The sequence below is a fragment of the Impatiens glandulifera genome, chromosome 2 (assembly GCF_907164915.1).
Source record: "Impatiens glandulifera chromosome 2, dImpGla2.1, whole genome shotgun sequence".
NCBI lineage: Eukaryota > Viridiplantae > Streptophyta > Magnoliopsida > Ericales > Balsaminaceae > Impatiens > Impatiens glandulifera.
This window is the reverse complement of record NC_061863.1, coordinates 65392919-65458363: the sequence shown is the minus strand read 5'-3', so window position 1 is coordinate 65458363 and position 65445 is coordinate 65392919. Positions and strand designations below refer to the sequence as shown.

Here is a 65445-nt window from a genome sequence, read left to right as displayed (position 1 = left end):
TCATATTCTAAAAGATAAACGATCTAAGCTTGATGTGAAGGCAAGACATAGTTTATTCATCGATTATGGGTTGAATGAGTTTGGTTACAGATTCTATGATCCAATTTGGAAAAATCTCATTAGAAGTCGAGATGTTGTGTTTATCGAAACCAAAATATAACAGATATTGATAAAATAAAAACAACTGAGAAGAATAATGATGATTCTATTGAGTTAAATCCAATTCCTACTCATTCAGCGCATTCTAATCATGGGAGAGATGTGTCAAATGATAGCGATGATATCGCTAAGGATGAAATTACACCAACTAGTAATGTTGATCCAAATGAAAATGTTGATGAAGAGGTTTAATATGACTAAATTACATTATTGGAAACTTATTTTGTGAGAACATTACATTACCTATTATAAATGATATTTATATTATAGTAGATAATTTAAGCGGTCTAGGGTATGTGATTTTTTACTCACGTCTCTTTATTTATGTTTGCTGGGTTGAATGAATATCGATATAAGTTATAAACATAGCACTAAATAAGGTTTTATTTATCAACAGAATACTCCAAAATTAAAATACATAAGCCCGTTCTAATAGCTAAAGCATAAAAGATGATACAACCTATTCAAAGTTATTACCAATGAATTCTCCACTTTCATTCCAAGGGCGACTTTCAAATGATTTTCCGATCATGCTGCGCTTGTTGTTTACAGAGCCATCGTCACACCGATAATCTGGGAAGTAGTCCAGAAACGTCCTGTTTCCAAGTTCATCAAGTCCATTGAAAAGGAAATTCCTTATCAAGTCCTGCATATGATCATCAAAAACATTTCAACTCGGTCTCTTAGGTAAAGATATTTTCATTTATAATGGGTTTACCTTTGCCCGATCTTCACCAACTAGCTTCCTCATAAGCGCATGCCCTGGATCCTATATTCCCCATAAAACAACATAAAATCTGAGGAGTTTCAAGTATCAGACACAAGAAACAACTTAAATTACCAACCTTCTCGGATCTCCAGGTGAGATACCGATGTTGTGCCTCGCGGTTGATAATAATTTGAGAAGGATCATTGTTATCTGCTACCTCATCCATCAGGTCGAGCCAAGTCTGTAATAAGTAAGAACAAGTGATCGATCAGCAATCTAGAAGCCAATAACTTAGTGTAGATTGAAACAATGGTTAGTAGAAGAAGCCAAGACCATATAATAATCCACAAATGCGGAATACAAGGCATCGTATTTCTGATCGGTTGGTGAAAACTTGGACCATATCACAATCGGAGAGAATAACATCAACGATTCACTGGTAAGCTTTCCTCCCCAAGGCAAAAGCTGCAGGGAATTTGTGTTAAGTTGACAAACTTTGTTTTTCACAGACTTGGTAGTAGTTCCAACAAGTGTGGATAACAATTCATTACCTCGGAATGTTTAACGCCAAGATGCATTATGTTTTTATAGTACTTGTCCTTGTAATCCGTCTGATTGATCACATCTTGCAAAGGGTTGAGGTCTCTGTTGCAAACCATTCATCAACTTATAGAAAATATAATACAATTTGAATTCAGATAATAAGAAGAAGAAGAAGAAACTAACTCACAACACAATGATGCTAATGTTAGGGGAGGAGAAGAAATTGGCACAAAATATTGGTAGATCAAACTCAAGTGTTGGAAACACACCAAAATCCAAAACCTGAAGATAACATCAAAGATCAAGATCTGTTTTCGCTATGTTTGGATCAGTATAGTTTAAATTGCAATTCAGAAGTGAGAATGATGAAATGGAAACTTGAAAAAGCATTCAAAAGGGTATAATTTAAGTGGAAAAAATACCTGCGTCATTTCATTGTTTTGGACACTTAAGCTGCGTAACAGCCTGATCTTGGGAGCTTGAAATGACAACATTTGAATCTCGGTTTTCTCATCCATGGCAATCAACGAATTGTATTTATGCTGATAATACATATGAAGAAGCATACATATTAATTATCCAGGAACTAGAGACAAAGAGAGTGAGAAATATGTGTATTATATACCTGCAAGGGAGAAGGAGCCAACTGGGTTCTGCGTTTGGTCTCATCCACAGCAAAGTTAATAAATTTCTGGTAAGAAAGATGCATCAAGGGTTTGAAGTTCCTTGTAGTTCTTTGCCTGCAATTTGTGGTGAGAAATATGGGTTTTGGCAGTGAAGAAAGAGAACTCATCGCATTGGAAGACTCCATTGATGGAACTATGCAATTACTTTCAGATTGAAGCTCGAATACTCTTTGTTTTCTCTTTGTAGTCTCTCAATCCTACTATCCTTTTTTACTTGAACTTTGCCCGTTTCTTTCCCCTTTTAACCAGGCAAGGGAATGGACCTTTTTTCCATTTCCCTGCGGCAACCCACGTGGGTCTAAGGACTTGTTTGGATTCTATTATCGACCAAAATTTATCAAATTGGAGAAGGTTTCTTTAATTGTCGTCGAGCTTACGTGCCTGAGAGTAGAGCTTCCACACGTCGGTCGGGCATCAAAGTTGTTTCCAACTAGTTAAGTTCGGATTGGGGTTTAAATAACTCATTTAAAGTTATTTAAATAATCTTAATATAGGATTATTAAAAATTTGGTTTTCATTAATATTTAATAAACAAATATTTATTTTAAAAAAAAAAAATTAAGAAATTTTAATATTTTATTAATAAATTAATTAATAAAAAGATAAACGAGAGAATAATCAATTATTCAAATCATTTTTATCAAGTATTAAAAATTTATCTATTATTTTAATTAATAAAAAGATAAATGAGAATATAATAAATTATTTATATAATTGATAAGTATTAAAATTTTATCTATTATTTTAATTAATAAAAAGATAAACGAGAGAATAATAAATTATTCAAATAATTTTTATTGGACCGCTTAAGTATTAAAAAAATATTTATTATTTTAATTATTAAAAATAAACAATAATAATTCAAATAATTCTTATTCAACACACAAGTAAATATTAAAAATTTCTCAATTATTTTAATTAATAAGAAGATAAATGAGAGTAATAAATTATTCAAATAATTAGCATAAATATTTTAAAAAATATTTATTATTTTAATTAATAGAAAAGATAAAAGATAGAATGTTATTCAAATAATTTCTATTGACACGTTTAATATTAAGTAATATTCAAATAAATTTTATTGTTACGCATAATTTTCAAATAATTCTTATTGACAAGTATTAAATTTTTAACTATTATTTTAATTGTTAAAAAGATAAACGAGTGAATAATAAATTATTCAAATAATTCTTATTTTATCGGTTAAGTATTACAAATTTATTTGTTATTTTATTTAATAAAAATATAAAGAGAATAATAAATTATTCAAATAATTCTTATTCTACATTATTAAAAAAAATAATAATAAAATAAAAAATGAAAGAATGAAAAATTATTCAAATAATTCAAATTTAATTTATTATTTTAATTATTAAAAAAATAATCTGAAAAAAACAATAAATTATTCAAATAATTCAAAATTTTCTCTATTATTTTAATATAATTTGGAACAGATTTTTAGTACTATTTATTTATTTTTAATTTTAGACAGATCATATATACCTACAATTATGTCCCATTTTACTTTATATACCCAGCATTTAAACTACCATGATGATTTATTTTCATATTTTTTGATCACAAATTTATACATATATTTGGAAAAAATAGTAATCAACAAAATAAACACATTTTTATCACTTACAAAAACAAATAAATAATTTGACAAAAAAAAGTCAAGTGAATATGTCATAGATTTGTCACAATTAATAAAGTCTTAATCATACAAACAATTTTTGGTTTGTTTTACAGGCTAAAAGTTTCCATATAGCCAACACTGTTAGTTATGTGTGTCCATCTTAATGCCTAAACATGGTTTCATATAAGTTATTAAAAATAAATTATGTTTTATAATTTAAATATATTATAATGAATTTTTCTTTAATATTTATTTGATATAATTGGTTACAAAGTTGTTGATTGAATAGAAATCATATAGTCCTATACTTTGTTTCGATTAGAATTTTTTAAAAAATCTCAAAGGAAAAAAAGTTAATAATTATTTATTATTTTGAGTAAAAAAAATTAAAATGGATTGTTATATAAATAAAATAAAAAATAATAATTTAAAATATAAAATATTTTAATATTTTAATTAATAAGATAAATATAAGATAAATAATATAATTATTAAAAGATAATTCATTAAAAAATTAATTTTATTTTAGTTTTACTTTAAACTAAAAAGAATAAGGCCTTAAAATTATGTCATAATGTTTGTCAGTGGTCATAGTATATACATAATTGATGTTTGTCAGTGTTTATGGGATCTGAGCCTTCCTGGTCTTATTGTTGAGTGGTGGTGTAACATTCATGTTATTTATCTTTCTTTTTCTTATATGTTAATCCATCAATCACTTATCAATTATTCAAATTTTTTTTTTTTAAAAAAACTCATCTAAACATATAGATATGTAACTGAGTGTACTATTAAAAATTACTCATTTAGTCAGTAATTATGGTTAATATTTTTTAATTTAATATTCATTTTTTCTATTTCTTTTTTTTATTATTTAATTAATCTATTTATTTCTTTTTACTATTTTTTTCTATTATTTATTTATTAATTAATAAAATATTTACCTTTTTTTACTATTTCGTTTTTTATTATTTTATTATTAATTTATTTTTTACTATATCAACATAAATTATTTTAAAATGAGTTAATAACTAATATTTAAATATTGAAATTTATAAAATATTTCAATATTTTTATAATATTTAATTAGCTAGTTTATAGAACAATATATTAATTTGTCATCTCATGTAATTTTTACATAAGATGTGTTCAATTTGTAGAAGAATAACAGCAAATAAAATCCCTTGAAAAAAAATAAGCAAGTAATTATTTATAAAAATACTTGAACAATATATGAAAATATTAGAATATCAAAACATTGAACTACTTTATACATTACAATATTTAAGTATTATCCCTAAAAGAGACCAACTAATTTTAAATTAATATATGTTAATATAGAAAGAAACAAAATAATAGAAAAAATAAAAATAATAATCAAATAATAAGAAAAAAATTAATAAGAAAAAAATTAAATAAATTAATTAATAAAAAAATAGACAAAAGAAAAGAATAAATTTTAAAAAAAGATAAATGAATTAATTAACTAATAAAAACTGAATATTTAATTAATAAATATTATATTTTTAAAAAATAATTAACCATGGTTATTAGAGAGGCTAGATAAACCAATTTTTAATAGTTACGTTTAAATGAACTTTTGTTAGTTCATACGTCTAACTAGGGATGGCAATGGGTACTCGTATGCCCAATATTCGTGGGTATCCGATGGTCGGATTCGGATATTTTAAATCTATTTCGGGGTTGGGTATGAGAAGAGAAGAAGATACCTGATCGGGTACGGGGATGAGGAGTATGCAAAACCCAAACTCGATACCTGATACCCGACTATATTAATATTAATATATAAATTATATATATATATTTATTGCTAAATATTAATGTGACTATTCACATCCCATTATTATTTTTATAATAATTACATCATTTAATTTGATCTTATCTACACTCCACCTTTACCCATATTTCATCATTTCTCGTACTTCTTTTTTTTATTATAAAAAACTTATTTTCTTCTTAATCACTCTTTTATTTTTTCTCTTCATTCTCAACTATCAAAAATTATCTTTCTCTCTTATCCTTCTTTATCTTATCTCTTAATATTTTTCAATATTTCTTCTTCAATTATACTTAGTTGTTAGGTTTTTCAACATCTATAACATCTTATATAGATAAATAATGTTTCTATTTTTTCTATTTTGATATTACTACTTTAAAGTTATTTATTGTTTAGTTATTCATCAATATTTTTTTTAATAATAAAATATATAAATTTAGACTTTATTCGGGCAATGGAGTACCAGTCAGGTATCGGGTACCCGGCGAATCGGGGATGAAAAAGATATAGAAATACCCGTCGAGTTCGGATTCAGGGTCGGGTAGTAAAATGAAAATCGGGTACGGAGATGGATACATCACTACCCGGCGGGTAAGGTGCTCATTGCCATCCCTACGTCTAACTGAACAGTTGTACAAGTACATAGAGATTTTTTCCTAAATTTTAAATATAAAAATTATATAATAATTTAATTAATTAAAAATTAAATAACTTACTCTTATTTTTTTCGTTTAAAAATTAAATTATAAAAAAAATCAATTAATCTAATATAAAACTTATCATTCAAACATTAGAATTTAAAATTTTAATTTTCTTTTAAATTACGAAGTTATTAGTCATGTCTCTCCTTCAATTTAAACGTTTTTAGTTTAAATAGAACACAAATGTTTAAGGAGTAGAATTCTGAAATCTATTATATATACTATATATTACCATACTTAATCATTTTCCATTTCACTTATTTGATTTTAATATAAGTTGAGGTATATACATGTTATCAATTAATATATTTATACATCAAATTATAAATATATTATCAATTTTAAGTAGTTTAATAGTTATTGTTTATAGTAAAGACAAATATTTGAATCATAATGTACAATATAAAAAATTATATAGATGAGCAATAATTATACATGTAAGGTTGATAATGACAAATGGTTGATAAAAAATGTTGTAATGAAGTAAAAGATGCATCTTCTTGAAGAGGACACTAATTAGATTGACATGTTATGATTCCATTATTACAATCTTATTATTTGTTTAAACACCTTAATTATAATTTGTGTAAAATATATGGTAATAGATCTATAATAGATTAGTACATGAAAATATATTCAAATTGAACGTACAACAAGTTTTATTTTAAAAGAATATACATCAATATTTATATTTTAGTTAGATAACATTAGTTTGATAACATTATAATAACATATTTTATGTTTACTTATTTTTGTTATCTTATTAAAATTATAATTAATTTATTTTAAAACTTGACTTCTTAAAATTTTCACTTACACAAATAAAGTTCAATTATGTCAATACCAATATTTTGTTTAAAATTATGTAAAAATCTTTAAAAAATATTGTTACAGTATATTTCTAACTATATTATCATAACAAAATATTTCATTGGTACATTAAAAAGATTTTCATTTATGATATATTTATTTGAACGAACAAATATTTTTAAAATTTTAACATATATAATTAAAAAATATTTTAAAAATATTATTTCAATTAAATTTCAAATAAGTAATAGTTAAAAAATATAATTTGTAAGTATATTAAAAAAATATTCACTCAAACATAAGGAGGTGTCATAACAAACCGTGCCATTTTTATGTCAATATTATATTACCACACAAATATATTATTAATGTTTTTTATTTCTCCATTGTCTAAATATTTTATTGGATTACATTATACTAACACATTTTATATTTAATTATTTTTATTATTTTATTAAAATTTATTTATTTTAAAACTTGACTTTTCAAAATATTTTATCTAAAATTCTGTAAAATCTATCAAAAAAAAAAAAAATTATATTATTATCATACTTTCCTAATTATATTATTATAACCAAATATTTTATTTCATTTTGTGTTAATATTATTTTTTTTAATTTTATTATTATACAACAGTAATATATAATTTTTTTTATATTTTCCTACTGTACAAATATTTTATACATTCAAACTACCATAATTTTAATATTATAAATTCATCAAAATAATATAAATTATCATTGAAATATATATATATATATATATATATATATATATATATATATATATATATATATATAGTCAATAAAATATTAGAAAATATGAATATTATTTTCTTTACAAAAATCAGGGTTTCTTCATTACATTAATATTAAATAATTTTTTTTTATTTAAGAATAGTTTGCTCATCAATATTATTATAATAAAATTGGAAATAACTTTCCACTCTCAATATCTAAATCTACTGAATAAAATTATTTTATAAATATATTATAGAATTCGAATTTAAATATATTCGTTAAAGTAATTTTATTTTTTTAAGTAAAATAAGATAAATTATTGACCGTTGGATTACTAATCCCAGATCCTTAATCGCCAGATGGCCGTATCTCGGTGGTGCATCACGCGGCCACGGCGGCGTTATTGCGTTTGGGTAACGATTAAATAGGATTTGATTTATAGAGAGAGTATAATGCGACCCGCCCCTCTAAACAAAAGTAACCTCGCCAAATCGCCTTAACCTTTCTCTCTCTCTCTGGAAGTAGTCTCTATCTCCCCTCCTCCTATTCTCTCTCTTAATTTTTTTTTCTGGACTTCATCGACCGGTAAATCCAATCAACTCCGCTTTCCTGTCAATAATCGCCGGAGTATCATCATCGGTCATCGGAGATTGGTGTGTTCGTTCGTCGATACAATAGGTTTTTCGAGTATCTCTTGAAAAGTTCTAAAAAAATAATAAAATTCCCCTCCACTCACGTTCCGCCGCCGGCGCGTTCTTATCGGCGACGCTTCGATTTTAGACGCGTGCAAGATTATTAACCTGCGCACGCTCTCACTCTGTCGTCGTTCTTTCCTGTCTTTGTTGACCTAATTTCTGTGACTTTGAGAGGCGAGTCTCCTATACGTAATCATCAGCATTTCTGCTTCAATTAATGACATGTTTATGTTAGCTGATGTCAATTTAGGATTTGAAGCTTTTGATTTCGCGGCTTTTCCTTCTGTTAATTTAACTTCTTTCAATCTTTGCTGCTAGCGGTCTTCTCTGTTTTCATTAGGCAACTCAACGATCCATTATTTCCACTATCGAGCTGGTCTGTTGGAAGCACACTTGTATATGCTTTTGTGATTCTTAGATCGGAGTTGATTGATAATTAATTGTTTGTTAATGCAATTGAAGTTCTGGAAAAAAGGACGACTGTTTATTATCATCTCCGTGTTGCTGTTTATGTTAATGAAATGCAGCAACGGCTAGACTGGACTTCAAATTCTAAATAATGAGGGCTTAGATTAGTGTCTCACTTAGTACATTACATTGAGTGGAACTCGTTTCTGGTTAATTGCTTAGCTTATTTACAATGTTTCTCTTTTACTGTACATTCCATTTTTTGGTATTAATGTAAATATTATTTGTGTTGCTGTTTGGTTCTTCATACAATGCTTGTTTTCTAAACTCTGACTTGCTTCTACTGTTCAGTGGCAGATAACTTCAGGTGATTAAGGAATGTGGATGTGATAGTGGAATTTTTCCATCTGAAGCACAAATTGGAGTTGAGTGAACCTGATTACATTAAAAATCGTTTACAACTTTCCTCTAAAAGTACTCACATGAAACATTTCCTCACAGTTTGCTGAAAGAGAAAAGCCAGGGTCAGCAAATGAAGAGAGTGGACAGGGTGGATCAGAGTGAAGAAGCAGATGCACATTCCATTGACAAGGGTTCTGATATGAAGATGGATGGTCAACTTCAAATTCGTGGTCAAGTAGATGTTGCAAGCAGGTTGCAAGATGAAGGAGCTACAGATGATGGTAAGATATCAAATCTTCCTAGTGCAAAGGGGGCCTCTCATAGTAGCAAATGGGGTTCAACTTTTTGGAAAGTTTGTCAACCTATGAATTCTCATGCTGGTTCAGAATCTGGGCAAGAGTCAAAAAGCGGGTCAGAGTATAAAAACGAGGAAGCTTCTGACTGCGACTCATCTGATGCGCATGAAGATAGACAAAGGTCAGAAGATGAAAGTAGACAAAAGTTAGAAATTCAGAGGGGTCAAGGTGATCGTCCTACCGATGAGATGTCATCGGATGATTATTATGAACAAGATGGAGACGACCAAAGTGACTCACTTTATAGAACATCCAACCATTTTACTGCTTTTGATTTGAAACCTCAGTCAAGATCTGCCCCTACTGGATCATGTAGTAAATCAAGAAGTTCTCGTGATGTGGAATACGATGATGCTGATGCTGATGCTGATGTTGATTATGAAGATGATGAAGAAGAAGATGGTAAATTACCTTACATTAAGTGTTTTATCTGATATGAAAAATTCAATTTATTGGAATATGTATCATATGTAGAAAACTTCAATTAGGATGCAACATCTTCACATTTTTGTTTGGTTAATGGCTTTAATCATTGTATTGTGCAGAGGATGATCCCGAGGATGCTGATTTTGATCCTCATTTTGGGGCAGCGAAAGGAGGGAGGAAAGGAAACAAGGTTATACAGCACTTACTTTTTGAAATTATATTTGTTTGCTATTTTTGGAAATTTTGCAAAGTTTCTTTGAAGACTCTATTTTCAAATATTATTTTTCATTAGTGTATTTTTCTTTTGATGGCTAACTGGGTCTTCAATCACATTTCTGTGTAACTACATTGAGTATTAACACGAAAGGTACAAAAAAAATCATCTTTCATCTTTAGTCTTCTTTATTTGAAAGAAAATGTTGGTTTATCAAGTGAAATTACATTTATTCAGGACAACGATAGCTTTTTGGCTGATACTTTTATCTTGCAATTTTCTATTGTACATACATAGTTTTTTCTTGCTGTCTTTGTTTTTTGTTGCATGTCAACACCGAGTAAGTTCTTTTAGGTAACTTATGAAACTAGACTTCTCATGGAAAATAAAAAATGTCTTGTTTAACCAGGATGAAGATTGGGACGGAGAGGGTTTTGACGAAGAAGATAACAGTGATGATGATTTAGAGATTTCCGATGAGGATCATGCTTATTCTAAGAAACCAAAGGGCAGGCTTTGTAAGAGTGAGAGAAATGTCAAGTCTACTAGAACAATTAAATCTGTGAGTTCATCTGGACGGCAAAAGAGAAGTATAGCATCTTTTGAAGAAGATTTCTCAGCTGAAGATTCAGAGAATGACAGCATTGAGGATATCAAAAGCACCAGCAGGGGACGAGGTCATCCACGCAAAACTGTTGGTGGCTTGACCACTTCATTTAGTGGTAGAAACAATGAAGTACGGACATCTAACCGATCGGTTCGGAAAGTATCTTATGTTGAAAGTGAAGAAAGTGAAGAAATTGATGAAGGAAAGAGAAAGAAGAGTAAGGTAAGGTGCTATTTTGTCCAGTTAATTTGTTCACTTCATGAATATACTCTGTACCTCTGACACTGATGAGACAAGTTAACATTCTTCCAAAAGGAGGAGATGGAAGAGGAAGATGGAGACTCGATCGAGAAGGTATTATGGCATCAACCAAAGGGAACAGCCGAAGAAGCTTTACAGAGTAATAGATCAACCGAACCAGTGCTCTGGAGTCACTTGTTTGACTCCGTGCCAGATTGGAATGATATAGAGTTCTTAATAAAATGGAAAGGGCAATCTCATTTACATTGTCAATGGAAATCATTCTCTGAGCTGCAAAATGTAAGCTAGTGATATATTCATTTTCGAATATACATGATTTTGATTAGATAGTTGGGAAGCTGTGATTCTGAGAATTTTAGATTGTTTTATCACTGCCTGGTAGAATTATAATACTCTGTTTCAAATGCAGCTTAGTGGGTTTAAAAAGGTTATAAATTACACTAAAAAAGCGATTGAAGATATAAACTACCGCAAAAGACTGTCACGTGAAGAGGTAATGAGTTGCTAACTCTTGTATAACTCAATATTTATATTCTTCTATTTACACTTTGAGGAAAATGTATCTTGAAATTTTAGAGAAATGTGTACATTTTGCCTACTGATTGATAGGGTCAGAAGAAGTACACTGTAATTTATTCCTTAAATTGTGCTGCCTTTTCTCTCCAAATCCTATTACATCTCTAAGTTTTCACAGTATCTGCAATTGTTGCCATACAAAAGTGACTCAACATATGTACTTCAATTTCTGAATAACATCTGATTTACTAGCATTTTTTTTCTTTCCTTTTGATTTACTAGCATTTCTCTACTTATCATTTAAGATTTATGGTATTCTCTTAACGTTCTAGAATGCTTTTTTGTTGCAAGGGGAATGCCTGCTTTGGAACAACTAGAATGAAAAGTTAAAAAGAACAGACTTAAAGTTGGACATGCCTTTTTTAAATATAAAGCTTCTATAGAGTCTTAGATGATTATTTTTGTTTCTGGAATATGTATAAATATTTTTCTTGACTTCCTTTCTGCACATGCACCAACCTTTTTTGAGTACCTTCTCAAAAATAGAGCATATGCTCTTTTTTTATTTATTTATTTATATTACAGTCTTATGACGAACTCCTTAAGAATCGTCAGTCTCATTGATAAGGCACCCCAACTACCTAGCTAATGTCATTGATAAGGAACCACTTCTATTTTTCCAATGTATGATGCATTATTTACCTTGAAAATTATTTTTATAGTTATTAGAAATTTCTCTTAACTTCTAGATTGAGGTCAATGATGTGAGCAAGGAAATGGACTTGGACATCATCAAACAAAACAGACAGGTTTTTCATCTGTTACTTCTATTACAATCTTTCTTACTCTCTTCAACCTTTTCACCTCTTTCACCCTAAACTAGCTTGAGGTTTGTTTGACTGTTAATTGACAAATACAAATACAGGTGGAAAGAATAATTGCAGATTCAGAATCTAAGGATGGTTCTGGTGGTATGATGTTCTTTGTTAAGTGGCAGGGATTGTCTTATGCAGAAGCCACATGGTACTGTACCTTGCTTCCTTTACTGGTTAGATTTGTACAATGTGTGAAGCGCCAGCCACCCCTTGAATATTTGGCTCATTGTTGTTTTGTCTAAAAGTAAATTCTCAACCATGTGCTAGGGAAAAGGAAGCGGACATTGTTTTGGCTGCAGATGCTATTGGTGAATTCAAGGTAACTATAGTGAATGTGATGAGTCTTCTATTGCATTTTGTGCTTATGACTGAAATTGATGTAATTTATTGTTTGCTTGATTATCTATTTATTATCCAGAACACCTAAGCTCTTGAATGCATATGGTATTTACTTGTGCATTTATGTCTGATTGATCATGTTGACGTCCAAATTGCAAGCTAACGATTAAACATGAATGGATGCTTAATTGTTTTTATGTAAAAAGAACGAAAAAACCAATTACATGAAGAAAATCCCATATAGATTTCTAGTCTGCCTGTTGATATTATAGAAGTGAAGTTCATGTTAATAGTATTTAACTTGGAAGAAAGAAGGGGAGATAAGGCCGAATGATTACGATCTTGACTTAGCAGATGGTCATAGTTGTGGTTGAATGTCCATATTCAGTTTTGGCCATGTGTAATTGTTTCTTTTACTAAACTAGATATAGCATATTGTCTAGGATTAAATATTTAGATGCTTCTGAAAAACATTGGAACTCTTGATTCTTGCCTAGTATTCAGGAATGATATATATATTTAAATTGTTTAAGTGTATCAACAGACAGACACGTACAGTTGATGTGAAAAGCTTTTGCTGGAAAATGGTGGGATTATTAACAACTTTTTGATGGAAAATATGCATACTAGTCTTTTTGTATTTTTGAATTGTAATGGAAGTCGGGATGTTTTCCAAGCTTTGTGCTAGAGTGGAGAATTGATAAATGTTGCTTTCTGTGTAATCACATTTGTTCATACTTTTTATCTGAAGAATGATTTGGAAAAATATCGAAAGAAAATAAAATAAGATTGTTTTCTGTAACACATTGTTTTTTTAAATCAACCCCAGTTATTTTTCCTAGGGTAATAATTTCATAACTGCAGTACACATCATTAGTAAGCCCTACTATTGAATGGTTCTTTAAACCATATAGATTATCCTTAACATTTAAGACACAAGACAGCATTCTCAGGGATCCATTGGAATTTCATGACTAGACAAGGCTATTTAACTGATAATTCACTGTTGTAAAGATCTGGAATTCAATTCATATTTGGAAAAAGCAGCTTAAGTGAATGCTTGATAAAATAGGAAAGGAAGGAACTAGAAGTACGAATAAAAAGGAAAAACAACAAAAGTTAGATTCCAATAAGATCCATGTAATTCCAATAGGTCTGCCAATCTTTCTGTTCCCAATGATTTTATGTTACTGGTGGTTATGGTTGTTCTTGCTAAAAATTTGTCAATATTTGTTCGGATAAAATTGACCATGCTTGAAGAAAAACACTCTGAATAACATTATATACTCTGATATGCATCTTATATATTTTCAGGCTCGTGAGGAAGTTTTGAACATACAAGGGAAATTGGTGGACTTCCAACGCAAGCAGAGCAAAGGTTCTTATTTTTCTCAATTTTATCTTACTTATTTCTTCTGTATTCTAAATGTTGGAGGTATGTTCAATAGTGTGAACATTGAATGACTTCTATTGATAGAATGGCAACATGAAGGTGATTGTTAAGATACCCAATCTTTCACATGCCCGCTTTTTTATTATAACAACTATGTTCTATCTGCCCTCCTCATCTTCATTTGTTGTTTATTTTTCCAATGAATTTACATGCCATATTGACTGAAAAGCTTATGTTGAGTTTCAGTTAGTCTGAGGAAGCTAGATGAGCAACCTGAATGGTTAATGGGAGGGAAACTCAGGGATTACCAACTTGAGGGATTGAATTTTCTTGTCAATAGGTGATTAGATTCTCTCCTTAGATATGCTTTTCGTGCTTTCTTTGTTTGGTGATGACAAGTCCTAATCTGTTAATCTCATGGCGCAGCTGGAGGAACGACACAAATGTTATATTGGCAGATGAGATGGGTCTGGGTAAAACAGTTCAATCAGTATCAATGCTTGGTTTTTTACAGGTGCATTTATATTATTATTGTTGGTAACATAACTGTTTTTTACTTTTACTTGGGTTATTAAGTCATTCATTTTTCTGTTTCAGAATGCACAACAAATTTATGGACCATTTCTCGTTGTCGTCCCTTTATCAACTTTATCAAATTGGGTAAAGGAGTTCAAGAAGTGGCTCCCGAACATGAACGTTATTGTGTATGTTGGAGCCCGCGCAAGTCGGGAGGTCAGAAAATTTTCTAGACATTTGCGTGTGATTCTTTAACCATGAAGACTGAACCTTTCTAGATAGTTGCTTGTGATTCTTTCACCATGAAGACTGAAATATTCTTTCTAGATCTACTTAAACTTGACTATTTATTTTTATTCTTGTGTAACTAGAATGGATGGGATTCTTTGTTTTTTATAAACTGAAGGTATCTTGTTTAAAGGACTTAGTTGACAGATGTTACTGAAGGGTCATAGACATTTATTGTCTTTTGGGCCTTTAATAGAAATATAAACTAGCCTTGTGATGTTTAGGAAGTAAGTTGGCTTCGAAGATGCTGAAGTATTCTCCAAAGTGTAAACTTGAATGACTCAATCACCTCAATTTGAAACTCTTTGGAAAACCTTTTTTCACTCATTTTTAGGTTATTCTGAAGATGTTTTTAAGGATTGACATAATAAAATAAGTAATTTACTCATTACCATTTTTGGACAAATATCTCCATTCTCCAATTTCTACATGGTGATATTTTCTTAATTGCAGGTCTGTCAGGAGTATGAATTCTATAACACCAAGAAGGGTGGTCGGGGCATAAAGTTTGACACTTTGCTGACTACATACGAAGTGTTATTAAAGGACAAGACAGTACTCTCAAGAATCAAGTGGAACTATCTTATGGTTGATGAAGCTCATAGGTTGAAGAATAGTGAGGCCTCACTTTATACAGCACTCCTGGTATAGTTCTGTCCTTTTCTGAATGTGTTACTAAATTGGTATTGTGTCTTTCAGAAATCTAATTACCGATTTTGATTGTACTCCCACAGGAATTCAGTACAAAAAACAAGTTGCTTATTACTGGTACACCCTTGCAGAACAGTGTGGAAGAACTATGGTAATTGTTTCTTCTTTCTCATACTAATGAATAATATATATGATGAATTTTATGTTCGACTATTTATATCTTACATAATTTTTGGATCATTTTTCTATTCTCATTCTTTTCAAGTAACTTAATTTCCTCAAGTATATGGTAAAACTCCCAAACCCTTGTCATTTGAAATGTACCTTCTCTCATACATGTGAGCTTTTCAATAAATTTAGAATATTTTTTTAATTTTAATGGATGTAATAAAACCAAATTATCACTTGTAGCTATGGTGTTGTCAACTTTAAATATGTTATGCTTTTTCCATCACTTTGCCAATACTTCTCCATAAACTTCATATTCAGAAGCTGCTCTACGTGATTATAGTTTTTTTTCAATTCTTGAGGATTGTATATATTTTATTTGCTCTTTCTAACATTTGTTTAAATATAGGGCGTTGCTTCATTTTCTTGATCCGCACAAGTTCAGGAGCAAGGATGACTTTATTCAAAATTACAAGAATCTTAGCTCATTTAATGAAAATGAGGTAATATAACCTGATTATCTTTAGTTTGCATTACACTATTGGATTATGTTGATCAAATTTTGTCTGCACACTTAACACCATTACATGGTTTGTGTCTTCTTTGCAGTTGGCTAATCTTCACATGGAATTGAGACCTCATATTCTTCGTAGAGTTATCAAGGATGTGGAGAAGTCTCTGCCTCCAAAGATTGAGCGCATCCTTAGGGTTGAGATGTCTCCTCTGCAGAAACAGTATGTGATGTTTACTTCACTTTGTGGCTCATAAATATCCTTTCTTCCCAACTTCTTCATACCTGTTCCTGGTGGCTTTGACACAGATATTATAAATGGATATTGGAACGCAACTTCCAAGACCTCAACAAAGGTGTTCGAGGCAATCAGGTAAATACTGAAGAGATACTTATTAAAGCATTCCAGAGGCTATAGAAATTGTGTTTGCCTTCTTATGCTAACTTTGTATTTTTTCTATGAATTGATATATTTCGTTTATCATTAGTGCTAGAATGGATTATTACGTATCACTGCTGTTATTTAGTATAGTCACACCACATTTTGAGATATGCACTACTTTGCATTTTATTGTTGCCTAATGGCTTGAATGCCTGGATGTAAAGAAAATTGCCCACTCCATCTTCTTTATTGGGGGATTAGCTTCTGTTTTTCAATTTTATGTTTTTCAATTTTATGTTTTAGCTCGTTGCAGATGAATTTTTACACCTGTTTAGAGTTGTGAAAGTTTCTCCTATGTTTGCAGGTTTCGCTCCTAAATATTGTAGTAGAGTTGAAGAAATGTTGCAACCACCCATTTCTATTTGAAAGTGCTGATCATGGTTATGGTGGGGACATGAAGATTGCTGGCAGCTCAAAAATGGAACGAATAATCCTGAGTAGTGGGAAACTGGTTATACTCGACAAATTGCTTGTGAGATTGCACGAGACCAAGCATCGAGTGCTCATATTTTCTCAGGTTTGCATTAGCAATGATCTAGCACAAGTGTTTTCCTATTTTTTTAGTTACCTATAGGAAGCCAAAATTGAGAAATTCATTGTTTGCATCACCACTACAAATGTGCATTGTATGATAAGACCTTGGAGTATAGTCCTTTTGATGCGGAATCTCAGTTGGACTGATCTTGGCTGCTAATGATCTGGGACACCGTGATTGGTTTAAAGAGTCTTTTCCTCTCTTTAACCCTCACTTTGTTTAGGTTCGGAAAGGAAAAGAGAAGGGAATTGATTCATCATGTGTATAATAACGTTCTTCTCTCTCTATTCCGTTTTCCCTCATTTTGTTACTACTACTAGAAATTAGAGAGGAAAAAATTTTTTTTTCAATTAACACACCCCAGACAAAATAGTCATGTAATGTAGATACATGTTTGGGACATGGACAATTTGAAATAAAAAACAAATCAGCTTGAGATGTCTTTTACTTGTATGAATGAACACATGACTATTATCAATGTCAGGATGACTACTTACCATAGCTTTATGTTCAATGCAGATGGTCAGAATGCTGGATATACTTGCAGAATATCTTTCACTTAGAGGATTTCAGTTCCAGAGACTCGATGGTAGTACCAAATCTGAACTGCGTCAGCAGGCAATGGAACATTTTAATGCACCTGGCAGTGATGATTTTTGCTTCCTTCTTTCAACACGTGCTGGTGGATTAGGTATTAATCTCGCAACAGCTGATACAGTCATAATATTTGATTCTGACTGGAATCCTCAGAACGATTTACAAGTGAGTGTCAGAATGGTCTATTTATTTTATATATTTTGCAATGTGGGTTTCTTTCATGACTCAGAAAGATATCTTCTTTCCCTTGTTAGGCAATGAGTAGAGCTCACAGGATTGGCCAGCAAGAAGTAGTCAACATCTACAGATTTGTGACAAGCAAGAGTGTGGAAGAAGATATCTTGGAGCGCGCTAAGAAGAAGATGGTACTATGATTCCAAGTTCTTACCCCTTCTTTCCCTTTCCCTTTCATTTTATTTTTATTTTGATTCTTTCAAACGTCTATTTTCTGAGTATTTCTCTAGGCTTATAATTTTGATGAATTCGTTTCCTTTTTTTCTTTCAATTTTGTTAGGTTCTCGATCATTTGGTTATTCAAAAACTAAATGCTGAAGGTAAATTGGAGAAGAAAGAAACAAAAAAGGGTGTTTCATTTGATAAGGTAAGAATACAGTATTTCTTATTGCAATACATCTATAAGAACTATTGGGATTACATATTGTTGGCTAAGATTCTAGCATTGATGTGATTCATATCCCTCATGACTGAATTTTTCGTATCAGTATTTTTTTTTTGCCTCAATCATAGTTTTTTTTTTATTTAAATGAGATTGCTTTTTATTTTTAATTGACTCCATATTGTCCTCTTTATGATTGCAGAATGAGCTGTCTGCAATCTTGAGGTTTGGGGCTGAGGATTTGTTTAAGGAAGACAAAAATGAAGAAGAAAGCAAAAGGAGGCTTTTGAGCATGGATATTGATGAAATTTTGGAAAGAGCCGAGAAGGTGGAAGCAAAAGGTGCTGAGGTTGAGGGGTCAAATGAACTGTTGGGTTCTTTTAAGGCAAGCTATTTGAAAACCAAAAACTCAAAATGATGTCTTTGTCAACTAGTTAAATCTGATGTCTTGAACTTCAGATTTAAGAAGCTTCTGAACTATGTGTTTATACCATTTTCAGGTTGCCAATTTCTGTGGTGCTGAAGACGATAGCGGCTTTTGGAGCCGTTGGATCAAACCGGATGCTGTATCTCAAGCTGACGTGTGTACTTAAACCGGATGTTATATGTTACTAGTTAATAATATATGGTTATTGTTATTTCAGTTGCCCGTTCTATATATGTTTCATGATTCTTGACAATGTTTTGTATTAGGAGGCATTGGCTCCCCGAGCTGCTCGAAATAACAAGAGTTATGCAGAGGCTACACCACCCGAGAGGAGTAACAAAAGAAGGAGCAGGGGAATTGAGTTGATGGAGAATGCTAGTAAGCACAGGAAACTAGATTACTCCGCGTACTCTGTCCCAGCCATTGCAGGAGCTGCTGCTCAAGTAAGGGGATGGTCATATGGCAATCTGTCGAAGAGAGATGCGACACGTTTTTCCCGAGCAGTAAGATTCTCGACTTAGTCTACAAACCTGAACAGTTATAAGGCATCCAAAGCCATTATCTTTGTGAGATGACTGCTTGTAGATCTCCCCATCCACATACTTTCTTTTTGAGTTTTTTCTTTTAAAATCCATTGTCTTGCAAAAGTAATATTGTTTGATAAAAATTGGATTATTTGGGTTAAATGACTAAAAGATCCTTTATATTTAATATTTTAAAATATCAATAAAATGAAGTAAGGTACTTTTAGTATTTTGGTTGATGATTTAAATGATAAAGTGATTGATAATAGGATAAGGGGTTATTGACTCTGATCTTTGACACAACTTTTCCTCCTAGGTTAAGAAGTTTGGGAATCATAGCCAAATCAGCTTAGTAGCAGCTGAGGTCGGTGGGGCAGTTGAAACTTCCCCGGTGGAAGCACAAATTGAGCTTTTTGAGGCATTAGTCGACGGCTGTAAAGTGGCAGTTGATGCTGGAAGCTTGGATCCAAAGGTTGGTCATATTATTTCTGTTGCAATTAATATGTTGGCTTTATTCTTGTCTGTGTTCTGTGGAGTTTATTGCAAGATAACAGTTCAATCATGGTTGGATCTTTAGGGGCCTATACTTGATTTCTTTGGAGTGTCTGTAAAGGCTGGCGATTTACTCAGCCGCGTTGAAGAACTTCAACTCCTAGCTAAGCGTATCAGTTGTTTTGATGATCCAATCTCACAGTTCCGAGCTGTGATGTACCTAAAACCTGCAACATGGGCCAAGGGTTGTGGGTGGAATCAGAGTAAGTCTGCTCTTTTTTTTTCAATACCTTTCTTTTTGAGCTGCTTGAAAAAGATTAGTGCTTGTTTTTGGTGGATCCATCTCATATCTGTCTCGTTTCACTGACTTCAGAAGACGATGCCAAATTGCTTCTTGGAATTTACTATCACGGATTTGGTAATTGGGAGAAAATAAGATTGGATGAAAGACTTGGTCTCATGAAGAAAATTGCTCCTGTGGAACTTCAGCACCACGAAACTTTCCTTCCACGGGCTCCTAACTTGAACGACCGAGCTTCTCAACTTTTGGAAATGGTATGTTTTGCATATATTATAGAATATTGAACTAGCTTGTATGGCCCATATTGCTGTTCATGTGACCACAAATGATTTTGTTTCTGCTTCTGTATCTTGAAACGTTTGGGAACTAAATTTAATGAAACGCAAATTCAAAAATATATAGTTGCATGTAATCTCACACTAATACAAAATGTTACTACCAGGAAGCGGAAGGAAAGATAAAAAGACCCCGCAAGCCTACGAAGAAAGAGAGAGAGAATCTTGTAAACACGTCGGTGAGCAATAATAATAACAAAGGAAAGCAGGGTAAAGAAGCGGGCTCTTCTAGAGTTGGTGGTATTCAGACGAGAAAAGGAAGCAGCAGGCCTTTATTAAGAACGCAGAAAGCCGAACCATTGGTGAAAGAAGAAGGGGAAATGTCGGATACTGAAGAAGTATGCGAGCAGTTTAAGGAAGTAAAATGGATGGAATGGTGTGAAGATGTTTTGTCTGACCAGGTTAAAACTCTGAGGCGTCTTCATAAATTGCAAACTACCAGCGCTGATTTGCCGAAAGACAAGGTAATGCTCTTTTTCTTTTTTGAAAGAAAAAATAGAATAATAATGAATTTTGAACAAGTGCAGGTGCTTTCAAAAATTAGAAAATATTTACAGCATCTTGGAAGGAGGATTGATGAGACCGTGCTAGAATACGGGAAGGAAGACCGGCAAGAAAGTAAGGCCTTGGTTTTTCATTGATCAAAACAATATAATTAAAATATTCAAGTGTTGGTTCCTTGTTTGTATGTAATGTAGGAATGACAACTAGACTTTGGAACTATGTGTCGACATTCTCAAATCTACCAGGAGATAGACTTCAGCAGATTTATTCGAAACTTAAGCAGGAGTCGGGTGTGGGTCCCTCGAACCTGAATGGTGGTGGCGGTTCAGGGTCAAGGGGGTCGGCAAGAGGAGGAGGAGGTATAAACAAAAATGACATCTCGAATAATGGGAGATTTGAGGTGTGGAAAAGGAGAAGAAGATCGGAAGAGGACAGTTACTCGCAGCAGCCGCCCTTGCCCTTTCACAGAAGGCCACAACAACAACCACAACCGCCCTTAGGCAATGGGTATAATAATAATAATATACAGGTTGATCAAAATCCTTCTTCGGGAATTCTAGGGTCGGCTCCTCCTCTTCTTCCTCCACCATTTAGAATGCGGCATAATGCGTTTCTTCCTCCAAAGCAGCAGCAATAATCATTTTTCCTCTCATTCAGCAGCAGCAGCAAACAAATTCTGTTTTGTTTCTTCTCTGGATTTTTTTATGCACGTGAGAATGGACGAGCAGAGAATCAGAAAAAACGAGAGGACGCCAGATCAGAAACCACGCAACTACTTACACTTTGTAAGGAGGGGAGGGGGAAGGGAGAAAGATGAGTTTTCATAGAGAGGATCCAATTGATTCGGTTATTACCATCATAGAAAGAAGCTACTAGTTAGTTTAGGGTTGGTTGTTCTTCTTAATTTATTTATATATAATTTGAAGTAAGTATATACTACTTAGACAAGGAAGGAGCTGAACATATTTTTTGTTTTGTTTTTTATTCTGACTACTACTTCTTACTACATGCCTTTAGAAAGAAATTTGTACATTAAACAATTTTTACAGCTCCAATATCCAGAATTTTAATCTTTCTTTCTTTGTTAAATGTTCCATCCAAATTTTGTTTTTGAACAAATTCATGATGATCATAAGTAAATTTACAAACTCTTTGTAGTAAAGAGTATGTTTGCTTGAGAATATTGGTCTTAATTTATTGTTTATGGTGTTTGAGATTGATTTTGCTTTCAAAACGTCTTTGTTGGTCGAATCCAATCCATCCTTTATTATTATTATTATTATGATTAAAATGACATCATCCATTTGAAGAATGAATCAAGTTCCTTATTGAAATATATAAGTCTGATGATGGTTATCCTTAAAAGCAAGATAAATGGATGGATGGACAGATAGATAGAATGGAAAGATCCTAAAATAGTGGAGAAATGAAGAAGATAAGACAAAGTAGTAAGAAACAGGAGTAGAAGGGTGTGTGTGTGGCTTGAGCTCCATTTGCTAAGCTGTGGTTCACAACCCATTATCACTTTATCTCCTTTTCCATGGTGCTCTATTTTCATAGATTGAAATTCAGATTCCTGATTTTGATGCTTTTATTTTTTCCAATATTGTAAAATAAATACAGAATCTTATTTGGAAGAAGTTAACATTAGATTTAGAAACGTATATGTTTTGATTACATATAACTTTGGGAAACATTAACAAAATATAATTAATGGGTAAAATAGTAGAGTAAATAAATATCTGGAAAATAATGTTATGTGGATTTGTTGGGGGGTTAGCAATCTTAGCCCCATGATTTTCTCTCCTTCTACGTGTCACCCTTATCTGCCACGTGGGACCATGGTGGGAGCCACATAGGAAGCTAATTGGTGTTGAAGAGCCCCATTCCTATTATAAAACTAGCACTTCCCTTTGGCCTCTTTTTCATCTCTTCTGAAGATTCTTTTTGCCAGACTGACTGTGTTGGAAGAGGTAAACAAATCTCCCTTCCTCATTACTCACCTGAAGTTATGGGTCTCTTTTTATTATTATTATTTATCATCAGTTTCAAAATCTACATATATTCTAAACCATATGCATATATTTATGTGTGTTGATCGGAACTTTAAATTCCCTAAACAATCTTTTAGAAGAAGAATATGCGAAATCATGTAACTTCTTATGAATTAGATATTAGTATTGAAATGATAGTGATGATGAAAATTAATCATAATTTTCATGATATTGGTTGTTGTTTTGGGCAAAAGAAGAGGAACAAATTAAGTAATTTTTGTATAATTTTCATGGAAATAGGAAAAAGAGAAAGATGGATTATGTATATGGACCTGGAAGAAACCACCTGTTTGTTCCCGGGCCTGTGAATATCCCGGAACAGGTTCTTCGGGCAATGAACAGGAACAACGAGGATTATCGCTCTCCAGCCATCCCTGCTTTGACCAAAACTCTTCTTGAAGATGTTAAGAAGATCTTCAAAACCACTTCAGGAACTCCGTTTCTTTTCCCTACAACAGGTTTTCCTCTTTCTCTATGTTAATAAACTCATAATTAGCTCAAGTGGGGTAAAACTAACAACAGATTCTTGTGTGCAGGAACTGGTGCGTGGGAAAGTGCACTTACAAACACATTATCACCTGGGGATAGAACCGTGTCTTTCCTAATTGGTCAGTTCAGTTTACTCTGGATTGACCAGCAACAGAGGCTCAACTTCAATGTCGATGTTGTCGAGAGCGATTGGGGACAGGGTGCAAACCTCGAGATCTTGGCAGCAAAGCTGGCCGAAGATACTTCTCATACAATCAAAGCCATCTGCATTGTTCACAACGAAACCGCAACTGGAGTAACCAACAACCTTGCCACTGTTAGAAAACTTCTTGGTAATAAAAAAAATTAACTTATTTTGCAATTTTCCATTGAGATATCTGAATTGGAAATAATACCTTATTTTGTTTTGTTTGAAAAGATTATTATCAGCATCCGGCTCTGTTTCTTGTGGATGGAGTATCGTCGATTTGTGCACTGGATTTCCGCATGGATGAATGGGGAGTGGATGTGGCCTTAACAGGTTCACAGAAAGCACTTTCACTTCCAACAGGATTGGGGATTGTCTGTGCCAGCCCCAAAGCATTGGAGGCTTCAAAAACAGCTAAATCCGTCAGGGTTTTCTTCGACTGGAAAGATTACTTGAAGTTCTACAAGCTTGGGACTTATTGGCCTTACACTCCTTCCATCCAGCTTTTATATGGACTGAGGGCAGCATTGGACTTAATCTTTGAAGAAGGACTTGATAACATCATTGCTAGGCACAACCGCTTAGGAACAGCAACCAGGTAACCTTACTGTAGTTTTGTTTGGTTTTACCCTTTTAGGATATAATTTGTTTTGAAATTAATACATATATTGGGGGCAGGCTGGCGGTTGACGCATGGGGGTTGAAGAATTGTACACAGAAAGAGGAATGGTTTAGCGACACTGTTACGGCGGTGGTGATTCCTCCGAATATTGACAGCAGTGAAATTGTGAAGAGGGGATGGAAGAGGTACAATTTGAGCTTAGGGCTGGGACTGAACAAAGTTGCTGGAAAAGTTTTCAGAATAGGGCATCTTGGAAATCTTAATGAGGTAGGAATTTACTTTTACTCTGTCTCTATGATCTGTTTTTTTTGAAAATGAGATATAATATAATGTTGATTTGTGGATGGAATTGTTGGCAGCTGCAATTGTTGGGTTGTTTAGCTGGAGTGGAGATGGTGCTTAAAGATGTTGGATATCCAGTGAAGCTTGGTAGTGGAGTTGCAGCTGCTTCTGCTTACCTACAAAACACTACTCCACTTATAACTTCCAGGATCTGAGTTTCCTACAAAATATATAAATATCATATCAAATCAAATTAAATACCTCTCTCGTGGGTATTTTCTTCTTTCATGTCATCTGTCCCTGTAAAAAAAACTCTTTATTTTAAACATGCATTAATATTTTCGTTAATGGGTCTATATGTATCTTAATTAAACACTTCAAAGTTAAAGTCTTTATGTTTTTAATTGCACATTAGATACCTTTCCTACCAATCTTCATGATATAGAGAAAAATGATCCTTTCATGCTTCTCAAAAACAAATAGTCCCCTAATCTACTTAATTAGTTAGTTAAAGTGTCTAATAGATCAAAGGCCTTAAGATCGATTCACACTAAAAATATCTTCAGGCTGCTTTATTCCTTTAAAAACATAAGAAATAAATCAATAGTAACTGAAAATAGTCATAAAACATACATAAACTAATTATTGATCATTTCATTTAAAGACGTCTCAAATCTCAACCATAAATGTTCAAGAAATAAATGGAATATAATCTTTTGATTCTATCTTAATTGAATTTGAGAGTCTTTACTTCAAATATTCTACTATTTGTTGTCCCATATTGTCCACCAAAGGGCAATAAAGATTCAGAATCATTCTTCAACCCTTTTCGAGTTTGGTTGTTTTCGCTCCATCAATCCATTGATCTCAAAATTCTCCATATGATTAATAGATTATTCATAATGCTCACATAATATACTAGCAATGGAGAAACCTATAAGCTTGAGCTTAAGGATTCTTTATTTTTCTATATTTAGATCCATGAAAATTTTCATAATTGAATCACTTGAAAAAGTTTCAAAACATTTTTTCAGCACAACTAGTCTTCTTTTTATTTTTTACCCCATTCATCCTTCAATTGTCAATCACCTTCATCAAACATGTTTCCAAATCAAACTAAACAAGCTTCAACACAATTCAAACAAGCTCCAAAACTAAAGTCAAACAATGTTTTAAGGACTTGTTAAAATTAAATATAAAGTTTTATTTGTTACCGAAATTAGAATCAAGCAGGCTCTTGAAATCTAGAATCAATCCGGCCCAAATCCTATTTCTTGAAAAAAAAAATCAAACAATACTCAAGTCAAATAAACCCGTAGACTTCATGAAAATCCTTGAAGATGTTAGGATTGTTGATGGAACTTTGTTATTCTTAGTTTCAAATTAATTTAGTTTTATTTGAGGATATATAAGTAACAGTTAATTTAAAAAATTATTGTGCAATTTATCCACATTTCCTTGCTTTCATGATTATCAAGTATAAAAGTTATTTTAAAATTTAGGGGGAGTCAATAGTTGAATGTTGGTTAGCCCAGACACATAACTTTTACTATTTTCATAATGATAAACTAGGAGGCTTTTGCATATAAGGATTATTTTATTAAAAAAAAAAATACTAGTTTATGGTTAAAGATTGATATAATATTTAGAAAAATAAAATTTTGAACTTTATCAAATTATCATAATATTAAAAATACTATAAAATAATAAAGTAATAATACTTTAATTAAGTTAATCAGATTGTTTAAATAATCAAAATTATCATAATAAATCAAATATTACAATTCAATTTTGATTAAAACTCTTATATTTTTTGGTTATAAAGAAAATGTGATAAAATGTAACATCATTGAAGAATAATAAAATAAACTATGGAGATTCTAGATAACCATTGACTTATCCATAACACCTAACAACAAAGGTATATATATTTATTGATTTTTTAAAATTATAACGTTTTTATTGTCAATCTCTAAAATCATTTTTCAGATTTTGTGCTTTACTTTATACCATCTTCATAAAAATTGGTCGCAGAATTTTAAATGAATCTATTTCAAAAAAAAAATATGCCATGAAGATTGTTTATATATGTTTAGAAAGTTTCAATTTCAAATAATAAATTGATTAGATTTTGTAAGAAAAATATCTAAGGAATTAATGAAAAAGATATTTCGATAAGGGCAAAACCTGGATGAAGGGAAGATGCCACGTGGGCGCCAATAAGGAACGGAAAGCCAAAACAGCGGTCTCTTGATCCTCTACCATGGGAAAGTCAAGAACGTGTCATTTGCCTTTTCTTTTTGAGACCGCCGTGGAATGTTCTTCCTGCCCTTTAAATTAAATGCCCACCAAACTTTGCTATGATGAATTTGTACCATTCAAACATGATGATGATGATGACGACAAGTTCTAGGGAAGAAGACGACGACGAGGGAAGAGAAGATATGTTTGATCGCTTACCAGATGCCTTGCTTCATATGATACTTGAGAATGTACGCGACGCCAGATCTCTTTCCCGATGCCTTTGCGTTTCCAAGAGATTCGCCTCCTTTGTACCACAGATTGATTCAGTTTCTCTCGCAATCGTCCGTAGGAATCGAGATCCGCAGCAACAATTGGATTCTCAGGCTAAGAAAGCAGCTGCTGATGGAGTTGGAGGTGGAGGAACGGGGAAATACTTTAAGAGACTGTTTCAGAGGACGGTTGCTAGACCTGTGCAGTTTCTTCTCCGCGTTTTCAACAAAAAATCTTCGCGAGGAGGAGGCGATGATTGCGAATTTGAATACTGTTCGCTACAGGAAGGATTGAGAAATTTCTCGGCAATTAAATCCCTAGAAATCGAGCTCCCACGCAATGGAGGCGAAATTGGATCTGGAAACGACGGTTATCCACTCCTCAGGTGGAGGGCGGAATTCGGGAGCGAACTCGAAGGCTGTGTGATTCTCGGAGCGAAATCCTTCAACAAAACATTGAGAGAGTTCAAATCGGAGGAACAAGTAGATCCAAGTCCAACGCCGTCACAATCGCAAACTGACTTTCCTCTAGCCGACGAGGATCTAAAACTGAGAGTTGTATGGACAATCTCATGCCTCATCGCGGCGTCAGCCAGACATCACCTATTGCAGCAGGTTGTTTCCGATCACAAGAAGCTAAGGAGCGTGGTGGTCAGCGACGCCATTCGACAGGGAAAGCTGAGCATGAAAGAGAAACAAATAGAAAAGATGAGGAGAAGCATATCGAATCCCGATGATCCGTCAGATACAGTTGATCAAACAGCGGAGAGATCAAGGATCCCGGCGCTGAAAATGAAGCTCTGGTATGTTCCAGAGCTGGAATTACCATTGTCGGGAGAAAGAATGGAAGGAGCAACTCTGGTCGTGATCCGTCCGAGCGACGATAATGGAAAGAAGGCGGATAGCGACGGGGAGATGGTAGCTAGGGTTTTGGGAGACGCAATGGATGACAGAAAATTGGGAGAAGCGGTAAAGATCATGATGAACCTCAAGAGGACGTACACTCTCGAGATGAACTCTTTCTGAGTTTTTTTTTTATCTTTATTATTTTCCTTGCTTAAAAAAATAATTTATTTCAATTCTATTCATATTTTCTGGACAAATAATATTATTATAATAAATAGATTTTGAAATATTAGTACATATATATGATACGTACAAGAGTAATGCGTCTTAAATACGAAATTCTATCGTTGTACCCTATATCTTTATTCAAAATTTCACTCAAATTCTGGTACCTTTCATTTATAAAACCAAATTTTGGCACTTTAAAGAAGTTTTATCACACCAAATTCTCGTTATTCTTGTTCTTTATCTTTGCTGATCATTTTCTTCTGTTTAAAGTATTCATTCATCACACTAAATTCATTTCCTTATCATGGCTGGTTAACACCAAATTTCTGCTTATTCATCGCACCAAATTCCTTTCCTTATCATGGCTGGTCAAATTTTCGCTCTTTATCATTGATAATAAACATCAAATTCTCGTTCTTTTTCTTTATCTTTATCATTGCTTGTCGATACCAAATTCCCGCTAGGTCATTTCCTTCTCTTTAAAGGATTCGTTTATGACACCAAATTGTCGATAGGTCATTTCCTTCTCTTTAAACGAACTGGAAAACCGTCTTTCATCTTCAACAGTAGAGACAAGGTATACGGTGGTTCCCTCATCTTTTCTGCACATCCACCTCCGTCCATGGCTTCCACTTCAAAGTCTTGCATGACCGCTGCAACAATGGATTTCATCTGCACATAAGCCATTTCCTTCCCCAAGCACATTCTTGGTCCGCAATGAAAAACAGGAAACTTAAATTGATCACACGCCTTGAAATGGCCGTCAACGTCCAGCCATCTCTCCGGCTTGAACTCTCTGCAATCACTGCCCCATAGACTCTCCATCCTCCCCATAGCGTAGGCGGAGTAGTCTGCGAACCATCCTTTTCCCACGCGTGTTCCATCTGGCAAGATGTCATCGGAAACCGCTAGTTTAGAATTTATGGGAATGGGCGGGAACAGACGCAACGATTCCGATATCGCCGCGTGAAGATAGTGGAGCTTCTTCAGATCGTCGTAGTCGAATTTTGAGGAGATTGTCATCGTCTTCGTCGATATGAGCTCGTCGTGGATCGATTTCTCGCATCGTGGATGACCGGCAATCAGCCAGAAGAACCATGTCAAAGCGGTTGAGGTGGAGTCCTTACCTATATCCCCGCGCATTTATTTAGATTTAATTAGGGCTTGCTCGGCATTAGCAATGATTGATTAACTATGTACTACAGTACTACCTGCAAGGATGAAACTGACCGTAATGTCTCTCATGAACTTCCTCTTCTCTTCCCGATCCCGGAAGCCGAGATCTGATAACATCATGAATCTCGAGAGAAGATCTTCGCGAATTCGTATTTCCATGTCTTTCTCTCTGGATTCTATCAAACTCATACAGTAACTGTTAATAATTGATATGCAGTCCTTGTAAGTTCGTTCGCTTCCGATGTTGAGTAATCTCTTGATCTTCCAGATCGCCGGCACCGGCGACATGAATCTATTTGAGCTAATCTCTATGGCCGAATCAAAAGCTTTAATGAATGACGAATGTATCGAAACTTTCTGGTTGCTAGTCGGATCAGACGATTTCGGATCAATACCAAATGCAACTTGGCATATATTATCGAAACCAAATCGACGGAACAATTCCTATTTAGCCATTAATTAATTGATTAGTATCATTTAATGGTGTTAATGGTGGTTACTTTAGGATTACAAGTGGTGGTTACCTGGAGATCAACTGCTTCGCCATCGGAGCTAGCGGCGGTGAGTCGAGGAATTAAACGGGAGGAGATCTGTGAGGTGACGGAGTTGGCGACGAAGTATTTAAGTGATTTCGTGTTGAATTCGTGGCTTGCAATCTTGCGTTGGGAGGACCAGAGGTCACCGTCAACATTGAAGATGCCGTCGCCGAGGAGTTCGTCGAGGACGGAACGGAATCTGAATCCTTTCACGTAGTTTTGAAAGTTTAATCGCAGGAGATGGTCGAGATTGGCCGGGTCGGCGGTGCAGATGCCGTGGGAGAGGCCGAGGACGCCGTTGACTTGGATTGTGAGGAGGGAATCAGGGGAAGAGGAGGCGAGTAATTCGGTTACCCAATCGTGGAAGCGGTGGCGGTTACGGATGAAACCGATTAGGTTTCCGATGAGAGGATATGATTGCGGACATGGAGTGATGCTTTTGTTACTGAAACGAAACAAGTGATGGAGAAGAAGAGAGAGAATAAGGACTAAGAGAGAGAGAGTAAGGTAGGAGAGAGAAATCTGTTGCATTTTCTTTTCTTCAATTTTGCTGCAGCTGCTGTTGCTCCATCTGAAAGATGTTGGAACAAGGTGGTCACCCCTTTTATAACTATAAAAAAATTAGCCGGATTTTCGTGCCACAAAATACATAATAATAATAATAATAATAATAATAATAATAATAATAATAACTCTAATCTTTTTTTACCAGTGCCAACTGCCAAGCATACCATTTATTATAGACATTTTTCTCCACATTTCAGCTATTGTGATTTTTGCATTGAGGAATTCGAACGTTAGTTTTTTTGCTAGGTATTATAAACATTATTTAACTACACTCATATTAAAAATAATAATAAATTTTGTATTCTCAATCAATCTTATTATTATATTCTTTTTTACTTTAATATGCACACAAATAATATAATCTCTAAAAATACAAAATAAACTATTCAAACTAGGCCTTGTTGGGATTCGGGTTTTTTGAAAAAAATTAGAGAGAAAAAAAATAATAATTGGTGATGATTTTAAAGAGGTGATATTATTTTTGGTAAAAAGACCTAAAGAGTATTGATAGATATAAATAAAATAAAAAAATAATAATTTAAAATAAATAGTATTTTAGTTAATAAAATGAGTGATGTGATGTAATTGTTGAAAAATAATTAATTAAAAAATTAATTTTAAAAGAATTTTAAAAAAAATTCAAAATAAACCTGAGAAAAACAAAAATTTATAAAAAATTAATAAAAAAATGTCAGAAATTCAACATTGTATATTAATAAAATCACTTGATTGAATTTAAGATAAAATGTAAATTAACTTAGTTGGGAGTGTGTTTATGTTATAAATTTAAGTTATATATTTTTTAATTAATCATTCCTAATTTTAAGGTGCTTATAATAACAATCTCACAACAAAAATGAGTTATGCATTATAATACCACGACACAATAACCTAGCATTAAATATTACCATATATACTAGGAAAATTTTCGTGCTATGCGCACAGATAAGGATAAAAATAAAATAAATTAAAAAAATTATAATAATATTTATTCAATGTTTAAAATTATTAAAATAAAAATATAACGCTCTCATTCCACATTTTATTCATTTCGATAAAACAACTTATTTTCTCACATGTTTTATCACATATTTTTTCCGAATGAATCTCTCATTTCGTGACTTTACACTTTCACTCTGTCAATCAAATATTTGATTCATATTTTTTAATAATTAGCATCGTGACCTCACACTTTGGTCAATTAAATATTTGCTTAAATTTCTATAACCACTTTCAAATGATATCGGTCTATTATCCCTCGACAAACCACATCTCAATCACATTTGGTTAAACGTTGTACTTATTTTGTTAGGTTGCAAGTTCGAAACCTACAAATAACATTTTTAAATTTTTTTTTAACCGTTTTAAGTTTATGGGCGGGGTCAACCCACAATCCGACCCAAGTATCCATTTACTCTCACATAAACATCCAAATTAACCACAGCTCTCGACCCGGTAATCCGGAAATTTTAAAAATTAAGCATCATTATATATATATATAGATTAGTTAGTTAAAAATTTGAACTTTTATTGTTAAAATGTCTCGTGTTCATCAAATTTGGTGTTGAATCTTAAATATAAAGTGTTGTTAACCTAGTTGGATAAAGGGTTGTACTTGTTTTTGTTAGGTGCAAGTTCGAAACCTACAAATAACATTTTTAAATTTATTTTTAACCGTTTTAAGTTTATGGGCGGGTCAACCCACAATCCGACCCAAGTATCTATTTACTCTCACATAAATATCTAAATTAACCACAGCTCTCGACCCGGTAATCCGAACACTTTAAAAATTAAGCATCATTATATATATAGAGATTACCGATTTTTTTTTTAGTTAACATAAAGTCTCAATTCTCATAGTAAAAAATATGAAAAAACTATTGTAGATTATTATAAAAAAGGTTATTGCAACAATAATAATGGCATTTTCAAAATAAAATATTTTGTCACAATTAATTACTTTTAATATAATTACAATTAAATTTGAAAATCATTAAAATAAAATGGGCGGAGGTTATTTTTTATTATTATTTATTATGTAAACTGATTAATCTTTATTTAATTAAAACATATATATGAAAATTTGTTAAAATTTTGATTATATTATAGTTTTTTTATCTCTGTTTCTTTGTCAATATTTTTTTATCATATTTTTTAAATTTTAAATATGAAGTTATAACGGTTAGAACTAATCTATTGTAAAAAATGAAAAAAATAATTGTAAGATCTATATAACAATATCATACAACAATCCATATCTTAACAATTTTCATAAAAAATCTTATAATATCCGTTCATCTATTAAGATCTACAATTTTATTAAAACTTATACTTTTAAACTAAATTTGTATCTAAATTTTATTTTTAAACCAAATTTGATTAATGATAACAAAATATTAATTTTAAGAAAATATAATAATCTAAAAAACTACATTATTCTAATAAATTTCTTATGCTTATTTTAAAAAGACTATAAACTCTAAAGAAATAAATTATTCTAGTAAATTTTTTATACTAAATTAAAAAAAAAAAAAAAACTCAAACATTCTATGGAATTACATTATTCTAGTACATTTTTTATACTAAGGAAATTATAATACTCAAGTAAATGAATAATGTTGAATTAACTGGAATTAATTCACTTATCCTTCCTTTTTTTTTTTTTGTTTCCACACCCTTAAGGAGCTATAGAGTTAAAAAAAAACTGAATCATTTTTATCTCTTCTAAGAAAAGAGAAAAATAAAAATAAAACATAAACAAAACAAAAAAGAGGATTCACTTCTAAATAAGATTTTTGTTTTTACAACAGCACTAGCAGCCATTGCATGAAGTTTTTTCTTAAAAAAAAAAAAGGTGTTGAAACCCCTGATGGGCACAACAAACAACTATAATTCTTGGGTCAAGATTTCGACTGGTGTGTATAATTTGTGAGCCTCTCTCATTCTTCTTTCTTGCTTGTTTCAGCTGCGCCGTCTTTCTCATCTTCGGATTTCTTAGCCTCATCAAACTCAAGCAGCTGCAAAGATAACAAAGAAACATTAATGGATGCATTCATAGGCAAAATGTAAGAAACAGAAGAAGGGTAGGTTGGTTGTAAGACAAACCTGCTTGACTTCACCATTAAATATGCAATGAGCTGCCAGAAATCCAATGACAGATGGTACTATATAGAGCAGAGCAGGCTGTAACCAAAAATAAATAAAAACATTCAAGATGAAGGTTTTGTTCTACATTTTACAAATAAATTTAAAAAAATAATATAAACCTGTGCAGCTTGGAACCAATTCATAACAATAATTGTAAGCACAACACCAAAATTGTATCCCAGAAACGCGCTCTTGAAATATTGGCTTTCTTTACCCCTAGACACATCAAATCGCAGTGCCAATGCCACAAATATACCTATTGACATAATAATAATTAATCATCATCATAACAGCATAAGTTATTCCCCCCTTTTATTCTCATTAAATTTACAGAATGACACCGAACCTGGAATCACAATGTCACCAAGTCCAAGCATTGAAAATGGACGTGCAGCAACTCTGGTTGGGAACAAAAGCTGGCAGGATTTTTTAAAAAAAGAAAGAAATTAATCCATGAAATTCAAAATCAGCAGCTGTAGAAACATTAACATAGAGTTTAATAACAGACCTTTATTGGAGCATCAAAAGATTTGGCAACGCTGACCATAACCGGGGTGAAGAAAACCCAGAAAATGTCATATACAAAAAGTCCAGTCTGCAATTTTTAAACATAATTGATATTCAGACTTCTTTGATGGGAAGCACCAAAAAGGGCAAGAGTCAAACATCATAAACAAATGGCATCATTTTTCTTTATAACATGGCCTTGTTTGATGAAAGGTAATTTGGATCCCATCATCATTCAAATCATACTTTAATTTTTTTTATAACATTTTAAATACGATTAAATGCAAAGATATTTTAGTCATTTAACCCAAATAATTTTTTCATCAAACAGGTATTTTTTTCTTCCAAAAATTGGTTTATTTAAATATATATATATACAAAAAAAACTCTTCCTCAAACAAGCTTGTAGTTAAGATGAAGTGCACACAAAAGGGTCTAATCTTACAAGAAGAATGGCTCCTGTCTTGAATGATCCTAGTGAAAGCATTTCAATTCCCTGTGTTATTTAAAGAGAACAAACAAAGTCATTAATAATCCTAAAAATAAAATATTTTACAAATTACAGTATCATTATAATCTCTTATATCATAACAGGTCCTATAATTTTCTCAGATTGTAGTGAAAGGTAAAAAACATAAATATAGGCAAAAAAATCATACCTGAATGCAGAAAGCTAAACCTAATGTGTTGTTAGCTAACCAATGTTTTGCTGAAGCATACCAAGCACAGAAAAAGGTCCCAGGAATTCCTGCTACGACCTGAGACCTTGTGAATTCAACCTCCAAAGCTGTGTAAGACAGGTTACAAAACAGTTTCACAATATTGAAAGAAAATATGGTTTATACAGGATGCATAAAAAATAACATGTTAAAGGTATGTGAGGCTAGAAATTGAATAGTTTATGTTAGATGTTTGTAATTGGAATTAGATCATCCAGAGAAAGTTTTACAACTCCGCCCAAATTCCATTTCCAAATCCAATTTCGCCCAAACCAATAGCCTTAAGTTATTTCTCTTAGAGCATCCAGAGAAAGTTTTACAACAGAAGAGATACATACAGCTGAAATAAGGAAACCGCCAGACAATCACATCATCATTCCATTTCTGTGGAAGAAAACGACTGATTGCAGGTAACAAAGTTGCCCTGTATACCATTAAAAAATTATAACATTATTACAACAACTAGCGAGAATGTTATGGAAAATAAAGCGAATGAACCATAATGAAAAAAGACATACGAAAGTGCAACAATCCCAAGTACAATGAAGTAGCAAGTTAGAACTGCATTAACCAAGTCTTTTGACAAAAACTTAAAGAGTAAGAACAACGATAGTAGCATGGCACTTCCAACCAGAGGGAACCGCATAGCATGTTCATTTGACATAGTCTCCTGCAAATATGTCATCATTTTAAGACAGATTATACCTACATTTAGGTTTCATACAGCAATATACTTACAGTGGGTGGAGTTGGCTTAACAGAACGGTAGCAACCCACATAAACTGTGAGGCCAGCAGTCAAAATAACATTTAAATTTGGATCAACCTTGACAAATAGAGGTGCCAAAGATAGACCTGTGTCAATACAAAGAAAAACAACATCATGTCAAACTCAAAATTCTTCAAATTCATTATCCCTGTTTTATTGTACTATTTCTAAATCACATCTTAAGAAGGCCAACAGTAAAGTGTCACATATATAAACCTACCTATCTAGAACAAAACAGATAAGAAATTCCAAAGTACATCTCAAAAACAGCCCTCTTCATAAATGAACATACCTGCTAAAGCAAAATTGGCAAGACGCTCAGTGTTCTTCATCTTGAATTTATGAAATCCGGACTTTTGCTACAAAATTCAATCTGTTCAAATCGACTTCCGTCTGATGCAACACAGAACTGCAATCTTCCAAACATTAAAAAGTGAGATCAAATGAAATTCTCCGTCCAAGCTCAAATCTTTTCAACATCAACATGTCACGAGTAAACTTAGGATTGATTAATCTCAGAATCCTTTGGAAAAAAGATCTTTAACCCCCACAAATCACATCAAAATCGGAGACCTCCAATTTCGTTCGGATGAATTAAACATTCTGACAACAGATAGACAGACAAATCGATTATGTAAAGTTGAAAAGAAACATACCAGAGAATAGAGAAGCCGATTCAGTGCTGCTCTTTCTCCACAGTCTGATGAGAGAACATGCAGATCGGAGAGAGAGTAAAATTGGGTTTTGATAAAACCAGCACACAAGAAAGAGAGATGATATAGGGTTTTACTTGCAGGTGAAAATTAAGATCATTGGAGCCCCGCAGTAAAATTAAGACAAATAATTAAAATAATTCATTTTTAACTTATTAAATTTATAAAAATAGATACATTATTAAATCAATTTCAACTACATTGTATTTATTTATTTCTTATTTTTAAATATTATGTAAATTCTAATACAAAATAATATAATTTTAAACAAATGCCACCTAGATAGATCAACGCCACGTCGCCACGTCATGGGTAAATATGATACCCAATAGGCTATCGCCATGTCAACACGTCACTTAACTTTTGGCGTCACCCACATCTCTCTTGACATCAGAAGTCTTGTTGGCATGAAAATTTTTATTTTATTATTTTCTTAAAAGCCATAATTAAAATATTCTTAATCTATACATTACTACTATAACTAGTATTGTTTTATAATTAATACAAAGATTTTTTTGGGAGGCCATAGAAATTATATATTTTTTATTATTTTGTATAGTAATAATAATAATACCTGAATAAATTTTATAATTCATTTAACTATTTTTAATTTTTTTTTTTTAATGTTTTCGAAAAACATGACAATCATAATTCATTTTATAATATCCTATTTATTCAAGTAGTTACTAATAAATATATTTACACATTTAACTATTCCTAAATTATTATAAGATATAATAACTTATTACAACATTAAAATTTATCCATACTTACAAGTTAAATCAAACTAAACTATTATAAATTAAATTATCTACATTTCAGTTAAAATTCAAAATTTATTTCTATTAATTAAGTTATTTATGATAGAGAATTGTCATCATCATTAATGAAGATCATATTTAATTTATCTATGAAATAAATATATTGAACTAAGGCTTTTTCGTATTTAAATTTTCAAAATAACTCAATCAAATCAATTTTCACTTCATTCTCCTCCCCTTCTTATCATTTCAATCAATAAGTCATTAACCAAAATACTAAAATACCCTCTATTTTCCCTTTAAGTCTTTTTATCAAAATATCATTATTTTCTTAAAATTATCACCAATCATTACCAATAATCATTTTTCTCTCTTTCCAGATTATTTAAATAACCTGGACCACACCCTAAATTTTTAGGATAACTAATTAATTTGAAATAATATTGAACTAAATATGTTTTTTTTTTTCTTATCTTTTATGATGACATATTGAATTATAATATTAGTTCTTCTAATAATATAAAATATAATTAATAATAATAATAAATCTTTTTATATAAAAGGAAAAGTATTCCAACTAAACTGATTTACATATAATTTATTATTAATTTTACTGTTATTTATTTGAGTATAATATAGTTATATTCTCGAAGTGGGCTAGTTTGATGTAGGGATTATTGGAGTTTTTCTTCTAAAAAATTATGTTTAACCAAACTTTTTATGATTAAATAAAGAGTAATTTTGGTATATATTTTTTTCGAAAAATAATTTTTTATGGTTAAAAGTCAATTTTTTTAAGATGAATTAATTTCAAATAATTAAATTAAGAGTAATTTTGATATTTAAATTCATAAAATGAGTGATTAGATTGTTAAAATGATAGATGAAATAATAATTGAGTTTTTTTTCATAAAATTCTAAAAATAATCAAAAATCACTACATCAAATTAGCCTTAAAATTACTGTCCACTTTAAATTAAATTAAAGTGCCCTAATGAATCAAAGCTCAAGACTTTTGTATATTTGCATTATTTAACAATTGAGCAAATAAAATTGATTCAATTGATCTTCTAACTAATCAAACCAAATCAACTATAAACTAAATTTACGGCTTAAATTTGTTCAAATTAACATGAACAATATAATTATACATTTGGATGGTACAAATAAAACGGCCCATATTTTACATCTTACTAGTTTGAGGCCCAATACTAGTTTGTACCGGCCTACTTAAGGCCTTATCATTCCAGCCCATGACAAAGATCAATTTGAATAGTCTGTTGGAATTTATGTTTGTACTTTTCAAAGTAGTATATCTCAATAATTGAGTAATTTCTTAGCTATTTTTCATTCATCATAAACTAAAATTAATGCAAAATGTATTGATCTGAACTTTCAATGTAGTTCAGAAATGATGGAATAACTATAACAACAAACACAACTTCCAGAATATTTTTATCTTCTTTAAACTATACAATTTATTTCATTGATTTATTTTGGTGAAAATTTATCGACAACACCCTTTTACAAGCTTATCTAAATAAAATGTTTCACGAGGATTGAATTTATGATGGAATGTGCAATCTAACTTTCCCCTTCTCTCTTCTTTATCATTTGCCTTTCCTTACTTGAATACAAGAAGAAAAATTGTCGTTGTCTAATTGAAAGACCGACGCGTGCAATTGAAAGACCAACGCGTGCAGTGGAAGACGAAGTAGGGCACAGTAAAACTAGGACAAATGATTAGAATGCTCTATAATTGAAGCTAATGATAAAAAAATTCAACCTATCATTTGGGCTTAGTTACCGAGGCTAGTTGAAAGGGATAAAAGAGAGAATGATAATCATTTTGATGCCCCTGTTTTTGTTCTTGATTTAGTTGTAAAGAACCTTACTTGCGCAATATGTTATTGTATTTGGGTCATCTTCATCGACTACGCTCGGACATTATTAAAGATAATTAAATATATTTTTTATTTGAGAAAATGCTCCAAAATTGAACAGGAGAAAAACAGTAATAAAAAATCCCAAAATAAAACGAGACCACTTCACTATATTCCGCGCCAAATCAAGCAAAGGCATTCAAATGAACTATTCCAAGGCTTTCAGGATGAAATAACCATTCTTTTAAACACGGGGTGGATGGAATTGAAAAATCACTTTAATTAATAAGTATATCAATATTAATGCACATTCATATATGTTCCTTTAAATTTACTTATTCCTTTATAAAAGATTCTCACTAAGCTCATTTTCCTTATTTCTCAAGTTTTGAATCTTCACCATAGCTTTTATAATTTTATTCAATTTGTTTGTTTTTAGTATATCATTTTTCTTCTTTTCTTTATTATCTTCATGAGGTTGTAAAAAATAATTTTCCTAATTTCTGTAATGTTTTACTATAATAAGTAAGTAGATTATTTTCTTCATATATTATGACTCAACAAAATATTTTGAATCTTCATCATAAAGTCAACATTCCAAATAAAGCCATATAAGTCAAATTAAAAAATTGTGGTTTGGGGTTGAAAATAATTTAATGGGATGATCTTGAAAAAAGAAGACATTTCTAATGAATCAAATAAGACGACCAATTTAAATATTTTGTGTGTTTGGATTATTAGAATTGGAAAATAGTATCAAATTATTGTCATAATCAAACATGCATAAGAATTGAATTATAATTCAATATCAATTCTTATAAAATTAAAATTAGAATTCTAATGTTAAATTTAATTTTAATTTTATTAATGAAACACACTTTTATTAATTTGAGGTCTCTCATTTTACCTAATTCCAAAATTTTCCACAATAATAACCCTTTTCCCAAAGTGAATTTTCAGAATAAAAGTGACATACCCATACAATATTAAAAAACTTCAAATCTAATATTATCAATAACACCTTGAGCATTTGATCGTATTTCATGCAACTAGACATTTTATTGACAATTTCCCATTAATTAGATGCCCATAGGAAATCTCTTTGTATCCTCTCAAACATATGAATAATAGAAGTTGGGGTCAATGTGAATGACATTAATTTAGGTAACCAACTCAATTGACTTAATCAAACCCCAAGTAGAACGTAACATTTCAATTGAGTTTCAACTCCATCGTTTAATTTAATCACACGCCTAATCAACTAATTAATATTTTTACACTTTAATCATCAACTTAACAAATATTCTTACCTAAAAATTATAAGTTTTAAGTTTCATTCTCACCAAAAATAAAATACTCTAACTAAATGAAGGTCGTGAATTAATAATCATAATATTTATCTCGAAAACAAACAGCTAAAGAAAACAAATATATATTATATTGATTAAATATAAGCTAAAATATTCCTAATTAATATATTTAAGTCAAATACTTAATATGGCCAATTATAGGTTAATCTAATGAGAATAAAAAAAAAAAGACGAGACTAGTACTATTGTTTGAAAAATGATTAGAATACAAATAGTTTTTTTTTTCTTCCAAAAGCCACGTTTCAAAGGACACTGGTGAATATATGTATATATAATTAAATTTTATAATTAATTAGGACCATAATCTTGAATGAAGTTGTCGGCCATGCTAGCTAGCTTGCTAATTACAATATTTTAATTTTGTTAATTATAGTATATATATATATATATAGTCACCCAACAACTTTTTTTTGTGTGTATAAAATTAATATTGACAACAGTCAACATGACAACATGTTCCGCAAGTGAAAATAATTTTATACAAGTTATTAAATATCAGACTTTAGAGATTCGATCATACTAAGAATATGTCATAAAAATAAAAATAGTATAGGCAATTTAATACATATATATTCGTATCAAGAAATATAACTATTGATATATAGAGTTACAAATTGATGAGAGAGGGTTAAGCAGAAACCCGATTTTTTTAACCTTTTTTAGTTTTCCTGATTTGTAATTTTAATTTTGTTCATATATTGTAATAATGTTTTGTAATTTTTAAATGTTTATAACAACTATATTATTATTATTATTAGAAAAACGGCAAAGTAAATTTTCTGTATTTCTCTCTTTTTTTAATTAACTTTTTTCTCTTAATATATATATATATTTCTCTCTTTTACTTTTTTTTTTAATTTTTTTTTTACCATATATATATTCTCACTAATTATATATATTAAATGTAGCCTTTTATTTTTAATTTTATATAAATATATTTTATTTTTTATTATACATTTTTTCTCTCAAATGAATGAAAAAACAAATTATTTTAAAAGATTTAAAAAGAAACAACACAAAAAAACGGTCAATATAAATAGAAATATGTTTCTTAAATTAGAATAGTCTCAAATGGAGAAATTTTGGAAGGACATGTGTTCATTTGACAACTTCTATAGGTTGAAGTCTTCCATAAAATAAAATAAAAAATATAAGTTGAAGTCTTACTTTAATATGAAAGTCAAATTTGAATGGTAAATTTAATTATGTTAATGCACAAAATTTAACAATTCAGGACTAATTTTGATTCCATCTGCTTCCCTTTATTGAATTAAAGTTAAACCCCTTTATTAATTAAATTGGATTTTTGATGGGTTTTTTATCATAATTTTATTGGGCTTAAAAAAAAAAAGGTTAGCTCCTTTAAAAATGTACCAATTGAATGTCTATTTTGTTTAAAAAACTTGGGTAATCCATTTTTATTAATCATGTCTACATGTTATACAATCAATTAATAATATTTTCAAAAATAAAATATTTTATTAGAAAAACTAAATATTATTTGTTTAAAAGGTAAAATAAATTTCATTAATCTATTTTATTGCAAAATAAATATTATATTTTAATAATTAAAAATATTAAATAACGATAATATATAATATTAAAAGATAAAAGAGTAATAATGTAAATAAAATTAAATAACAACATAAAATAATTTAAATAAACAAAAATTAAGTTAATACTATCATTCAATTACAAGACAAAATGTATTTTTTTTTCTCTTTATACATATACTACATTTTTTTTTCCTCCAAAACACCAAATTATAAATATATATATATATATATATATATATATATATATATATATATATATATATATATATATATATATATATATTATAACTCAAGAACAATAGTAATTTATATGAGTTATATTTATTTTTATATAATTTTTACAATTTCTAGATATAACTCTTATTTATTAAAATTACACAATAATAATTTTATTTCAATTTAAGATATTTTTCATTTCTTAAGTCATTCTTAACCGTTTATGTTTATATAATTTATTTAAAATCATATATCATATGTTAGTACTCTTAGGATTTGTATTGTTTTGAATTAGTTTTTTTTATGGGTTTTATTTGTATTATATTTAGGTTTTTATAAATATTTTTATGGTCGAAGTCAGAACTTACAATTTTCAAATAAAATAAATTAAAATTGACAATTTCTATATAATTCTCAATTCTCATTTTTCCTATTATTAATCAACTACTAAAATGAACATTATTGTTAAAATCATTACCGGACATACAACTTTCTATAAGGAGAATGTAGCAAATTATGATAGTTGCATCAAAATTCAAATCATTACAAAACTGGTAAATATATAATTTCACAAAAAAAAAAAATTCTTAAAATAATTCAATTAAGTCATATCCATTTCAAATTAAACCTGTAGCATTAAAAAAGAAGAGACAATTTTCGATTGTATTTCATTTTGAAGAATTTATTTTATGAAAAAATATTGTCGGCAACATTGTGAAATAGTGCAAACAAAATACATAAACTTTTAATTAAGAAATTGAAAACACTAGGGCGGTATTTGATAACTTGACTTATCACTTAATTAAATATATTAAGGACTTATTTAAAATAAATAAATTTGATAACATATATTTATAATCACTTATTAGTATAGACTTAAAAATAATAAACTCAAATATAAAGCTTATTTTAAAAGAAGAGGAAAAAAATTTAACACGTTACTTTAAAATAAAATCATCAAAAAGACTAATATATGCTTTTATATTTAATAAAATTATGTTATATATTATAAATTCGTATTGTTTTTCTATTTTTTTTCTCATTTTATTTTTTTTTATCATAATTCATTTAATTATTTTTTAAAAGATTATATTTTCAAACATTATCAAATAAAAATAGAACTATATCTAAACTAATTATAAAATAAAAATAATATATATATATATATATATTATCTCTCATATTTATTTATACTACTTAAATATAAGTCGTATTAATTTTCTAATTTTTCCTTATTAGTAAACAAACTTCCTTCTTCGGTATAAATATATATTTTATTATCTCTTAAATATATATTCGTTAGTTTCTTTTATATATATATATATAAAATTATAATTTAATATATACTAGTTAATAAAATATAATATTTATTTTAATTCTTTTTTATTTAATATATTAAATTATATACTTCAATATATTATATTAAGTTTATTAACTAATATGAGTAATATATAAGGTATAATAGTCTAGATATATTTGTTCAAATATTAGTTTTAGATATTATCAAATTAATTAAAATATTGAATATCATATGTTCCTGTTTATTAATTTAATTTTTTATCTATTGATATTTAAATCATTAAGTAATTAAAATTCAGTATTCAAATCTTAATTTTAAGTAATCAAATACAACTTATGATCGTATAAATAACTATAAATTTTTAATATTAATTAAATATTTAATCCATACAAGTCAATGATATTGTGCGTGGGAAAACGTGGCTGCAATCCTATGATTACCAGTTAATTAACCAGATGATTATAAAGTCATTAGTTGACCATTTTAGTTAATTAACAATGAAATTAGCAACGTGTATGAGAGGTAATGAAGAAATATAAATAGTCCAAAATATATATATATATATATATATATATATATATATATATATATATATATATATATATATATATATATATATATATATATATATATATATATATATATATATATATATATATATATATATATATATATATATAATGACACCAACTGATCTTGTTTCTATTTTAATTAGGTATGTATACTATTATTTTAATTGTTATTATTATTATTTTTTTAAGAGATTCATGAAATATTACAAAATTACTCTAAATACAATTAAACAAAAATATGATATCAGAAAAATTAAAATTATTAAAAAAACCAACAAGGTAAAAAAAAATCGTTATTTTATTTATTAGTCGTTATATTCATTAAGAGCATAGTCTTAATAAAAAAAAAAAAGCTAATAGATTATCTCTATTTATGATGTTATTAATATAAATTGAATTTGAAATTTTATTCAACTTGAATTATCTTAAAACTTTTCAGTGAGAATGGAATATAAAACATTTGACGAGTACAAAATTCTAAAAATAAAAATTGCATAATTTGTTTCAATTATGTACGTCTCTTTAGTCTTAATAAGCACTTGTATCATTATAATTATTCCGCATATTATAATGATGTATACATGTGGATAATAAATAATATAAAGTCACACCTTATTTTTATTTTGTATTGTGTATTTGTATACTAATATGTTCACAAAAAAATGACCTACAAGTAGAAATTATTAAATTCAAATTAAGGTAATACATGAGTTTCACATACATCCACATCAATATTTAGCATTTGTATATATAAGAATGGCAACTATTTATTATATATATTATAATGCTTATCTATAAGTTATTGAGTGGCTTATCTTATTTTTACTGGCTTTAATCTTTATATCATATCCAAAACTCTTAATTAATAAGAATGGTTAAGTTTAACCATTATCTTTGTAAAAATTAAATAAATCTATTAATTGTGCAAATTTTCAACTACTTAAACTAAAACTAAAACTAAAATCAATATTTCCCATTAACGATTAGAATTGAAATGCAAAAATCATACTTTAAAAATAGACACGTTTATCATGTAACATAAAACCCACAATGAATTAATTTGTCTTTAATATTAATGTTGAATGTTTCTAAGCAGTGAGTGGTAGTTAGTTATCCACGTATGCCTATAAGAAAAATTGGTCACAAAGGACGAAGGATTAGTTCTCTTAACAAAAGAAGAAAAAGTGACAAACATAACCAAATTAGGTCAAGAGAAAGATTATGAGTAGATTTTCCCCAAAAGGACAAATTTATAAACAAATTAAAAGCTATAAGTTTGAAATCAAAGGCAGTATGACTTCACAATGATAGTGCACAAACTAATACCCAAATTAGATAAATTACTGTCGATATTACTCGGAGAAGCCTTATTGAAATTTTGTGACAAATAAATGACATCCTTAAATAGAATAAACTAGACAAATCAAAAAAAAAAACATTGTTTGTACATATAAAATGTTTAAAATAACTTTTGATGATGTAGATTATTGTGTGATAATGGAAATGGATGATGGTATGAGATGGAACATATAAATTCCTTTAGTGTTAGTTAATGCTTCCTTAGAACATGGAAAAGCAAGTATTTTCATGTATTAATGTTGGATTCAATTTAAAAATGTTATTATTCAGATGAAGCTTTTATCACAAATCATTTATGTTACTTACTATCTTTAGTGTTAATTTTTTTTCCTTCTTTGTTATTTTTATTCTCCAATTTATTTTTGAAGGGTAAAGTGAGATTATTTTTCACTCATACACGATAATACAAATATCATAGAAAAAAATTAATCAATAAAAATAAGACATTACTTTGTTTATTATTTCCTATATCAAAATTGATATAAAAAATACGTGACTTAAACACCATGAAATTATATAAAAAAATCTCAAAATAAAAATGATTAATTCAAGTTTTACAAATATTTTTTTTTATATAGACGGGTCACCGGTGTGACCGGTGACCACCAAATGCTCATTGTCCTCTCACATGATATTTTGAAATAATAATAAAAATACAATCATTTCAATCTCCATGTAAGAGGATCTCACAAGAAGCATTTGGTCATAGAGATCTTATTTGTTTTGAGAGACTCCATCAACATTTTTGTTAACTGTTCAACCAACGTTCTTCTTTTTGGAATAGTTTGTGTGGAAAAAAAAATCCTTGTTTCTTTGACTATAGTTTATAAAAATGAATGAAACTCCTTCAATTCCCATATTGAGTGTTCTTAATTAAATATATATATATATATATATATATATATATATATATATATATATATATATATATATATATTGCAATGACAAAAATCTACATGAAACAATAATAAATTAAATGTTGATCTTTATAATTATCTCGATCGATCTAAGGATAAAAGTTACATTGAAATTATATTATTAGTGGGCTTGATGTCACTAATAATATATATAATTGCATAACTAAACAATAGAAATACATTGAATGAAGATATTTTTAACACAACTAAAAACAAAAACTTTGGTCACCACTAAACTAGTGGCAAGCTAATAGAACACGTTGTTGTTTGACAAGTCAACTTTTAGGTCCCCCAATTTCTTAAATGTGTTCAGAAAGTCCTCCAATTTCTTACAAAAACATTATTTCCAACCACTATTTGTCTTTAATTAGGTAATTAATTGAGAAACATTGGCGTCCCGTTTGTTTTCAAATATAAAATATGTCTATATACTATATTTTATTGTTATTTAAACCATTGTCATTGTACCATCAGTGCAAAAAATTCAAACCTGCCCCATGATCAGAAATTAAATCATTAACCTATTCTTATTTACACGAGGTCTATAAACTCCATATAACTAATGTTTATGAGAGAGTGTTAAAGATAAACTAATATTTTGCAGTGTAATTTTATTCAATTTGTTTTAAAAAAACATAAATTATAAATTAGTATAAGCAAACTAAAAAATAAATAAATGAAAATAGATCACTTTTTAATGATCCAACCAAAATAGATTTCACTCAAATAACTTTTTAGATTTAACTGTTAGTAAAAAAACATTGAAGTTTTAGTTACTATAAAAAAAAATATATGAGATAATATAAATATAACTGTGTGACTTTGTCGAAGATGTTAGTTTTTATGAAAATGAGTTAGAAATCTTGAGTTGAACGATTATTGTATCACTTTTGTTTGAGCCGGTTTTGCATAGCTGAGTTTTTTTTTTCTCTTTTGGCTAGAATAATATGTAGTCAGAGTCGGTCCCAAATTTTAGGCAACTCTAGCCTCGATAGAAATAAAACTTTATTTTTTGTTATTGTTCTAGGTCTAGTATCCAAATTTGATAAAAAAAAAATATATTTTTAGTAAAGTTTGAACTCATAATCAAATGAAAATTTTAAGTTTTTTTTTTAAATTAAAATTGGAACAACGGCTTAATCATTTAATTAAGCGCAAAACTTACCGTCTGACGGGCTCGAACACAGTAATTTAGGGTTAGTACGTATCCACCTCTTAATGTCGTAGGTTAGAAGAGGGAATGAAAATTCTAAGTTTCTATCTTAAACCACTAAACTACAACATTTAGCCCGAGGGCTTATCAGGCTTACCCAGGACCGAGGCTTACCCAGGACCGAGGCTGCATATAATTAATATATATTAAAATAAATGCATAGATTATAAAATTGTTGTGCTAAAGACTAAGAACTTGTTTGATGAAAAGATTATTGAGATTTTACCTTGTTTTATCCAAAAAAACTCAAATATCACACCACATGTCTAATCAATAATTTTATCCATATAAATACACAAATTACTCACTGCTTAAATATTTTATTTTATATTAATAAAAATTCATTTTAATATATATAATATTTATTTATATTTTATTTTTTTTAATATAAACTAAATTATGAAATTATTTTATTTTAAATATTTTTATTAATTACCTTAAATAAAAATTAAAACACAATATTATAAATTTTAAATAATTCAAATAAATAAATAATTATACTAGAAAATAAATTTAATATATTTCAATAACAAATAGAAATTAATTTATAAATATACCTCATCTAAATTAAATATTTATAAAGAAATTTATTCAATTTTTTCTATACACTAACTCCAAACAAATATTCTAAATAAATATATTAATTAATTTAAATTAATATTTTTTCAATTTAATAAATACAAATAACAATATTATCGATAAAAATATAAAATTATCGGAAGATCTTCAAATAAAAAATGGAAGAGAAAATTGAATGGGTCGGAGATAGACAAAGAGCTAGCTCCTTTATTGGGGTTAGTTGGTTAGTTGTATTATTAATTATGAATAATAAATACACATAGAGAAGTTATGAAGGTATGGATAAAATGTTAATTGAAAGAAGAGGAGAGAGTGATAATGAAGAGAGGGTAAAAATGAAAATAAAATTTAAAAACTGAGTTTTTTTTTAAAAGAAGTGATTCACCTAAAAAAATAATAATTTTTTTCTATTTTCTCTTTCCTTTCCTTTTTATCGTTATAATACTCATCATTTCCTCCTCCATTCTCTTTCCCAATTTCCTTCCTCTATCGGTGAAACAAAAGTTATTTGGAAGAAAACAGATAATAAGAGTACGCAACCATTTATCAAAAGAACTCTAATATTATCTTCAACGAGTACGCAACCATTATGCGTACCATTTCTTCCTCCAACAGGACACCACTTCCAAACTCATTTTGTATTTGCATCTCTCTTCTTGTCTGCCAACACATATTATAATTTTTTTATAACATTTGATATCTATAGGTAAATTGATAACTTATTTTTTTTTACTTTTAAAATAAAAAGTTATAATATTTTTTAAATTTATAATTAAATTATTAAATTGTATTATATTTAAAATTTTATCTAATTTATTTTATAACTTAAATTTTATAAATGATAAATTTATAATTTTAAATGATACGAATAAAGAAAGAGAAAAGTTTGGGATTAAATATATAAAGTTAATAAATATATAGATAATATTAATAAAGTTAAAAAGTTAGTATATGAAAAGAATATTCGAAAAATATTATTTTGAGTTTAGAAATGAGTTTTTGGGTTGGAGATGAATTACTGTTTAATATAATATTTACTGCATTTTGAGTTTGAGAATGAATCTGTAAGTTGGAAATGTTTAAATGATAAAAATTCAAAAGGTATTCTAGTCATACAAATCATTTAGGAGGAAAATAGCTGAAATTTTTGATACCTTGTTTAATTGCTTCTAAGATTGAAAGTGTAACTATTGAATGCTCTATTGATAATAAAAAATATTGGGTCAATGAAACTATAACCATTCTATTGTTTTGATTATTGAATATTAAATAACCCTTTATTTCTCTCTAAATGAGTAGTAATGAATTTAATTTTGGTGAGGTATATTTCTTTCCAATGTCTATTTTTTTGTCCTATAATGTTCACTATCTTATAATTATATTATATTATATTATATATATATATATATAATTAAAATAATAATAATTAGTTTATTTATTAAATTTAATTATTTAAATAATATTAAAAAATATTTAAAATATAATTAATATAATTTTAACAAAATATTTTTTTTAAATAATTACAATAATTAATAATAATATAGTCATTTTTATATAATTGATTTTAAATATTATATATTAATAATAAAATTGTAATAAATTAATTAAAATATAAAATATAAAAAGTAAAAAAAAAAGTAATAGTTTTATATAGAAATATTTTTTTTAATATTAGAAAAATTAAATATAAAATATTTTAATATAAAAATGTTATAATATTTGTTATTAAGTACTAAAGCGGTATATTTAACTATTATTATATAACATTTTTAAAATATTGTCCTATATTTTTTTTTCTAAAAAAAATATATTGATAATTTGCTAAAAATATTTGTAAAAAGTTTAAATTTTTCCAACTCTTTTGTTTTAAATTTTAGTTTTTTATTTTGTTTTTGAAAAAAATGTAATTAGTATGATTAATAAAAAATAAGATTCAAACATTAATATTAATTTCAATTACAAAATAATAGGACTAATTTCTCTCTAATAAATTCTAAAATTACTAAAATATTACATTTTTATCTATCATTCTCAACCAAGTGGCCCTTCCTTTATGTTTTCTAACTTTTCATTAAACAAAATATGGGTAAGATGAATTAGTTATGATAATGCTGGATGACAATTATTTGAGATTTTCTTTTTCCTCACTAATGTGTGAAGTTGTTTTAGTAAAAAAAATATTTAGACAGACATAAAGTCATATCACAATATATCTTTTTATTGGATGTTATTGTAAATAAAAAAGTCAATATATTTTAATAATGAAGAAAGGTAGCAGTCTTTTAGCTTAGCTCTTAAACACTCTGAATAGGTGCATGGTTTTATTATGATTCAAAGCCGGCAGTGTTGACCACCGTCCCCTCGATAGCAACCGAAACATGACTCTCTCAAACTCTTCCTTCTTCTCTTCTTTTATTATATGTGTTTTTACCCACGGATTGAATTATCGATCGATCGATCGATCGTAGACTTTCTCAAAGTCAACACCCTTCTATAAATATATAGATCCATCCTCTTCATCTGATCATCAATCTCAAATCCAAGATAACTAATATGGGAAACACATTAAAAATATCACCGTGTTGTCAATATCCCAATTCTAGGTTAAGAGTATCACTTATATTCCACGACGGAACCACCAGGATCATCACCGGAAAACACTTAGCCGGAGAAATCATGTTTGAGTTTCCCGACATGATGGTTTGTCCATCCAACTCATTCTACATCGGCTGCCCTGTTCCCATCCTCTCCATAGACGATCAACTCATCGCCGGCCTCACATACCTCGTCCTTCCCATCGACTGCTTCTCCTCCTCCGCCGCCGCCAATCTCTCCGCTTCTTCCATCGCTTCCCTCGCCTCCAGCCCTAAGAAGACTCCGATCAACTTTAACGACAAGCCCTTCGAGTATCTCAAGGGATCTAACGGTAGGGTTTTGATCAAGGTCTCGCCGGAATTTCTCACTCGGGTATTGGTTAGTGCCCGCCGGAATGATCATGACCATCGAGATCGAGATCAAGATCAAGATCTTCATGGGCTTTGTAGCACGCCGGAATTGAAGAAACATTATGAGCAGCTTGTCGGGAATGGGAAAGAGAGGAATGTTTGGTCGCCGAAGCTTGAAACAATATCTGAATACAACAACCATAATATTGTTAGGTTTTCTCCTTCCCGGTTATTAGGGCTCTTGGAAAGGAAGAAACAAAGAGAACCGTCATCATAATACATTCTCTTCTCTTAAGCTAGGAAGGAGTCCATACATTTTTACCAATCCTCATATAAATTCTTAACAATTTATATATATAACTTGTCAGTAAAGTAGTTAATGTTCTTCAAAGAGCCCAGATTTATATATATATCATGAATCTCAATGCCTTATTCTTTATGTTATTCTTAAAACATGTTCATTTGCATATGTTTCGAATTCCAAAGGAATTCTTTTCTGAATACCGCAAGAGATCCTGTATGTGTTGTGAGTTTCATTAGAACACTACCGCCATAATTGGTGATACCAATTATTAATGTTTTTGCCCTAATTTGATTATTAATGGAAAATAGTGGTTGCGATTTGGAGCTTACATTGTAATATGATTGATATTAAGTATATGATGTCTAAGTCAATTGTCGGTTGTTGGGATGTTTAGATAAAAACTACGAGCTCAGTTGATGAGTCTCTACCCCAATTATTTTATGTTGGATTATTTGACTCGAAAGTAACTGTAGAACGTGATTGTAATTGACCAATACGTTTACTCTACAACGCTATTATTATAACGATAGCGGAGATCTTTCCTAAAAAAACAGTAGAGACGGCGTTTGATGAACTCATTGATTTTATTTAGAATTTTCAAGCATTGTAAGTTATGTTTGTTTGTTAGTGTGCATTTTATTATTATATTTTTATTATTACTTTTCAAATGGTTAATCTCGTTGTTTATCGGGTGTGTTTAATGACAAGGTAAACACACATGTTTTTTTATAATGTTTTATTGTTATTCTTAAACGATTCAAAAAACAAATCCGATGTAACATATTTAATTCATCTCGAAGAGATAATATATAAAAGCATCTATCATGGATTAGATAGTTTTGATCCTTCATTTTCGTCATCGTTGATTATGTTTAGGTACAATTGCTATTTTGAGACTGGAACAAATAATCAATGCGTGAATGTGTGAATGTTTAGGTAAAAAAAATGATCAATGCGTGAATGTGAAGACGGGAACAAATAATAAAGAGCAAATGAATTCATGTGTTAATTTCTAAAACACTAAAAATATTAATGATAAAAGTTTATTTGAATAAATAGTTTTTTAATTTATGAACTTTACTTTGTAAAATGTATAAAATTATAAATATAAGATTTAAAGGTTTTGTAAAATAAAATTATAAAATAAAAAAATTAAGAATTTACTGGGTTTAACTACCCTTGTTTCTATCTCATGTTAAAAATAATTGAAATAGGTTTTGAAAGCCCAAGTAAAACAGGTTTGGAGGACTTGTAAAAATAAGTTTATAGGGGCATTTGGAATTTTATGGTCCAATTTAAGCCCAGTAGCTCAAATTTTTTTAATATACATTTTCTCTATTATTTAACTTAAATACGGTTCTTTGAAAATGTATGGACTCCTTTGGAACATTTTAAGAGATTCTATACACACCATATTATTAGTCGTTTTAATATAAACTTTAATATCTAAAATTAATAATATATCATTGTATTTAACTATAATATCAATTACAAAATTTAACTATAACATAACAAATTGATTTTTAAATAACCTGTATCAAACAAGTCCTAACTCCTAAGAAGGATGCAAATAATTAGCAAGACTAGCTACTTTGCTAGAAGCCCTATAAATACTAATTAAATGTATTTTATTTTTCAAAAAACAAGTTAATATTTGACTTTTAAAAAAAGGGGAAAAAATAACTGAGAAGGTTTTACTTAAAAAAGTAAATAGTATTTTAATTCCTTAATCCAAATAACATGGAATAATCCTTTTTTTAGTCCATTAATATTTTTAGCCTCTAAATAAAATTAAGGACCATTTTGTTTTAGTTTTTATTTTAAATAAATAAAATTTTGTTATTAAAATAATAAGTTATATATCAAAAATTAAAGTGAAAAATAATGTCAACAAGATGAAAATTTAAATGTTAAATAGTATGACATACTCAAAATGATTAAAACTTAAATGTAAAAGACCAAAATATATTGTAATTTTTTAAGTTGACTTCAAAAATTCGTAACGATTAGTGAGAAAGAGATCAAATTAAACAAACAAATCAAACAGTGTAAGAAAAATCTCTATCAAATATTCTGAACGACAATAAAATTATTCTTAATCAAAATTTGATAACTCGGAAAAAAGTTTTCCCAGTGATAATTGATTATTTATATATATAATAAAAAATGATAAATCATATAAACAGTAGAAGGATACTTACAAGATAGTCTCCAACTAATATATTTGTTTCAGTTACTCTTTTTAAAAAAAATAAAAACAACCCTACGTCATGTAACTTTGTCTTATTTGCTTTTGGAAATGGGACAAAATGGACTCGAGAAATAGTAATCAATACAATTGAATGGTATAACTAACAATCGACTCGTCAACTGGTAGAAATATAGATTAAAGAAGCTTTGGGCTAATAATGCTAGGAAAATTTGCCTCTATGACCAATTTAATTTAGCTTATTTATGGTTCATTAGTTAACAGCTTGGATAAGTTTTTATAGTATTCTATTTTTTTAACGCTATCTGTATTTGATAGGCTTAATTTTTCAAATTTATCATTATTATTTATTATATTGTTCAACTTAAGGGTATAAGTGGTTCGGTTCGGTGAGTTTATATACTGAAATGTAAAACTAAACCGTTGAAGTCTTAAATGACTGTTTTGGTTAAAAAAAATAGAATTATGGATTATGCTTTTATTTCGGAGTACGACTAATCTCTGCGGGTTAAACACGAGTGATACTTGTCGCTCAGGCTCAAACACAAGATGCCCCATTTTGGTTTATTGATTAGTTCAGTTTAGTCATTGTTTGTTTGTCAAAATATTATTAAACATTAATATAATTAATAATTAAATTTGATTTGAAAAACTTACATGTATATTAACTTTGAAAAACAAATAACTAAATATATTTATTGTATTATTATTAAAAATGACTTATGTAAATTATAAGTTCTAATTAAATTATGTATATTTTTAAATTTTAATCAATCAATTGGTCATTCGACTATCAGTAAATCAAGCAACTGAATTATTGAATTCGATTTAAAAAGGTTATTTGATTTGTTTCAATTTAGATGGTTAGGTAAATTTTACTCAATTGTCAATCTAACGTATTTGTTCAACGAGTTTGAGTATATTTGATTTGAGTTATAAGTTGTTCTTTTAAAATTAATGTAACAATTTGTTATTTAATCGCCACATATTCATGTGATAAGTGAAATGATACTAATTCTAAATCAAACAGGCCTGAAAGCTTTAATTTGAAGTGCAACAAACGAGACTTTAAATTGTACAAAGTATGGGAATTAACGTTTGACGTGACAGGGAAGAAGGCGACTTCCCCTTTTTTCGGCATCCGTGTCTCTTTCATTAGGCCGCGTTTGGACAAAACGATAATCACCGATCCCATTAGGCCCTGTTTGGATTACCATCTATCTAAACCTATTCAACAACTTTTCTATAAGAATAATGAATTAACTATTTTTTTAATAAATTTATTGTGTGCTGTATAGTTAGCAAAGGAGTGATTTTTTTTGTAAACCGAACTGGGCCCCATATAAAGGGCAAAAGGGTAATATTTGTCCCTGAATTTTGACTTCATTGAGAATAATAGTCATATATTTAATTATATTGTATTTGCCATTAATCTTGCTTAAAATGTGATTCATACAATGGATAATAATTAATCAATTGATAGAATATATATAATTTTTTTTTATAACAAACGGAATTAAAAAAATTAATTATTATTATTTTAAAAGGTGGAATCTATAATTATAAGTAAAAGATTGAATTCATAATTTTTGTTTTTGTAATAGTGTGACTTGAATATAGATGAGTAAGATTTTTGTATTTATTAAATAGTTGTTTTAATATAATAATTAAGAACAAATCCATAATTTGAAGTTAGGTGGGTTTGAATTATTTTTTTTAAAAATATCGTATAAAATGAGTAAACTAGCATAAGTTTTATTTATTTTTGAGAATTATAAAAATAAATAATTAAATCAATTTAAAAATTATAAAATTAGGTATTATTTCACATTTAAAATGTAAAAAATGTCAAAAAAAAAAAAAAATCGCAATGAGCTTAAGCATACCTTCAACTCTAATGTAGATCCGCCATTGACAATAATTATTTAACTTGGTATATTTTTAAATTTAAACTAAAATTCTACTTATTTTATTTATCTGTATATTGTTTTTAATATAAGAAGATAAGATTGAGACATTTAGTTTCTTAAAAATCACTCTTACCAATTAAGTTATCTTAGTTCGGTAAAATTTACTTATTTTAACATATCTTCAATTAATTTATTTATCTTATTAAGGTATAGTTGAAATAGTGAGAATAATTTAGAAGTAAAGTTTTATTTTAAATTTAAATATATATAAAGAAACAAATTAATTGCAATTATATATATTTAAGTCGCAAGAGTAGAGTAGGTGCTAAAATATCAAATGTAACCTATTCAATTTACACCTAAAACGTTAAAATAGAGATATTATTTTAGTATATATATATATATAATTTTCTTTTAAATAATAAAATTAATTAATTTATATTTAGAAATTTATGAGCTTTTTTTTCTATCATGTTTTATCGTTATACTTAAATGATTTTTTCTTTATTTTTAAGATAAATGTTTTTTTTTTAAAAAAAATTATTAATTCATTATTTGTATGAGAATTAAAAAATATGATAAAAAAAAATTAGTAACAAATAATTCAATAATAGATTTCTAAGGTATCTTAGTACATTTCAGAACATATTAAAAATAAAAAATCATAAACATTTGTATCAATTTGTATGATGAAAGAAAAAAATAATATAAAATCATTACCAAAAATATGTTTGTAAAATATAATAACATTATAATTTATATCATGATCCAGAACAATCCCTGTTATAAAAAAAGGAAAATAATAGTCACTTCAAAATCCCATCCTTCATAATTTATATATATAGTGATATTAACTTTTAGTTAAAAAATAAAATAAAAGGTGCATGCTAATTATGATGAAACAAATAAGGAATCTAGTCATACTTTAGGTTTATTTTGTAAACTTGAGGTGTCATTTTCATAATTGTTGCAATATTTTTTATATCATTTGTTATTTTTTATTGTTGATTTACCGGGTTATTTTGTGCATGTGAGTCTTAGCTTTGTTGTGATTGTTTTAGATTTTATTTTTTGGTTTTTACATTTTTTTTTATATGGATGAAGATATTCTGAATAATGTGTTATATTAAATGATTTCAACTTTTTTTAGGATATCTTAAATAGCACAAGTCTCGAATTTATTTATTTTTATTAAAAACGTCTAACTCAAACTTATAGCGAAGGATATAACTATCATCGAAGGCTAATTAAATTTCTCAAAATTAAAACAAAACATTCATAGTACACACTATTCATATATGCATCTACTTATTTGTTTGTTTTATAATTGTTTTGTAAAGAAGGCTGGTCACTTTATCCCTCCATATAATATATGGTTTCGCTTTATATTTACATTATTACACCCTTTAAATCACAACTTAAATATATATATATGGGTAACATTTGGTCTTTTTATGTGTTACTTTTATTACTTAAGTTATTATACTCAACCCTTTATATAATGACTATATTATAAATTATTATTATTATTTTCAAACTAAGGCATTTGAGCCTGGTTCGAATAAGTGTTTTTTAAAAAAAATAAGGTTATTTAAAAGTTAATGATTAATTATGATTTTAAAGTGGTAAAAATATTTTTGGATAAAAACACTTAAAAAAGTATTAATATATAATGATAAAATAATAAATCTTAAATACACTCACTATGTCCAATGCAACCATGAATCGAATTGGTGATAAAATCAAACCATTACCATTTGAGATGATTTGTTTTTAACAGTACATTATTATTATTATTATTGTTGATTATAATTTGAATATAGGTTATTCAAAACAATAAAACAGTGTCATTCGGAACTAGCTTAAAAAAAGGAACTAATGGTAGAAGCATCAAGCATGTGCGCCGCACACCAAAAAGTATTTGTAATAATAATAATAATATAAAATAAATTATTTAAAATTTATTTATGTTTTGTAGGTGTCTTCTTTACTCTACCTTCATAATTACGCATTTCTACTCTTTAAATGCGGCGGCGACTGCAACAATTTAAACCTAAATTAATTACACTATAACACGGCTTCCAGCTGTCTCATGCTATAATTTTTTTAATTTTAAAATAATTAATTACATATCACATGTTCTTATATATTTTCAACTATCTACCCACTACTTTTAAATATCCAACATGAACATGTTATATTAGATATCTTAACATAACTTTTATCATTTGAAGAGTAAATTTTAAACAAAATACTAAAATAACTTTATTCATTTTTTTAAATTTTAATTTGAAATACAAAAATACATTACAGTGAGTAAGTAAATAAATTTAAATTTAAAATAATCTATTTTTTTAAAATAAAATTGTTTTTAGAAGAAAAAAAAATCTACAACAAATTATAAATAACACAACATAAAAAAAACTGTCTTTAGCTAGGAATCTTTAAATGATAGAAAATTTTACTCTTATATTTTTATTAATCAATTTATTATTTAAAATATCAAAATATTATTTATTTATTTATTTTACATATCAATAGTTTTTTAGGTTAAAGACATTTATTTATTATTTATTTATTGTTGTTTCTTTGTTTTGTTACAATTATTGTAATTGAAATAAATATGTAATTGACGTATAGACACAAAGTAGTTGAGTGTCATGGACCTTATGGTTAAATATATAACATGTGCAGTTTTAATGAGTTTATTCAAACGCTTATTTATTAAATGTTCATCTACAATAATATTGAGTTTATTTAATATACTAACACTAGTGAGTTTAATTGTTATTATTATTTGTCTAGATTATTCAATTCACTTGTTTAAATATGTTTGATTTGATTCAAGATAAATTTGTAATTCAAACTTAATTTATTATTATATTTTAAAATTTACAAATTAGAAAAAACATTATTTCACTTTAATTTTAAGACATTCATACTAGAATGAAATATTGACATTGAAGTAATCAACTTTGACAATTAAACTATCGAACTTAAAATATAATAATATTTATATCAAATAAAAATAAATTTGATTTCATAAATTTAGAAATGTGATATAAATATTCTTTACTTTTCTAATGAAGATGTGATTATAAAAACACAAACAATTATAATTTTACATTTGAATTAGTTTTGACACGATAATATTGTATATTTGAATGATAAAATCTACTTTCTAAATTAATATAGTAATGTCAATAAAGTTCTTCAAACCCTTGGAATGTTACAATTGCTATGTGAGAGATGTTAAAGATTTCGTTTTGGGTAAGCAAAATTGTGAAAGGTAAAAGGAATGTTGAGATTATTCTTGCTTGAACCATGGTGACCCATACATATAAAGAAAAACAAAAATGAAAGACTGATAAGATTAAAATAATTTACAATTTCATTCTTTTAACTTTTAGAATTTTTTTTTAAAAATGGCTAACTTTGTTTTAATAAGTACTTTTATTTTGTTTAGTAATTACAATTTATACCCACTAGTAACAAAATGTTTTGAAGATAATATTTTTCAAATAAAAAGCCTTTATGAAATATAATCGTAATAATTTATTTTAAATAATAAACCCTAATGTAAAAAAAAACTACAACTTTGGTCTTGACTTTTAATATAAAGATTTGGTCTTTCACATTTATATATTTATATGAAAAAGGCGTAGTTATGCTTAGTTTGATTTAGATTTTGATTTAGTTTATTTAAATATTATTTGTCTTAAGTATTATTAAGAATATAAAATAAAAAACTTAAATTTGGAGTGTAAAAGAATTGGATAAGTTAAAAAAAGTGAAAAATGTATTAAAAGTAAAGAATAGGGGGATTTATGCGTGGACGAGAAAATTTGAGAGGCAGGATCCACAAGCATAGAAAAGGCATGGAACAAAAGTCTTTTTTACTTGCATTCTCTCTCTCTCTCTAACTACAGTTAGTTTGAGTGTGATTATTGGAGAGAGAGAGAGAGAGAGAAGAACCCATTTTTGTAAAGGAAAGAGAAAGGACTGGGAAGAAGGAAGAAGAAGATGATATGATGTTGAGAGAAGAAGAGCAGAGGAGGAGGAGGAGATCAGAAAGAAAAGGGAAGGAATTGGGAAGGGTTTGTTAATTGTTAATAATATTGTATTCGATCACTTTCTCTCTTGAAACTTCTGCCATCATCATACCTGCAAGGGAAAGAAGTTCAGAAGTGGTCTCTCTCTTCTTTTATCGGAAAATAAATAAAAGCAAGCGGCAGTAATAAGTAGCAGTATTGTAGTAGTAGTAGCTTCCCAGCAGACCCACCAGTCTCTGCATCAGCAGCACCCAGCAGCCAGCACCCAGCACCAGTTGTTGTTGTAATTATCATCTAACAACGTGATCTTCTTCTTCGTCTTCTCTCTTTTTCCTTTCTCTCTCTCTCTCTCTGAGAGAATTTCAGAGAGACCCCACTTACTACGCATAACAACTTACCCACATAAATTTTGCCAAGATCTAGAACAAGATATACTCAATTCTATTTTTTTATTTTATTTTGTTGTCAGAAGGAGAGATTACCCCCCAAAAAACCATTTCTCCCCTTTAATTACCCAAATCAGTAGTTGTGGCTACTACAAGGAGGTTTCCATCAGATTCTGGTACTGCTTTTGCTGACTGGGGCGGGGGAGGAGTAGCTAATTCGTCTTCCTCTACTGCTCGACCGCCCGAGGACCTCTCTCTAGGTTTCAATGCCCCCGCCTCAGCCTCCGCCGCCGCCGGAGGTGGAACCGGAGCTATGTGGCAATCTTCCTCAGTTGCTCGACAAATCAATTACGGGGTACCCCACGATATGGGTATGGTGGGTCATTTACGCGACGTGTATGTCGTCGCACCAGCTTCAACCTTTCACCACCACCACCACCACGATGGTATGATTTCTGATCAAATTAATGGACCAAATTCTACGGCCGGAATTCAGGTCTGGCAGAATCAGCAGCCGGTGAACTATTTGCAAGGAGGAAGTGGAGGCGGAGGAGGAGGAGGTTCGTCGTCGTCAACGGGTGCGGGGGGGACTTTGAGTTGTCAGGACTGTGGGAATCAGGCAAAGAAAGATTGTTCGCATCGACGTTGCAGGACTTGCTGCCAGAGTAGAGGATTTGATTGTACTACCCACGTGAAAAGCACGTGGGTCTCCGCCGCGCGTCGCCGTGAACGCCAGCTCATTGTCCCTAACGCCGTCACTGCCGGTTCCTCAGGTTCCACCTCCGGCACCAAGAAACCTCGTCTCATCACATCTCAAACCACTACTACATCCCACACCTCTACTTCTAGAAGCTTCGAGACTACTTCTAGCCACCAAGGTCCTCTTTTTCTTTCTCTTTCTCTTTAATTCTTATATTTTATGACATCTCAACTCAAACAAACCCTTTTCTTTCTTTTCTTCTAATCTATCTGTAGAAGCCAGTTTCAAAGAGACACTTCCTGGACAAGTGCGTGCTCCGGCGGTGTTTAAGTGCGTGAGGGTCACCGCCATGGACGACGGAGACGATGAATATGCATACCAAGCAGTTGTCAAGATTGGCGGCCATGTTTTCAAAGGATTCTTATACGATCAAGGAGTTGAGGCAAGAGATGGGTTTCCAAACATATCCGATTTGCATTTAGGAGGAGGGAGGAATGGCGGCTCCACCTCCTCTCCTCCGGTGATGGACCCGTCGGAGGTTTATGTTGCATCCGGCATTGGTCTGCTAGGAGGTGGAGGAGGAGGAGGTTCAGCTTATGGTAATCAAATCAATTGATGGTTAATTAAATCAGAATAATATTATTGTCAATTTGATGAAACAATAATAATAATAATAATTTAAAGACATCTCATAAAATGCAATATTGTAGTATAGTAATTAATTGATTTCTTCCATTGCCGGCTACTATTATTAACTGGATTCTTGGAAATTTCATATTCCCCCCTTCCCAAATTTCACATTCTTTTTGGGGTTTTGGTCCATAAGTTGAAATGCTCTTGTTCATCATGTTTATCACTAACCTTTTTCCTTGTGTAGTTATATATAGGGGGCGGAGATCATCATTAGCCGAAAGAGATATCTTTTTCTCCACAATTTAATAATCATATTCTTTTGGGTATGTGTGGTTAGTGACAAATTTGAAGTAAGTGGGCAATATTTCTAACTCATTTATTAATCTGGATTATATGCTTTCCTAAATTCATCATTACAATTGGATTTTCATTTTGCATTAGAAACTCTCGTGACTGAATAGTCCAAATTGCGAAATCCAATCATTTTATGAATTTTAATCAGAATTATGTAATGTTCAACTCATTATTATTATAAGTTTAGCGATTTTGTTTGATTCCTATATTTGGTTCATCACTTGCCTTACACTTTTTGCTTCAATGGTAGAGCTTTATTTCACCATCCTTATACCTAAACTGGAATGACAGTTAAATGGGATATATATCATTTACATTTTAGACCCTATGATTTCCTTTCATTCCTCTTCCATATATAGTATTAAGTAGCATGAGCATATAGTCCATACTTGATGTTGATTGATTTTTCTTCGATAAATAATATCAGTCATAGTTTTGGTTGATCATGAATTAACCCTAGTCTCTTAATATGGTATGTTGAATTCATGATAACCCTTGTCATGATGTCTTAGTACTTAATTGTTTTTCTTCAAGGGTTTCATCACAGATTTGCCTAAAACTGTGGATTAATGAAAAGTCTTTTCCTTTCAAATAAAAACTTAATTTGTTTGGATGTCTTGATTCAGCTGCACCACTATTGACATGTATTTTGATGAACAGGAGAACTGTTGTAGTGGTTCAAAGTTATTATTTTTAAATTGTGAAATCCTCTATGTCTTCACCTTTGTTAACAAAGGTTTGTTGCCACCCAATTTGTTTTATTAGGACAAATCAATTGTTTATTTCCATCATGTTTTGCAAGCCACTCAGAATTAGTTGTACTTGTCTTTTCTCAACCTTAAATATAAAATAGTTTTACTCAATTCAATTTTATGTTAATTTATAAGACTTTGTTCATGGGTGTGATGCATCATAACAGCAACTTAATTTAAAGTAGTAGAATGTTGGCCATACTCACTGTGATCATATAGGTACATTTATCCTTGTACTAATAATAGCATACTTACATTAAATGAATGTAGAAATTTTGATTTATCATTTCTTATGTTTTCAACTAAATCTATGTATATGTTCATGACTAGTTGTAAATATCATAAATAGCTATATTCATGAATGTCTTCAATAAATTTGCCCAATTCTTGCTAACAAGCAAAACATTTATTGAATATGCATATACTTTCCATTGATGCTTATGTTTGGTTTCTATTGACAACACTCAGATCTTTGGCCCCATTTGGATTCAGATTTTTGAATATGTCTCTGATTAAGTTTAGTTTCCAAACATATGTAGATATGCTTTTAGATCCAGATGTTTTTAACTGAAGAATTGTTGATTATCAAACTTGGATCCTATTTGGGTTTATGAATGATTATATAGTATATAATATAGTGATGCATTCTAATTCATTAATGCACTTGGGGTGGGTAGCTTTTGATTTCCATTCAAGGATCCAATGAATCAAAATCTGTTGGACAAATTCTGAATGATAAGGGTTTCTTCTTGTGGATGAGAGTGACAACTGCAATATTAGTCTATCCCAATCATGCATTGAATACCTAGCTAGCTAACCATGCCTCACAGTTTTCTTTCATTGAGATTGAATTTCTAGTATTGCATTTCTTGGTGATTCTAGATAATATGTTAGTATTGGGGTAGAATTTATTGTCTATATAATGTTATGAACATATGGTGGATGTGCATGTGATAAGGTCAGAGCTAATGTCTGCTGAAGAAGAAGGTATATATATATTGTATCTATATATCTATAAATAGGTAGCTCTGATCTGATTATCTGCAAGTCTGGGCTGATCTGATCAGAAGATTAAAATGTTTCCTAAAATGGTGGTTTGTTATTTGAACAACTTTTAGCTAACTATATATATATATTCTAGGGTATACTTTAGGGTTTAGGATGCCAAAGTATTATCTACCTGCTGCTTGCTTTTTATAATCTAAATAATTTGTTTTTTTCTCAGTTCAAGATGTTTACTCTTTCTTCATCCTCCTGGGGCTTGTTTGATCTTGGGTTTTTTAGGATGAATTATGTACTAAATTTATTTTTAAAAAGGTCATTATTATTAAGTGACATGCCCATTTGAAGGTATACCATCCAGTCTATCTTCTCTGGAACAAAAAATAAGAACTAGCTAGGTTAGCCTTGCAAGTTTGTAAGATCTAACTAATTATCAATCTTTTACTAATTACACTTTATATTTTGACCTAATTATAATATTATAGCTGGAACTGAACTTGGTTTAATGATATGATGATTTTATAATATTTTGACTTGAACGTTCACCATTTATTTCTCTTGTAATCATCATTCATATTGTATAATTAACTCTTAAGCATGACTAGTTAGAGTTCTTTGTAGAAGCACAGGTTTACTGTTGCCATCTGGATGGGAGGGAAAAATATGTCTGAATACACAAAATAATTGATCTGCATATAGATTAATTAGAATAACTCAATTGAATCTGAATAATATATGATTTTTAAATTTGATCTTGATCTGCATGCATGTGTTTAGACTGAAGTTTGGAGAGAGAGAGAGTAGAACAGATTGTATGGAAGATAGGGTTGCCTAGTAGACAGTGCAATAGTAGTAGTAATAGTATAAAGAAGGTTCATCATAAGCCAAAGCTGCTACTTCTGCTTCTTCTGTTGCTTTCTGCCTGCCTGCTCTTACTCTCTTTTTTGTGTTTGTGAGTCAACTTTCTGAAAGTTTATTCTTGGACCTTGTTTGTTCTTCTCTTCCTTTTTTTAGGGTTTTTTTATTGGGTAAATTATTAAAAATGGTATGGGTATTTTCTTATTTTTGTTGACAAATTAATTGATTTGATAGTTAACTCCTACCAAATCACAGTCTTGATATATAATTAAACAAATTTGAAAGAAAGAAGAAGATGGTAACTATTTAATAATAGTGATGAAAATGAAGGGTGGTAAAAAACTGAGGAAATGGGTAAAAGTAGAGAAGAAGAAAAGGGGTGGGGGGCCCAACCTGGAGGGAAGTAAATGCTGAAAAAATGCAGGCTTTATGCAATGGCAAAGCCATGCACCAACTTTTATCATTCCTAGTAGCCGTAGGGGTTGGTTTTATAGGTTATAGGGTTTAGTCCCCCTATATAGCTAGCTACCTACCTATAAACCCTATCTATACTTTTTCTCTTCTTTTTTTATTTACCATAAATGTAAATTTATTATTATTATTTAATTTCTACTATTCCAACATTGGATTCTTTCGGTTTTCAAACGCTGGGTTTATTTTAGATTAGATAATAATAATAAATTTTTTATATAATAAAGAAGTTAAGTGAATATTTTTTAAATAATTATGAAATAACTCACACATGAAACAAATTTTAATAAACACCACCAAAAAAGTGGTGGTGATCTTGAGTTATTTGGAAATTTAAAAATACATAGATCAAACGAGTTCCTTTGAGCAATTGTCTGACTTGTGATATTTGGAGATTATTGGATTATTTGAAAGAATGGTTATTGGAATATTTTGGTAAAAAATAAATGTTATATAAAAGATTATTTTGATAAGATAAAGGGATAATGATTTTCTTTAATTATTATGAGTTATTTTAATAAATGATTAAAATGATTTTAGTATTTAATTAATATTTTAAATATAATACAAATAAAGAAAGTTTAATTTAATATGTAATATATTGA

At 29.4% G+C, this 65445-nt stretch overlaps 8 protein-coding genes across 11 annotated transcripts; 5 read left to right on the top strand and 3 right to left on the bottom strand.

The window, feature by feature from the left end:
• Positions 1–525: 525 nt before the first annotated feature.
• On the bottom strand, positions 526–2325 carry LOC124926749 (phytochromobilin:ferredoxin oxidoreductase, chloroplastic-like). Its single transcript, XM_047467038.1, has 8 exons — positions 2037–2325; positions 1834–1953; positions 1599–1693; positions 1420–1513; positions 1202–1333; positions 1005–1109; positions 878–928; positions 526–805 (listed from the first exon to the last, which is right to left on the bottom strand). Exons 1-8 carry the CDS (start codon positions 2220–2222, stop codon positions 620–622), a joined length of 969 nt encoding a protein of 322 aa, XP_047322994.1. The 5' UTR covers positions 2223–2325; the 3' UTR covers positions 526–619.
• A 5933-nt stretch (positions 2326–8258) lies between these two features.
• Positions 8259–22266, top strand: LOC124925365 (protein CHROMATIN REMODELING 5). 3 transcript variants are annotated; one of them, XM_047465350.1, is made up of 33 exons: positions 8259–8654; positions 9240–9312; positions 9390–9571; positions 9677–10048; positions 10192–10262; positions 10696–11115; positions 11209–11433; positions 11564–11647; positions 12420–12479; positions 12596–12693; positions 12813–12864; positions 14199–14262; positions 14524–14617; positions 14704–14791; positions 14875–15009; positions 15535–15726; positions 15816–15883; positions 16310–16403; positions 16510–16634; positions 16721–16784; positions 17158–17370; positions 17908–18150; positions 18240–18350; positions 18500–18586; positions 18804–18986; positions 19102–19182; positions 19295–19531; positions 19869–20024; positions 20130–20307; positions 20418–20599; positions 20788–21144; positions 21208–21298; positions 21379–22266. In XM_047465350.1, the coding sequence occupies exons 3-33, from the start codon at positions 9421–9423 to the stop codon at positions 21819–21821; spliced, it is 5019 nt and encodes a 1672-aa protein (XP_047321306.1). In that variant the 5' UTR covers positions 8259–8654; positions 9240–9312; positions 9390–9420; the 3' UTR covers positions 21822–22266. The 3 variants fall into 3 exon arrangements, with proteins under 3 accessions (XP_047321306.1, XP_047321304.1, XP_047321305.1); XM_047465348.1 differs by having other exon boundaries at positions 9390–10048; XM_047465349.1 differs by lacking the exon at positions 8259–8654 and having other exon boundaries at positions 9240–9313; positions 9390–10048.
• A 749-nt stretch (positions 22267–23015) lies between these two features.
• On the top strand, positions 23016–25227 carry LOC124924133 (serine--glyoxylate aminotransferase). The gene is made up of 6 exons (XM_047464207.1): positions 23016–23157; positions 23479–23696; positions 23775–24059; positions 24146–24512; positions 24593–24803; positions 24896–25227. Exons 2-6 carry the CDS (start codon positions 23492–23494, stop codon positions 25031–25033), a joined length of 1206 nt encoding a protein of 401 aa, XP_047320163.1. The 5' UTR covers positions 23016–23157; positions 23479–23491; the 3' UTR covers positions 25034–25227.
• Positions 25228–27099: 1872 nt separating this feature from the next.
• On the top strand, positions 27100–28417 carry LOC124925411 (F-box protein At4g18380-like). Its single transcript, XM_047465404.1, has one exon. The coding sequence runs from the start codon at positions 27179–27181 to the stop codon at positions 28355–28357; it is 1179 nt and encodes a 392-aa protein (XP_047321360.1). The 5' UTR covers positions 27100–27178; the 3' UTR covers positions 28358–28417.
• Positions 28418–28610: 193 nt separating this feature from the next.
• Positions 28611–30680, bottom strand: LOC124925410 (cytochrome P450 94A1-like). Its single transcript, XM_047465403.1, has 3 exons — positions 30106–30680; positions 29617–30025; positions 28611–29532 (listed from the first exon to the last, which is right to left on the bottom strand). The coding sequence occupies exons 1-3, from the start codon at positions 30646–30648 to the stop codon at positions 28922–28924; spliced, it is 1563 nt and encodes a 520-aa protein (XP_047321359.1). The 5' UTR covers positions 30649–30680; the 3' UTR covers positions 28611–28921.
• Positions 30681–33445: 2765 nt separating this feature from the next.
• LOC124925754 (signal peptide peptidase-like) lies at positions 33446–36621 on the bottom strand. Of its 2 annotated transcripts, none has more exons than XM_047465836.1 (12): positions 36482–36621; positions 36118–36234; positions 35796–35911; positions 35576–35727; positions 35396–35481; positions 34998–35125; positions 34784–34834; positions 34340–34426; positions 34178–34247; positions 33951–34087; positions 33790–33867; positions 33446–33701 (listed from the first exon to the last, which is right to left on the bottom strand). In XM_047465836.1, exons 2-12 carry the CDS (start codon positions 36155–36157, stop codon positions 33624–33626), a joined length of 1023 nt encoding a protein of 340 aa, XP_047321792.1. In that variant the 5' UTR covers positions 36158–36234; positions 36482–36621; the 3' UTR covers positions 33446–33623. The 2 variants fall into 2 exon arrangements, with proteins under 2 accessions (XP_047321792.1, XP_047321791.1); XM_047465835.1 differs by having other exon boundaries at positions 36118–36241; positions 36482–36617.
• A 14196-nt stretch (positions 36622–50817) lies between these two features.
• Positions 50818–51486, top strand: LOC124925235. The gene has a single exon (XM_047465205.1). It carries the CDS (start codon positions 50818–50820, stop codon positions 51484–51486), a length of 669 nt encoding a protein of 222 aa, XP_047321161.1.
• Positions 51487–59533: 8047 nt separating this feature from the next.
• Positions 59534–61709, top strand: LOC124927865 (protein LATERAL ROOT PRIMORDIUM 1-like). The gene is made up of 2 exons (XM_047468354.1): positions 59534–60948; positions 61046–61709. The coding sequence occupies exons 1-2, from the start codon at positions 60384–60386 to the stop codon at positions 61384–61386; spliced, it is 906 nt and encodes a 301-aa protein (XP_047324310.1). The 5' UTR covers positions 59534–60383; the 3' UTR covers positions 61387–61709.
• Positions 61710–65445: the final 3736 nt, after the last annotated feature.

Coding starts and splice junctions, on each gene's coding strand:
- LOC124926749 (XM_047467038.1), bottom strand. CDS start 2,222: ATGGAGTCTTCCAATGCGATGAGTTCTCTTTCTTCACTGCCAAAACCC. Junction 1,694..1,833: donor AAAACAATGAAATGACGCAG/GTATTTTTTCCA, acceptor TGTTATCTTCAG/GTTTTGGATTTTGGTGTGTT. Junction 1,334..1,419: donor TTGGCGTTAAACATTCCGAG/GTAATGAATTGT, acceptor AATTCCCTGCAG/CTTTTGCCTTGGGGAGGAAA.
- LOC124925365 (XM_047465348.1), top strand. CDS start 9,421: ATGAAGAGAGTGGACAGGGTGGATCAGAGTGAAGAAGCAGATGCACAT. Junction 12,480..12,595: donor TCATCAAACAAAACAGACAG/GTTTTTCATCTG, acceptor ATACAAATACAG/GTGGAAAGAATAATTGCAGA. Junction 14,263..14,523: donor CCAACGCAAGCAGAGCAAAG/GTTCTTATTTTT, acceptor GTTGAGTTTCAG/TTAGTCTGAGGAAGCTAGAT.
- LOC124924133 (XM_047464207.1), top strand. CDS start 23,492: ATGGATTATGTATATGGACCTGGAAGAAACCACCTGTTTGTTCCCGGG. Junction 23,697..23,774: donor GTTTCTTTTCCCTACAACAG/GTTTTCCTCTTT, acceptor TCTTGTGTGCAG/GAACTGGTGCGTGGGAAAGT. Junction 24,513..24,592: donor CGCTTAGGAACAGCAACCAG/GTAACCTTACTG, acceptor TATTGGGGGCAG/GCTGGCGGTTGACGCATGGG.
- LOC124925411 (XM_047465404.1), top strand. CDS start 27,179: ATGATGAATTTGTACCATTCAAACATGATGATGATGATGACGACAAGT.
- LOC124925410 (XM_047465403.1), bottom strand. CDS start 30,648: ATGCAACAGATTTCTCTCTCCTACCTTACTCTCTCTCTCTTAGTCCTT. Junction 30,026..30,105: donor GCGAAGCAGTTGATCTCCAG/GTAACCACCACT, acceptor ATGGCTAAATAG/GAATTGTTCCGTCGATTTGG. Junction 29,533..29,616: donor GGTCAGTTTCATCCTTGCAG/GTAGTACTGTAG, acceptor GCGGGGATATAG/GTAAGGACTCCACCTCAACC.
- LOC124925754 (XM_047465836.1), bottom strand. CDS start 36,157: ATGAAGAACACTGAGCGTCTTGCCAATTTTGCTTTAGCAG. Junction 35,728..35,795: donor TTAAGCCAACTCCACCCACT/GTAAGTATATTG, acceptor ACATATTTGCAG/GAGACTATGTCAAATGAACA. Junction 33,702..33,789: donor TTAATGGTGAAGTCAAGCAG/GTTTGTCTTACA, acceptor TTATCTTTGCAG/CTGCTTGAGTTTGATGAGGC.
- LOC124925235 (XM_047465205.1), top strand. CDS start 50,818: ATGGGAAACACATTAAAAATATCACCGTGTTGTCAATATCCCAATTCT.
- LOC124927865 (XM_047468354.1), top strand. CDS start 60,384: ATGTGGCAATCTTCCTCAGTTGCTCGACAAATCAATTACGGGGTACCC. Junction 60,949..61,045: donor GACTACTTCTAGCCACCAAG/GTCCTCTTTTTC, acceptor ATCTATCTGTAG/AAGCCAGTTTCAAAGAGACA.